The sequence below is a fragment of the Coptis chinensis genome, chromosome 7, assembly GCF_015680905.1.
Source record: "Coptis chinensis isolate HL-2020 chromosome 7, ASM1568090v1, whole genome shotgun sequence".
In the NCBI taxonomy this organism is placed as follows: Eukaryota; Viridiplantae; Streptophyta; class Magnoliopsida; order Ranunculales; family Ranunculaceae; genus Coptis; species Coptis chinensis.
Genome location: NC_141462.1, coordinates 74,375,318 through 74,447,406, shown reverse-complemented (window position 1 = coordinate 74,447,406; position 72,089 = coordinate 74,375,318). Strand labels below are relative to the sequence as shown.

The following is a 72,089-nucleotide window of genomic DNA, read 5'->3' as shown; positions in this document are numbered from 1 at the left end:
GTAGCCTGCCGAGTTCAGAGGTATTCACAAATAGTATTGAGAGAACGCATGTCACGGTGAATCACAGCCATGCGTTCTGCATCCGACATACACCTCGTCAAGGCATCGGCATCAAAACATGTCGTGTCATCCTCATCCTCCGAAATCGATCTCCGACTACCCTCTTCAGCAACCTCCAAACTCTCTGGATACACTCTGTATAAATATGATGATTTCAGTGCTCCTTCAGGCAAATCCTATCAGACATCGGAGTTGCTCTCAAGGTTATCATGATCTTCGTTATCAAAACAGGGAGAGGTGCAATACTCTTTCCAACTCCCATAATCATGTTACGCAAAAACTCTAAAATACAGAACTCATACTTCTGCTCCGGAGTATCCATAGAATGTGATAGCGCCTCGTTCGACCGATATCACCGACTTTCTCCTTCCCTATTACATTCCTACCAATCTATCGAGCTACTGACCGGGTTGGTTCGGAGAGACCCTTCCCGCCAATGTCGCTGCGTTCATCAAAGGTTCTACAAAGAGTAAACTGGGAATCCTGTAATGTGGCATCGAGATGGTGTCTAAGTGGATCACCTAAAATCTCAACCAACCACCCAGTAGTAACCTCTCTCCTCCTCCCAGCCACCTTAACAAAAATTCGATTCCCATTCAGCTCCCTCGTCCTATAAAACTCTTGGACCAAATCTTCATGGTAAAAATTGTCTGTTGAGTACCACAAACCACTCCAGTCTCTCCTAACCATCTCATCACCGTAAAACGGCGCGAAGTGGTCGGTAGTAAAAGCGTGCTCCGGTAATATCCGACGTCTTTGAGCCATTGGAGTTTTTATAAGATGTGTGGGTTTGAATAAGGTAGGGGGACTTGTTTTGAAACACCCTAACTAAAAATAATGGCAGGAGGTGCGGTGGTGGTGGTGGCAATCGAAATTTTTGAATTTTTGGTGGTTTTTTGTTGTTTAAGTTGGTAGTGGTGGTTGTAGTTAGGAGGAGATTTGGGGTAGGTTTTAACTTTGGGCGTGGGTGTATTTAGGTTTCTTCTTCTTTTTTTTATTTAGGTTAGGTTTTTGAAGCTTTGCTGTTTGGTAATGGCGGTTTTTAGAATGGAACATGACTGTTGGTGGAAAAAGGAGATGCACGTACGCTGCACGTGCACGTGTAGTTGGGCCCAAGCCCACTTGATTTTCGGATTTTGATTTTTCGATATTTCGCGCAACTTCAAACTTAAATTGCCGCTTCGTTACCGGGCCGATTTTTGCGAATGAGGTATGGAAATGATCAGGAGAGAATTTCCAATCTAGTGATCCATAAAACGCTCTAGTCCGACCGTTAGTGACATGTAAGAAGATGGAAAACACCTCGAAGTGCATGCATGACGTAAGTTATGCGAACGAATAAAATTTAATTTCATAGATAATGACAACCGGATCGGAATACGATTAAACGGCCTAAACAACACCAATGGACAGTTGAACAATCCAGGACGGAAACCGGACACCCCACCCCCAAACAAATTTTTGACAACAGAGTTTAGAAAATTTGGTTTTTAAAAGTGGGTATTTTAAAGTCAGATTCCCGAGACTTCTTAACTTACTATTTTATGATTTTAACAATTTTTATTTTATTTTTTTTATGAATAAAATTTAATATAAGAAAACAAGAAAGCATTAAATGCATAATTCACACCATAGAGGAACATGACTCAAAACCCGAGAAAATATGCAAGAGTGGAAAAGGTGAATTATGTTAACCGTGGACTTAGGATCCGTACTTACACCACACACTCCATAGGGAGGGCCCGAAGACTGAAAGTGGTGCACTTACCAATATATGGAAATGAAAGGAAGTACACCAATAAAAAAGGTCAGTCCTCATAGACAGGGTCCTGTAAAAGGACTTCCTCTACATCAGGGAACAATAGCTCGTGAAAATGTTTCAACTGTTGGCCATTAACTTGAAAGATACTATTATCCTTGGGATTTACCAAGGTGATTGCCCCGTAAGGGGTGACTTCAGTAACCAAAAAAGGACCAGACCAACGGATTTTTAATTTCCCTGGAAAAATATGTAGATAGGAATTGTACAGTAAGACCTTTTGACCTACCACAAACTCTTTGCTCAAGATTTGCTTATCATGAACACGTTTCATGTTAGCTTTATAATCCTTTGCAAGATCATAAGAGTCGTTACGGATTTCTTCAAGCTCATTCAATTACAACTTGCGCTTGACACCCGCCTCATCAAAATTGAAGTTAAGGCTTTTTATAGCCCACATAGCACGGTGCTCTAATTCAACGAGCAAATGACAAGGCTTCCCAAATACAAGTCTAAAGGGAGACATATATAGGAGTTTTGAAAGCAGTCCTATACGCCCATAAGGCATCAGATAGACGCTTCGACCAGTCTTTTCTATTAGGATTTACAGTTGTTTCTAAGATCTTTTTTATTTCCCTATTATAAACTTCTACTTGTCCGCTAGTTTGTGGATGATACGGAGTTTCTACCTTATGTGTAACTCCATACTTCTTTACTAGTGATGCAACAACTCTGTTGCAAAAATGTGTTCCTCCATCACTAATGATGGCCTTGGGAATGCCAAATCGATAGAAAATATACTCTTTTACGGAAAACACAACTGTCTTATGGTAATTGCTATGGCAAGCCATGGCCTCTATCCACTTAGACACGTAATCCACAGCAACTAGAATATAAATAAAACCGTGGGAAACTGGAAAGGGACCCATGAAATCAATGCCCCATACGTCAAAAATTTCTACCACCATGATTGGATTCAATGGCATCATATTACGCTTCGTGATTCGCCCAAGTTGTTGGCAACGAATGCACGCCTTGCAATGCACTTGGGCATCTTTAAAGAGAGTAGGCCAATAAAACCCATATTGTAGAATTTTAGCAGCTGTTTTCATACCACTGAAATGGCCACCACACTCTTTTTCATGGCAGAATGAGAGTACCTCATTATATTCCCACTGGGGAATACAATGACGAATAATTTGATCTGCATAATACTTAAAAAGGTAGGGCTCATCCCAATAGTATAGCTTAACTCTGGCCAAAAACTTCTTACGTTCATTTCTTGACCAGTCATAAGGAATAATATCAGATGCTAAATAATTCACGGTGTCAGCATACCATGGTACAGAAAATATAGCATACAGATGCTCATCCGGAAAAGAGTCCGGTATGGATTTAGAATCACTATCATCGTCATTTGTAAGTCTAGATAAGTGGTCGGCAACTACATTTTTGACCCCTCGTTTGTCCTTTATTTCTAATGTGAATTCTTGCAAGAGAAGAATCCATCGGATCAACCTCTGCTTAGCATCCTTCTTTACGAGAAGGTACCTAAGGGCTGCATGGTTCGTATAAACTAGAGTCTTAGAACCAACCAATGAAGGACAAAACTTATCTAAAGCATAAACGACAGCTAAGAATTCTTTTTTAGTAGTTGTATAATTCCTTTGAGCGTCGTTTAGAGTTTTACTAGCATAATAAATAACGGTGGATTTATTATCTAGTTTCTATCCCAAGACAGCACCAACTGCATAATCACTAGCATCACATATGAGTTCGAAAGGTTTAGACCAATCGTGAGGTTGTATAATGGGTGCAGAAGTTAAGGTGGCTTTCAAAGTTTCAAAAGGCTATTTACAATTAAAATTAAAATCAAAGATGACCTCCTTTAAAAGCCGATTAGTTAAGGGTCTAGCTATTTTCGAAAAATCTTTGATAAAACGCCTATAAAAACTTGCATGGCCTAGAAAGGCTCTAATATCACGGACAGTCCGTGGTATAGGTAGAGTCGCTATCTTATCTAGTTTGGCCTTATCTACTTCAATGTCATTACTAGATACGATGTGACCTAGTATTATGCCTTTTTTCACCATGAAGTGACATTTTTCCCAATTTAAAACGAGACTCTTCTCTTCACATTGCGTTAAAACTTTTAGACAGGTTAGACAAACATTCAGTGAAAGAGTCTCCATAGATAGAAAAATCGTCCATGAACACTTCCATGAAACGCTCTACCATGTCACTAAATATATGAAGCATACACCGTTGGAAGGTACCAGGAGCATTACAAAGGCCAAAAGGCATTTGTTTATAGGCGTATGTTCCAAAGGAACATGTGAAGGTAGTCTTTTCTTGGTCATCAATATCAATAATAATTTGGAAATAGCTAAAGTAGCCATCCAAAAAGCAATAAAAAGCATGACCAGCTAGACGTTCAAGCATCTGATCTATAAAGGGTAAAGGAAAATGATCCTTTCGTGTCATGGAATTTAAGCATCTGTAATCAATACAGATCCTCCATTTTATAGGACCATGTGTGGTAACATATTCACCCTTGGAATTATGTACCATGGTAATCCCTGATTTCTTTGGAACTACATGAATGGGACTGACCCATTCGCTATCGGAGATTGGCTATATGATACCCGCATCAAGTAACCGTAAGACTTCTTCCCTAACCACTTCTTTCATGGCAGGGTTTAAACGACACTGAGGTTCACGGAAAGTCTTTGCGTTATCCTTTAAATGGATACGATGAGTGCACACATTATGGTCAATTCCTTTAATGTCGGCTAGGGACCAACCAATCGCAGAACGATGTTCCCTAATCACCCTGATCAACCGTGTCTCTTCCTCCTTAGATAACAGAGAATATATAATTACCGGATGACTACCATCCGGATCAAGTTGAATATACTTTAACTCAGGAGGAAGAGGTTTAAACACTGGGGTGGGAGGAATATCGATAAATGCTTCTAAAGGGTCCTCATCTTGAGTAATGAATACTTGCTTAGGCAGCAGGTCTTCAAACTCTATATATGGAGCAACCGAAGGGTCTATGATTTGTGTAGACTCGAAGATAGTGTTGACTTCCTCTATGTAGGAGTCATGGACAAAATCTGAACTTCCAAAAGAAAGGAATTTATGCATATGGTTTTTCAGAAACGTGTTATTAAAGCAATCTTGAGCTAAGCTCTCGATCATGCTAACCTCTCCATCTATAGACGAATCTGGTAACTGTTTCATTAGTTTAAAAACATTTACCTCAACCGAAAGATGGCCAAAAGACAAGGACATCGACCCATCGCAGTAGTTTATAAGCGTGTTGGTAGTCGCCAAGAAGGGACGCCCTAAAATGATCGGAACAGAGTCGTTAGCAACTTCTGTATCGAGGATAACAAAATCAGCAGGATAGTAGAAATCCTGGACCTTAACAAGCACATTTTCAACCACACCCTTACCCTTAGGGTACTTAATTGATCGATCCGCTAATTGCAACGTCATTTTAGTAAGTTGTATCTCTTGTAGACCTATTTGTTTGTATAGATAATACGGAAGTAAGTTAACACTCACCCCCAGGTCTAGTAAAGCGGTCGTCGTGTGAGAATCTCCTAAGGTGCATTATGCAAAGGGACGACCAGGGTCCTTGTACTTAACAATTCCATTGTGTTCCGTTAAAGTTGGAAATTGTTCAATTAAAAAGGCATCTTTAGGAATATTTGTCTTATGCCTAGTAGTGCATAACTCTTTAAGAAACTTAGCATGGTGAGGTAATTTTTTTATCGCTTCAAGAAAAGGAAGGTTTATTATTAGATTTTTGAAAACTTTCCTAATCTCATCGAAATTCGTATTCTTAGTTAACATTGCTAATCTCTGGGGAAACGGTGATTTCTCTCTATATTTAGCGTAATAATCAATAGAATGTTTAACCTTGGCTTTTTGTTTCTTAGGTTGTGGTTTAACTGGTACCTCTACAGGGGTAGGCTCTTTAGTTTCTATTACGATATCTAGTACAATCTGCGGTGTAGGGACAACTGGTGGGGTAACTATAGGCATAGTTACTTTGTTATCAACCACTCTCCCAGAATGGAGAGTGGAGATAGCATTTAGCTCACCTACGTTTTCATTTTCCGTACTAGTATTACCATTTACCTCAAAGGCTGTGTTTGGTGTTTTCGGATTAGGTATCGCTTGTCCTGGAAACACACCTTTGGGTTGTACTTTCTATTGAGCTAGCTGCTGTAAGGAAAGTTGGATGGCTTGTAAAATCTGTTATTGAGATTGCATAAAAGTATCAAAACGATCCGGTTGTGGAAGAGTGTTAGCTTTAGGTTGTGTGATAGGAACTATGTCACGTTGATTATTAATGGGTGGATTTTGGTAGTTATTATTTATCGGAATGATACCTCTATTAACATTATAATTATTATTGTTATAATTATTATAATTACCCTGACCTTGTACTTGACCTTGTCGTGGTTGCACTTGGTTGTTATAATTATAATTACCCTGACCTTGTCCTTGTCATGGTTGAGCTTGGTTATAATTGTTTGCTTGCCTAACATTTTGATTATTAAACCCTAGAGGTGTTACTTGTTGATTATTTCTCCAACCGGAAGATGGGATGTTGTCTCTTAGGAATAGGAAAACTATTAATCGCGAAACATTATCTTGTTGTGATTGTTGTTGCTCATAAGTGAAAGGACAATAGGAGTCGGGATGCTTTGGACTCAAATAGAAATTACATGGATTGGAGTTGACATTCATGACGGGGATAGGCGTTTGTTGAACAGAAATAGCCTCTACCTTTTTAGTTAGAGATTCGATTAAATTTTTAAGTTCCTGATCGGGTTTCATCTCAAACATACCGCCGGCCTTTCTTTGTAGAAGAACTAGCGTTAGGGAGATATTGTCACTACCCCCAATTATTATTACGCTTTAGTCGATCTTCTAAAATTTATAAGCCTCGAGGCTCCTTTACTTAAGAAACTACCTCCATTCATTATGTCAAGGACTTCTTTATGGTGGTGTAGAAGTCCCTTGAAAAAGGCACGAACTAACGTGTCTTTCGCGAGGTTATGATGTGGACACTCTATAAGTAGATCGGTGAAACGATTCCAAGCCTCTGAAAATGATTCATGAGGATTCTGTCGAAAGAAATGAATCTTGGAAAGCATTTTATCGGTCTTCAGTGGTGGGTAAAAATGTTCCATGAATAGTTGAACAAGTTTAGCCCACGAGTCCACAAAATTAGGCGCTTGGGCAGTTAACCAAGACGCCGCCTTATCGGCTAAAGTGAAAGGAACTACCCTTAGTTTAATTTGTTCAACACCAACCGTAGGATGGTGGAATGTAGTAAGGACTTGGTCAATCCTATACATGTGCTGATAAGGTTTTTCATGGTCTAACCTATGAAAAACGGGTAACAAATTAAATATATTTGGGGGAATTCGGAAATCCCCCACTGGGTCTGATAGAACGATGCAAGATTTAAGGCTATCATTCAAGGCTTTGTAAAAGTCAAAGAGAGGAGACTCTCTTTCTTCAGCCATTACTTCAGGTGGTGTGTGTAGTATGCTAGCTAGAGGTGTAGCGAGTAGTATACTAGAAAGACTTGTTTGTTGCCGTTGCTGATTAATTACATTAGGCGTTTTTCTTCGGCCTGACCTTAATCTCATGCAAGGCTAAGACCAATCTTAATGAAACACAACAACACTCCAAACAATCCTGATATGCTAGTATGAACCTCTAACATAAGATGCGAGGTGTGGGGAAAGCCTCCTTGTTTCGCTTATGAATAGCGTCTTGTTTACGCGTGCTCAGTGTATATAATAAGTTAGAATACTGAAAACCTTGAAGGAAATATAAGTTTGAAACAAACCTGTGGAAATCAGGTTGTTTCAGCAGAGGGCACAGGTAGCGCTCCAAATATGCCTAGGCAGGTAGCAGTCGCTCGAGGCAAAGGTGGGATTCCAGTGTGTGTGGGCGGATCAAGTTGGTTTTGGTAGGGCGCGAGGTTGCTTCGGTAAAAGTTGGAATTCCAGGCATGTGAACGCGGGGTGCGCTCGTGTTTTGCCTATGCAGGGGGCAGGTGGCGCTCAGCCAAAAGATGGAATTCCAGGAGGTTGGGCGCAGGGTGCGCTCCAATTTGGCTTGCCCATGGCGCGGGTGTGCTCCGAGTAATTTTTTCCGAGGAAAATTTAAGTGCTGAAATAGACAACTACAGTGAGAATCAAACAAGGGTGGGTGGGTTAGGGACTTTGAAAAACTATCAATTCTAAAGAAAACAATACTAAAGAGTACTAAGATGGCAGCGACGCCATTTGATAAACATAAAAAAATAGTCTTACTCACAAATAAAGCGATGAAACTCTAAACGCAAGTAAAACTATAAACTGGATTGTTACTAGACTTATCAAAGATATTTGTTTTCTACTCTCGAATCTATTGGCGTAGAGTTGGAATAGAAGATTCGTTCCACTCTTAGTCCTTTAGCATTCAAGTTTTCTACAATTGATGGTCTATCCAAAGTCAATGAGAGATTTACGAGGGAATTTATACTACGATGTGAATTCAAATAACAAGATACGAATAACGAAATGACAGGATGCTAAGGGTTTGAATCTAGATAAAGAATTAAAGGGTATTGAATCCACCTTAACTCTACTTAATCAACTAACAAAGACTCGTCGTGATCCAAATTGCAATGCTTCGCATATCAAAATGGTAATTCTAATCCCTAATTATATATGGCATCTCTACCAATTAATAACTAGCATGTGAGGTCGTCCACCCATTCTCATGGCGAATCAACGACCTTCTAGAGTGGAATAAACTCTCACGACGATTTCTAAGTTAACCAAAATCAAGTTTCATCAAGGCTTCTTCAACCCCTCTAATGGAGATTTAGCCTTGATTCATCAAGCTATCATTTCTCATTGAATTAACACTAGACATAATATAAAGATTTGAACTTTACTAATTTTGATTGAACAATACTTCAAATCTAATTAATAACTAAGAATTGAATAACAACAAGAATTGAAATTAGATCTACAAATTTAAATGACAAATTCGAAATGACAAGAATAAACTATTTTATTTATCTAATCAATGAAGAACAATGATTCAAAGAATTAATCTAAAACAAGGAATGAAACTAATTAATTTAAGTAATTCAATTCAAAAACTAGATCTACACGCTATTTTAATGGCTACTTTCTATTCTAAGCTATCTAACTATATCTTTCTTAAGAGCTAAGTCTTGTTTTATGTAAAGGAGGAGACCAGATCCACAATTTCGTGCATGGCCTGAGGAGCCATGTTTTGGGCCGGAAAATCGAGCCCAAAGCCCAATTTCTTCAGTCCACAGAGCCCGTTTCAGTTAGCTTTGACTTTAGAAGACTTTTCATCCACTTTTGCTTCTCTGATTGGGTCAAGGCTTAGACCATTGGAAAGCTCTTTCCGATCCGGTCGTTTTGACATAAGGTAGGCCCAAATCTGAGGCCTGAGTCAAAAGATATGGTCTTCAGAAGTTCTGCTGACTTGTGCACTATTTCTGCCCGTGTTGACTTTTCAGCTTTTGACTGGGCTTTATAAAGGCTTTGTCTCTTTAAATCTTGGCCTTTATCACAGAACTTCTTAGCAACCATCATTTTGCTCCTTTATATCACCAAAGTGGCACATTTCTGCACATAATTGAGTTTCATGCCTGAAATACATAAAAGCACGTAATTAGCATTAACTCTTATTTATTACTCGCATAATTGGTCTAAAAGTAGTATTATTAAAGGGTTAAAACTACAGTTTTGGGCTCTTATCACTGTGTCAGCAGTGTGTATACACTGTGACAGCCAATCTGCTATTGGTAGAGCACAGTGTAGTATGTATAACGAGAAGTCTCGACACATACATCATAGACATAACACCGTTAGACAATTGCTCTTAACTGGAGTTATCTCAATCGACTATGTAAGGTCAAAAGATAACATTGTGGATCAGCTTACAAAATATTTAAGAAGAGAGCAAGTGGAAAGATTATCAAGGGGAATGGGTTTAAAGCCTTTGAGATAATCAACCAAGAGTCCTCATAATGGAAAAACCAACCTAGTTGACTGGAGATCCCAAGATCTAGGTTCAATAAGCCAACTGAATTATGTTTGTGACTCAATGAGCACTAGAGAGTAATACTATACTCTAACCCATTCCTATATAAGACAGTGCATATCTACCACGAGACCCAAGATAAGTTAAGTTTTTAATGATTTACTATATCTTGGAAATCTATGCTATCTTAGTGGAGTATTGCAAGATACTCTTTATAGAAATCACCTATGTTAGTGTGAAGTGGGGCCGCTTCTATGAGATTTTTAAAAAAAAAACAAATGTCTCAAAAGTACTATCTAAAACCAAGAAGTGTTCAAGGCCAAAATGAACACAAACGTGAGAACCAACAGTATTCAAGAAGGTACTGAGTGAAGATGATTGTCTAGGTTTATACAAATAGCTGACAGTTCAAGGACATTAATTGAAGTCTACTGATCGTCTAATTAAATCCGATCGTCTTTTACTAAGGCAAGTCTAAGGCCTCCCATATTATTTTACCTGATGCGGTAACTTTTCATTTGAAATAGAACATATATTCGATGTTTATGATAGAAGAAGCCAAATCTTCATTCATGTGGGGGATTGTTAGAAAAATAGATTTGCACAAATCCATTAAGGTATGAATGAGTAATTTGTCTCCTAAGTACCCCATTTGAGATGAAATGGGTTTCAATTGAAACAGTACGTAAAGAGAGAAAAACTTTTTCAAAAGGGTACACTGGTTCAAAACAGTGCATTATGCCAAAAAGGTGTGACCTTTCGAAATAGGCACTGGTTCGAAATAGTGCTTTATGCTGAAAAGGTGCGACCTTTGGAAATAGGCACTGGTTCAAAACAATACTTTATGCCGAAATGGTGCGTCCTTTCGAAACATGTGACTTTTCAAAAAGGTGCCTAACTTCTTCAAAGAGTCATTGTGCTATTTCAAAAATGAACTTCTCACCTATAAATAGTAGATGAATTTGGAGAGAAAGACACACCATATCACACATTTCTAATTTTTCTCTTCTCCCTCTGTTCTTAGTCAAAATATTATATTGTGTTAGCTAATTCTATAGAATTGAAGTGCTAGCTTTCTATAAAAGGAAATCTGTTCTATCTTGGGAGACAATTTCCTATTAACCTTAAAGCATCGTGAGGGGGAAAATATGTTTTAAGAACATAGTGTTTCTACACTAGGCTCGGATTTAACAAAGAAGTACAAGACACTTACAAGATAAAAGGTTTGTACTGTTTGGTGATTGGTAAAGAGTAAGTCCATTTAAGTTGTATATTCCTAACACTTTTTGTGAAGATCTCACTCACTGGTTATATCTGATTGTGTTGTGGCATAATTCATTATCAATAAAGACTACTTATAAAAAAAATTAAAAAATTTTATAAAAAGAAGATAAGCAAGTAAGTAACGTACATAGAAAGAAAGAAATGTTGTTTTTGTATTATGTTAGGGACCCAATACTTAATTACTATTAGGAGTCCAATAGAACTAGTTATTTCTAATTGAGTTGTGTCTATTTAGGAAAGTTGTTTAAGTTGAATCTTAGTGAAATTAGGAGGTTGTTATCTATTTAAAGATATCACTGTAATAGGTTTTTGACCGTAGTTATTTAATTCAATAAGAATTTGGTGGTTTGTGATCTCCAATCAAAGGGTCATTAGGTGGTTTGGTATCCAATTCAAAATGATTGATTTAGGGTTCTTCAATTTATTTGTTAAGTATCCTATTGTCTGGTATCAGAGCGTTCGATTCGGTGTTCCTCTTCTGCTGCCTATCATCAATAAGAATTCTATTTTTCTTTAATTAATTCATCCACATCTAAATTTCCCTTAAAAAAAAGTGATGACTGTCAGAGATTTAGAAGAGCAAGTTGCTAATCTTTCTTCTCGAGTAGATAGGATGTCGACAAGTATTCAGGATTTGCTACAGTATCGACAGAGTAATAACACCATCCTTCAAGAAATTTGAGATTTCATGAAAAAAAGACGTGCCCAATGTCCCATTGAACCTCAACAACAAGGTGGCACCAACTTTCCTCCATAGCAAGACCCCATGCATTAACGGGGTGATCCAATCATTCAAGGTTGGACTTTTCGTATTGATTTCCCAAAATTTTATGGTAAGGATCCTGAGGGATGGTTGTTTCAAGTGGAGCAATATCAATATATTAATAAAGTTACTGATGTACAGATGGTTCCTTTGGCTGCTATTCACCTTCAAGGGGATGCTATCCCATGGTATCATCGAATGAAACGATCTCTTGGTTCTTTAACTTGGGAGCAATTTTCTCTTGCATTATGCTCTCGTTTTAGTTCGCGAAAACATACAGACCCCTGCAGTTCACTAGCTAAACTCTTTCAGACTGGTACTGTTCGGGAATTCATCGGTGAGTTTGAGTGCCTTGTTAATATGATCCCAAATTTGATTGAATCACATCAAGTTAATATTTTCTTATCTGGTTTTCGTGCTAATATAAGGGCTGGTGTTCGCTTATTTCGCCCGTTAAGTTTAATTGAGGCTTTTGAATTAGCACTCTGTCATGAAGATGCCATTATTGTAACCATCGCTCATACCGCAACAAAGTCTACTTCTCGACCGTCTTTTTCTCGGCCTCTTGCTCTACCACCTGCACCAAAGCCTACTACTCCATTATCTTCTTTGCTTCCGGGTGTTAAACAATTATCTTGGGCAAAACAGAAGGAACGACGTGAGAAGGGTCTATGTTTCAATTGTGATAAAATTTATAAGCCTAGCCACCAATGTCAGAAGCCTCAATTATCCCTTTTGGATGTTGAACCTACTGATGAGATTGCAGATCCTGACTCCGAAGGTGTGCACATTGAGGAACTTGATTCTGCACCAATTGGAATTTCCTTGCATGCTCTTGTGGGTTCCACTCGTCCTGAGACTATGTGTATCACTAGCAGTCTTAAAAAATGACCAATTACTGTGCTAATCGATTCTGGTTCTACACATAATTTTCTCCACCCCTTGATTGCTAAACAGTGTGGTTACTTAGTTGAAAAAGGGAAGAACTTCCATGTTATGGTAGCCGATGGTGGATATTTAACTAGTACTGGTGTAACGCCCGTATTTTTAAATACGTATTTTTCTATTTATAAATTAATTTAATTTATTTATTTTCAAAATTCGCTCTGATTGGACTTCGGGATACGTGGCCGGTTTTGGGCGAAGCCGATTGAGGTACCCAAAGATATAAAACACATTGTTTGTAAAATAGGGTTCGAGATAATAAAAATAATAAAATGGAAGCGCAGAGAGAAGTTTGTTTCTTTGGGAGTGGGTTTTGGCACTCGGACTTCGAGAAATTCGGGAGCTTCATTATTGTGAGTACTTAGTTTTCTACTTCACCGGTATAAAGTAGCTTATTATATTTTTGATATTTCTTTTGTTGTGGAGTTTCAATAATCATAGATCTTTTTGTGGTGTTCGTCTTTTACAGTATAGTGCATTTTCCTATATACATCTTGTAGTAATTCTTGTTGTGGTTTTTGTGTTTGCTGGTTCTCCACAAAGTTTGTTTTTATTGTTTAGTTGCTGTTACATAACACTACATTAAGTCTCTTCGTTTTTGTGGACATTACAAGTTCGTAAATTCTTTGTTGGTGGGGTTGTTGAAACAATAAATTTAATTCTTTTCTTTTGGATCATCCTCAAAGAAGCTTCAGTTGTTTGGAACTAAGTAATTCTTGATGGTTGATAAGACTAGAAAGAATTTTTCAATCCCTTGCTTGCTTCTGCCAATAGGAGTTTTACTTAACTATATATATAGTCAAAGGCGATCATGCAGGAAAAAGAAGCATGCATGATTACATTAAGAGTGAAGATCTAGCTCTTATTCATTAATTACGAATATGGATGTGATTTGGTTTGATGAAATTTGTATGGATGGTCGTACTAGTATTGTGGCGGTCGGATCTGGGATTTGAGGGGATGGCAAAAACTGGAAATCCGGGGAGCTTGGGGAAAGCCATTAATGGAGGCCGAAATTAGTTCCAGATCTAGTTCTGGCGATGTTGGATTTAAGGATTGGTGATTTTCGGTTTCTTTAAAGTGGTATGGGTTGTTATGGGGAGTAAAACCGCTTGGTTAGATTGGTGGTTGTGTGGAGGAGTGGTGGCCGGATTTTTGGTGGCTGTTGGTGGAGGGGATGATGAACAGTAATTTCAATTTCGGTTTGGGCCTTGGGCCAAAACCTTAAGTTTTTGTTTTGGGCCGGTTTAGTTTTGGTTGGGCCGACCTTTGTTTTGTTTTAGATTGTTGGGCCGAAATTTCAAGGTTTGGTTTGGGCCAAATTCTATTAGTGGCTTGGCCGAAATTTCGATGGTGGTTGGCCGAAATTTCAGTTTTAGTTTTATGTGGGCTGAAATCTAATTTAAGTGGTTGGGCCCTTTTCTATTTGTTTTGAAATCTTTGGACCAGTTTAATTAAGTCTAGTTTGGGCCCAGTTTAACTTAAGTTTTGGGACCAGTTCTAATATTAGTCTATGGCCCATTTCATTTGTATTTTTGGACCGAACCACTTAACTGTTTTTGGGCCCGTTTCTAATATTGCATGGACCACTCCATTGGACTTAAAATAGATCTACATACGGTTTTTCAACTTAGACTTCCTTTCTAAGGTTTGGGCTCACTCCGTTGGAGTCATTACCTTCATTACGAGCCCACGAGCTACGACCTTTGACTTTAGACATGAAATCCACTATGAAAACCCGCGAACACCTAAAACGACATATTGAGTTTGACTTTGACTTGGACAGTTTGACTTTTGACTAGAATGAACTTTGACCATCGACCGTTGACTTTGATTGACTTTGACCTTTGACCATGGACGGTTGACTTTCACCTTTGACTTTGACCGGCGGTTTGACTTTGACTATGACATGTTGAGTTTGACCTTGACCACGAGGTGTTTGACCTTTGACCGCCGATTTGGTTTGTTACCGCCGACTTTGACCGTTGATGCTTTTCCAGCTTTTTCATATGTTTGTTTATATGGATATATATAAGAATAAAATTCGGATATCAGATAACTTGGTTTGGTAAATTATCTAATTTAGATTTGACGTGAAGTAGTGTGTAAAAGATATTGGGCTTTGATTGTGGGTATGGATCACGGATTTTAATCAGATTTCACGCTTTACGCAGATATATATAATTATGGGTACATATAGTAATAAAATGTTGTGGAAAGTTAAGATATATTTGGTGGTCATTATCTTGACCTTGATGTTGTAATATTTTGACACATGATGACGATATTGTTAGGAGATTATATTCCTAATACGCTATAATAAAATGTATGTGATACGTTGAAGATTATGGCATGATATCATATGTGGGATATTTATATTAATGCAATATCTTGGAAAATGTATATACACCCATTATTTTATATGTGAGATCTTGTAATATAAAGTGAATATTTCTACTGGTTGTAGTCTTCAATAAGATATTGGCCGTGAAAGTATAAAATATGGTTATGAGATATATTGAGATATTTCTGAGATTGTGGCTTTTCGCAATAAGGTAATTGACCGCAATATAAGTAGAAATGTTTATTTTCCGAATAAATTACGAACGAAAATCCTTAACCCCGACTACCACAACTCATGTGATTGGCCCTTCCTGGCGCTTCGCTTAAAATTTAAAATTTGAATGGCCTTCGGCGGCCCCCGTGAAATTCAATAAATGGCTGATTATTCCGCTTTAAAATAGAACGATGATGATGCTAATATTTTATGCCGAATAGTGGCGGTGCTTACATAGATTTGGCTTCCGTGAGGATTTACGGTGTCGCGGCATCATCCCGCCGTGGTGGTTACGCATCGAATTGCTCATTATGTGGGAGGCATGTGGATGTATATGTTCGGGCCGGGTAGAAATTGTGGTAGCGAAACCAGGTTGATACGACGTGATTTTAGGGACACAATGTTAAAGCCCCGGATAATCTAATTATGGTAATATGTTTGGTTGGTTATTTGTTTAGTTAGAACCTAAAACCTTCACTTTGGAGAACTACATGCCTTATTTATGATGTGTATAGTTTGTTGTGGTTTAGAAGTTAAGGCTCGAGGAACTACCGCCTTTATTGAACTTAAGGATGTTGTATTAGTCGTTAAAAGTTAAAGTGGAGGAACTAACTTTATGGATTAATGTATATGTATAATTATATGTTGTATTTTAGTTTACTCACACCAAAGATTTTATAATCGTCGACCGATTTGCATGTTTTGTTTATCTGTGTTCATTAAATGAACATAGTTGATAAGTCTTGGACAGTTTAGTGATGAAGAAGATTGGTTCTTTGTCATTGTGGTTTTATAAGTTAAGATTGCATCTCGTGTCAGTGTTTTGTTTTCCTCGAGGTGATATAGATTTTCACCAGATGATATTATTTGCATTTTCATTTGTAAACCGCTTTTATAATGAGGAGGACTTTGTTTAAGTTAAATTTTTTATTGGTTTTAATTATCCGCATATTTTAAACCGCTTTATGGGCTTTGGAAGTGGAGAGTCCACACCCTGAGATCGAAGAGTCGAGGGACAAATAATGTTTTTTCCGACTCGTTTGGTGTGACAATTGGCATGTGTTCTAATGTTCGTTTTAAGTTGCAAAATTACATATTTTCTGCGGAATTCTCTATACTGCATATAAGTGGTTGTGATACGGTTTTGGGAGCACAGTGGTTACACTTTTTAGGTTTGATCACTTGGGATTTTGCTAATTTAATTATGAGATTTACTGTGGGTGATACAGAGTTTAGTTTGATTGGTGATAATTCTCCGGTAATCATGAATATGGATAGTGCATTGTTACAGTGTGAGCTGATAAGAGCCCAAAACTATAGTTTTAACCCCCTAACAATAATACTTTTAGACCAATTATGCGAGTAATAAATAAGAGTTAATGTTGATTATGTGTTTTTATGTATTTCGGTCAATTATGTGCGAAATGTGCCACTTTTGCAGATAAAGGAGTAAGGGTTGGTTGCTTAGTTATGTGATTAAAGGCCAAGATTCATGGAGAAAAAGCCTTTTAAAGCTCGGTCAAAGCTGAAAAGTCAAAGTCAACGCGGGCAGAAACAACGCACAAAGTCAGCAGAACTTTCGAAGGCCGTATGTTTCGACACAAACCTCGGAATTGGGCCTACCTTATGTCAAAACGACCGGCTTGGAAAGAGCTTTCCAATGGTCCAAATATTTACCCAATAAGAGGAGCAGAAGTGGACGAAAAGTCTGTTGAAGCAAAATCCAACTGAAAAGGCCTCTGGGGACTGAAGAAATTAGGTTTTGGGCTCGATTTTCCGGCCCAAAACATGGCTCTTCAGCCCATGCACGAAAATGTGGATCTTGTCTCCTCCATTTCAACACACAAGACTTAACTCTTAAGCAAGTAGAAAATTAGGTAGCCATTAGAGAATAGTTTTAGATCTAGATTTAGACTCCAACATTTAATTAGTTTTCATATCTTGTTTTAGATCTAGTTATACATTTCAATTAATTAGTGTTAGAACAAGTAGATTATTATTTTAGAATCAATTATTAGTTTCATAATAAAGTATTCATTTTCATCTCAATTTAGTTTATTAATTAAATTATTATTTAGTTTTAGTATTGTTAAATTCATATCTGAATTGTTAATCATTTCTTAATGTTAATTTAGTTTTGAATTCTTGATTAGTTCAAATTAGTAAAGTTAGAATCTTTATATTATGTCTTGTTTAAATTCATATAGAAATGATAGTTTGATGAATCAAGGCTAAACCTCCATTAGAGGGGTTTGATGAAGCCTTGATGAAAACTTGATTGTGTAATGTAAAAATAGTTGTAAGAGTCTATTTTACTCTAGAAGGTAGTTGATTCGCCATGAGAATGGGTTGAACTTCTTCACATGCTAGTCATTAGTTGGTAGAGATTGCCATTAATGATTAGGGATTAGAACGACCAATTCTTATCGTAAGAACATAAAAATTGGATTACAACAATCTATGCTAGTTCATTAAGTTGGATTCAAGGTGGATTCAATCCCCCCTAATTCTTTATCTAGATTCAAACCTTAGTATTTTCTGTCATTTCGTTATTCGTATTTTGTTTAGTATTTGAATTGACATCGTAGTATAATTCCCACATTACTCTCATTAACTTTGGATAGACCGATAATAATAGAAAACACGAATATTAAAGAATTAGGAGTGGAACGAATCTTTTACTCCAACTCTATTGCGATAGCATTCAAGAGTAGAATAACTTTGATAAATTAGAATCGAAAGCAGCTTTAGTTTTACTTGCGTTGAGTCTCGTTACTTATTCGTAGGTAAAACTATCGTTTTACAGTTTATCATGAGCGCCAGGGTGTTTTGTTACAGTTGGTTTCTGATTCTTCACCAAATTTGGTAGTTTCATCAGTCCCTCATGAGGTGGTTGCCCTTGTTTCTCAATTTTCTGAAATATTTAGCGAACCTACGTACTACTCTTCCACCTAGTAGATCCCATGATCATCATATCACTCTTGTTCCTGGTTCCTCCCCTGTGAATGTTCGTCCTTATCGTTATCCTCACTTCCAAAAGGCCGAAATTGAAAAGCTTGTTAATGAGCTACTTGAGGCATGTTTTATTCATCCTAGCTCAAGTCCTTACTCTTCCCCCATTTTGTTAGTTCGCAAAAAGGATGGGTCTTGGTGTATGTGTATTGATTATCGAGCTCTCAACAACATTACTATCAAGGATCGTTTCCCAATTCCAGTGGTGGACGAGTTATTGGATGAGTTACATGGTGCACTAATTTTTTACAAACTTGATCTTCGACATGGATTTTATCAAGTTCTTGTAGATGCAGATGATATTCCTAAGACAGCTTTTCGCACACATGATGGTCATTATGAATTTTTGGTCATGCCATTTGGTCTTTCCAATGCCCCCACCACTTTCCAGAGTTTGATGAACGATCTCTTTCGCCCTCACTTATGCCAATTCATGATGGTTTTCTTTGACGATATTTTGGTCTATAGTGCTTCTCTATCCAATCATCTTCGCCATCTATCTATTGTTTTTGGCATTTTGCGCACCAATGAGTTGTTTGTGAAATAATCTAAATGCTCATTTGCTCAGCACTCCATTGGTTATATGGGTCATACTATTTCTGCTTCCGGTGTGTCAGTTGATACATACAAAATTAGTAGTGTTGTGGACTGGCCATTTCCATCTTCTCTTAAGGGTATTCATGGGTTTTTAGGTCTTACCGGATATTATCGCAAATTTGTTAAGGACTATGGGAAAATCGCTGCACCCTTAACCCAATTATTGAAGAAGGATTATTTTATATGGAATGATGCTACTACTAATGCTTTTTCTCAGTTAAAGTCCGCCCTGACTACTACACCCGTATTAGCTTTTCCAGATTTCTCCAATGAATTTTATATTGAAAGTGACGCTTCTGGTACTAGTTTAGGCGCTGTCCTTATGCAAGGTGGTCGTCCAATCACTTATTTCAGCAAAGCTTTATCTGTTAAAAATTTAAATCTTTCCGTTTATGATAAGGAAATGCTCGCCATTGTTGCAGCTGTTTAGAAATGGCGTCCTTACCTCATAGGTCATCACTTCAAAGTCTTTAACGACCTCCGCAGTCTAAAGTATTTCCTAGAATAACGCCTTTCTTTCGTGGAACAACAGAAGTGGTTATCTAAGTTATTGGGGCACGATTATGAGATTATCTATCGTCCTAGACATGACCACCAAGCTGTCGATGCTCTATCTCGTGTTTCTGATTGCTCAAGTATCCATATATGCAATTTCTTCTCCCATTTTTAAGGTATTGATGAGATTATTTAGGAATGCAATTCTGCTGTTTCAATGTGTGCTATTATTAGTAATCTCCACTCTTCCTTTTCGCCTAAGAAACATTATTCTTATGCTGATGGTGTTCTTTGTTATAAGGGTCAGATTGTGGTTGTCCTTACTTCTTCGTGGTGCTCTCAATTATTGCATGAATTTCATGGAACTCCGGTTGGTGGTCACTCGGGTTTCTTACGCACCTATAAGCGTCTACAGCAGATAATTTTTATTGGCCTGGTATGAAAGGAGCAATCAAATCTTATATTGCTCATTGTGATGTGTGTCAGTGCAATAAGGCTAAAACTATCTCTCCACCTGACCTTCTCAGCCCTTTGTCGATTCCTAAGGACGTCTGGCTCGACTTATCTATGGATTTTATTGATGGGTTGCCTTCTTTGAGTCGGAAGACTACGATATTGGTGGTAGTAGATCGTCTTTCCAAATACGCTCACTTTACTGCACTTTCTCACCCCCTATACTGCCACTACTATTGCTGATGTTTTTGTGAGAGATATTGTATGTTTGCATGGTATGCCTCCTATTATCGTCAGTGACAGAGATCCCATATTTATTAGTACTTTTGGGAAGCTTTCTTCCAAATGCAGGGTACTAAATTATGTAGGAGTTCTACCTACCATCCTCATATAGATGGCCAAACTGAGGTTACAAATCGTACTTTAGAATGTTACCTTCGGTGTTTTGATGGTCATAAACCTCATGATTGGACAAAGTGGTTGCCTTGATCCGAATGGTGGTACAATACCACTTATCACTCTGCAATTCAAATGAACCCTTTTCAGGCTGTTTATAGCCGGCCCCCACCTTCAGTTTTTGCTTACCTTCCTGGTACAACTATTGTCTATGCTGTAGATATGGCTTTACGAGATCGTGATCGAACTTTACAACTTCTAAAAGGCCATCTCCAATCTTGCTCAAGCTCGTATGAAAGTTTATGCGGATTCTCATCGTACTAAACGCCATTTTGAGGTAAATGATTGGGTATTTTTACGGTTGTAGCGCAACCTTATCGTCAATCCATCGTTGCATCTCAGAGTTATTCTAAGCTTTCTCCTCGTTTTTACGGGCCTTTTCGAATTGTTGCTAAGATTGGTTATGTTGCTTATAAATTGGCATTCCAGACGAGTGTCGTATCCATCCTGTTTTTCATGTCTCTGCCTTGAAATTGAAGTTGGGTGACAATGTTACTCCCAATGCCAATCTACCAATTCTAGCCGATGTTTTCGCATGGGAACATGAGAAGATTCTAGATTGTGGTATTTTCAAAAAAGACAACAGAGCTGCCACGCGCTGGCTAATTCAATGGAAGGATCATCTTGTCGAAGAAGCTACTTGGGAAGAATATCATGAATTTTGTGTTTGTTTTCCTGAATTTTCGGCTTTCGAACAAGTCGTCATTCAAGGGGTGTAGGATGTTAGGGACCTAATACTTAATTACTATTAGGATTCCAATAGAACGGGTTATTTCTAATAGAGTTGTGTCTAGTTAGGAAAGTTGTTTAAGTTGAGTCTTAGTGAAATTAGGAGGTTGTTATCTATTGAAAGGTATAATTGTAATAGGTTTTTGACGGCAGTTATTTAATTTAATAAGAATTCGGTGGTTTGTGATCTCCAATCAAAAGGTCATTAGGTGGTTTGGTCTCTAATTCAAAAGATCGATTTAGGGTTTTTTCAATTTATTTGTTAAAGATCCTATTATATAATAGAACGAAGAATTGTTGTGAGTCTCAATGCAACGTTTGGTTGTAATTTGTAAACTTGAAAGTGTCATTTCCTTCAAAAAAAAATTCCCAAAATTTGTTTTATCAGGCAACAATAATTTAGGATTTTGAAGTGGAGACGGAGAGGCAAGGGGTTTTGGATTTGGATTAGTACCATTTGTTTCCAACACTCAACCCGAGTCCACCAATGGTACACGCTATCTCAATTTTCCCACGACGCGGGACAATTCAAGCCAAGAAACTAACTACAACCTAAAAGCCTACACCGCGTCGCACAAGAAACAAAACCCACTCTCCTAAATTTCCACCAATCAAATAAATAGGCTGCGACCAAAATCTTAAAAAAAAAACGGATAAAAAAAAAACTCTTCCTTCACTCTCCACTGAACAGCCTCATCCTCCTTTTCCCCATGATAAGCTGAGAAAAAAACTAAAAAATTACTAAAACACCCCCCCATGGCAAAAACCGTACTTTCCTCGTCCCCATTTCTCAACTCACCACAATTTCCATTACTTCCACGTCATGGGCAATCCAAATATTCCATTTTAACAACACCAAAAAGATTGAGTCATAATGGTACTAGAGTGAGAATGAGTTTCAATGGACTTCCTACACCACCTATACAATCTTTTGAGTCTATTGATTTTGAAGGAATGGTTAGAAGGGCTGAGTGTTTGTTGTATACTTTAGCTGATGCTGCTGTTGTTACTGCTGATTCTACTGGGAGTGGGAGTGATGGTGTTGCTGCTCAGAAAGGTGGAGGGTGGTTTGGGTTTATATCTGATGCTATGGAAGTTGTTTTGAAGGTATTATTATATATATATGGTTTATTTGTATAGTACCAATATATGAAATGCATTTAGTTAGTATGCTCTTTTATTAATTAATTGAAATTCTTGTATACAAGTGGAGGAAGGTGCACACAATAACAGTTAACATAGAGTTTTAAATTACTGACTGAAAATTTTGATTCCTATTGACATGTGTTCACTTTATGAAGTAGGATAAGTGCACGACTATAAAGAAGGCACTCATACTAGAGAAGAGAGATTGGTATTCGGATGGGCGGTAGGAAATATATGAAGGACCACCTCTTCAGGAGCATGTTCTCAGCAATTTAAAAGTTTTAACTAGTAGGAAGGAAGGTGTGTGTGGTTAGGGCATGCACAATGACAATGCTACTAGAGATGCCATTAACAAAAAGGGTTTATGAGTATATGAAAGGGTGAGAGAATTGCTTTTCAAGGAAGTAAATGGAGGCAGTATCAAGTATATGAAAACATGCTTAGCTATATACAGATCTACAAGAGATGAGCAAAAACAGAGTCCATGTTGCCATGTAACAAAAACAATTTTAAGTCCCAAGGCCAAAGGCATCCTTGAGGCTTAATGATGCGTCCTATGTTTTACAACCCTTAATTATCCCCAAATTTGTTGCTTTTAGTCTATTACTACTGTTACTATTATGTATTTTATAAATTAAGTCTAATTAGTGTTTTAGGGTTCATTTGGCTATTATCATTTTCTTGGTATTTTTAATTACGATTTTGAATGTTTCTATTTTAATAAAAATTGTTTTTAGATAATCTTTTTATTTTAGAGCTGGGTTCGATTATAAATTGAGCAGTAGGCCTTTGGCCATAAGGAGAGTTGATGGATAATAGAAGTTAGTGTGTTTAGAGAGAGGTATTCTCAGTTGATTCTTTGTGTGAGAAATGCATTCTTCAATTCATATTTCAGAAAAAAAAAAAAAAAAAAAAAAAAAAAAAAAAAAAAAAAAAAAAAAACGAGAGAAGGGAACAAATAGGCTTAAGCCGTCATATTTATACCATGGCATGTAACTAGAAACTTTTGAAAAGGTCATTTTGTAAAAGAAGAATAACAGAAAGGAAATGAAAATAAAGAAAAAGGGGATTTGTACAGGCTGAGGCTGAGGCTGAGTCTGGTTTTGAAAACTGAACAAGTATATCCAAACCATTGTACTAGCTCTATTGCTTCACTTCTAGCTGCCTCTTCCCCCATCTCAAACTATTGTTCCTCCTCCTAATGCATTTCCTGCCTCTAAGAGATGTTATGACTCTGGGGTTATTGGACATATTGCTGCTGAGTGTCCAATGAAGAAGCGTCTTGTTTTATTAGTTGACCGCGAAGAGGGGTGACAAAGTGTCCCAGAGGTCTGTTGTGATGGTAGCCCTTTTCTTCTTGGCCATTCAACTGACCTATCATTATTCAATGACCTGACCCCTTTTTTTTTTACTTTTTTACCCAAGCATTTTAGTCCAGCCTCTAGGTTGCCTCTCCCAACTTTCGAACCCTGAGCATGGCGTTGCCTCTGATACTAAATGTTAAGCAACTAACCAATATTTCTTGAAAACCCAAGTTGTTTAGAAATGAAAAGTCGATTACTTAACTAGGATCCTAACATACTGCCCCTCCATTTTATCTTGTGGACAAGCTCTTTTAAGCTGGGGAGAGTGATGTGGTCATCAGCATAGTTATCAATATCGTACGATACGCGATACCATATGTATCGTATCGAAAGCAATTCGATACATATCACACTAGTGTATCAAAAGTTTTATGTATCGCACGGGGAGCGTATCATACGATACGATATGGCACATGATACATTCCGTATCGAGCGATACGCTTCAAACACATGAAATATTAAAAAAAATTATTTGAAAACAAGTTTTTAAGATTTATTTAGTTTTTTCTTCTCCTTTCTAAGCCTTAGAAAGCCATCTAAGGTTTTAGGATATGATAAAACAACAACTTAATCATCTAACAACTAGTCTATCCCTTTATGTCTAATACTAATTTGGGCATAGTGGTTGAAAATGATGACATTTTGTACCATACACTAGTAGTATTGTGTGTGATAAAATTATTTTTGTACAAAACATACATACACATGCACAAACACATATAAAAACTATAACCATGAGTCTTCACTCTTCACTCTTCAATCCTTAATACCCTTTCCTGCAAAGTATGAATTTATTGCATATATATTCAAATAACTCATATATACATATTTTTTATAATTAATTTAAAAAAAAACGTATCTTACGATACACGATATGATATGCCAAAAATGGAAAACGATATATGATACGATATACGATTTGACAACTATAGTCATCGGTATAATAGTAGAGTAGGAGGTGAACCCCATGGGTATGCATGCACCAGCTGTCCCCCTATTTTTATCATTGCTATTAATTTAATTACTTATTTTGTTTATACAGCCACAAGGCATATTGAAATGGTTTCCTTGGATAGCTAGGAAAACCACATCTTTGAATATGGGGCTCTTTCAAAGTACTTATGGTGATATTTAATATATTCAGTTAAAGAAAAAAGATTCTTTTAGGGTTTTTGTAGTTTTGTTTGTGAGAGTTGAAGTTAATCAATTGTCGCTTCCTCCAATTAAAGTAGTGGCATTAGTGTTTGTTGCGTTAGTTCTAAATTTTAGTTTAATTATAGCTGAATACTTGTGATTTATGATACCTGTGCTTTCCTGACTTTAGATAATGGGACTGAACCCAGTATTAAGAATACTAATACTTGTAACGGGTTACAATTGTTGGTTCTTTATTGTTATTTCAAGTTCGCATAACATATTTAATTTGCTTTTTCTCGCTGCTTGTTGTTTTTCCTTATTTATATAGCTCAGAAAGTTTAGTTTTTCTAAACTAGATCAATTACAGGCTTGTACATTGTTTATATAATTTCTCGGTACAGGTACTGAAGGATGGACTTTCAACTGTACATGTTCCTTATGCATATGGATTTGCAATTATCTTACTTACTGTCATTGTTAAAGTGGCTACATTACCTTTGACAAAGCAACAAGTAAGTGTTCAATCATCATATTATAAAGTATAAAGATAACTGGCAAAAACATTGCACAAGTAAAATATGGGTTTATAATGTTGGTAAGAAGAACTGATATTAAGAAATTGAAATGTTTTTCATGATGCACATTACATGTTTGTTTGAGCTTTAAAGACTCAAAAGTGTGGTAACTAAATACTTACTTGATATAGGTTGAGTCAACAATGGCTATGCAAAATCTTCAGCCAAAAATCAAAGCTATTCAAGAAAGATATGCGGGGAACCAGGTAAAATGAGGATATCTGTTGCATCCTACAGAAATATTCGAAAATTCTACACCGGGATGGCAGGATGGCATTATTGATGTGTCTTCGCAGATGCACTTGAATGTTCTTCTTATTTAAGTGTATTGTTTTTCCCAGGAAAGAATTCAACTTGAGACATCACGCTTGTACAAACAAGCTGGAGTTAATCCGTTAGCAGGTATGCCTCCTGTTAATGATTTAGCTACTTTCTCTTTTGCATTGCTAATTAGAATTGCATTATGTCAGATATTTTTATTTTTTACTTTATAGTAGGATCACTGGTAGCGAATTAGCAACTGGTAACTGAATTATTCCGGTGACGGGATTTCCACAATCATGATGGTTCATTTCATGCCTTGCTCTAGTTTGAAGTCCCTGGTTTCAAAAATCAAGTGGTTGATATAATCGTTAAGATAATCTTTTGATTTTCATAAAATAGATACTTTCGACCGTACTTTATGGGATAAGAAATTTGATCACTTGACCTATTGGTTGCCTAATGGGTTACCACTTGAACTGTGAGTTGCCTAATGGTTACCAGTACACATGTGTTTCCAAAACTTGAGAAACCCCCATACCCATGGATGAGTCCATGTTATTGTTTTTGGCGTTTGAGTGGCTAAGTGGGGACAGTATTGGCATGGCAGTATTATATCCATGTTTTCTTGTATGACTGCTTCCCCTGGTTAGCTGGTGTATATTCCTGTCACATTGTCTTTATTATTTATGTAATCCTTTAACAATTTCTTTTTCTGTTAAACAGGATGTCTCCCAACTTTGGCTACAATACCAGTTTGGATTGGTTTATATCAAGCTCTTTCTAATGTAGCAAATGAGGTTAGTAAAAGTGTATAGTTTGTTCAGATGACTCCTTCCCCGCAAATTCAGGTTATAATGCCACACCAACTGCACACACTTATCTCCATAGAGAGCACAGAGAAGTAAAGAACTAAAATTTGGTGTAGAGGATCCCCCGAGTGGTATTTTGTCATGTGATGTCTCATATAAAGTCCTGACCCATACATGAACCGTGCTTGCGTATCCTCTGTCAGATTTACTCCACGGAGAAGGAATTTAGCACTTGTTTTCAGCACAGCATGCAATCACCGCCATTTTTTTAGCCTTTTCCCTTCACAAATTTTTTCTGTGTATAACCCCTCATTCACATAAAGCAAGTGCTGGGAGCTGGACTGCAATCTACTAATAAGATGATGCTTATCAAACATAATCTGAGCCATATCATATGTATTGGACCAAACCAACGTAACATTTTAGTCCTATCTTTTTCTCTGTACAAAAATACATGCATACATACAAGCACATAGGTTTACACAGAGAGATTATCAGATTACTTACTGGGCAACTTTGTCTGAAGGGACTGCTGACAGAAGGTTTCTTTTGGATTCCATCTTTGGGTGGTCCGACCACCATCGCTGCTCGACAAAGTGGAGCTGGTGTATCATGGCTGTTCCCATTTGTGGTAACTATACTCCACTTGCTCCTGATACATGCATCATACTTTCTCTGTTCTTTTAACTTGCTATCAGTTAATATTGTTGGCTCATTTTAGTAATTCTTCTTGCCATGAATTGAAATGCCTCATGATTTAAAGGCAATCATGCATCGGGGTAGTTTCACTTTGTATACTTAGGCTGTGTTTGTTTAGTGGCAAACCTCTGGTGGGAAAATATTAGATTTGCCAGTGTTTTTCCACTAGAGATTTGCCACGCAAATTACTAGTGGGAAAATTTCAATTTGCCAGCGTTTGTTTGCAAAATTTCCTAGTGGGAAAATATGAAATTTGCCAATTTTACCAGTGTTTGTTTACCTGGTTTAATGATATTTTAACTTTTTGGAAATATTATTTCTTTGGTTTTCAAACTCAATAAAGTATAAAAATAGAAAGAACATTGAATTCCAACTACGTGAACTTCCCTTCCCAAGTATGGCGGGTGAACAAGCACATCCATTGTGGAAAGAAACTCAAATCCAATATCTCGACTGCTCAATAAGCATACTACAACATTTCTACATCATCATTTTATTAACCCATCATCTTGATACATCACCAAGGATTATCAACTATTCCAAAAATGGAACTGCCAAATTAAACAAGTAAATTGGACAATTCAAAACCTAGTCCAACATAAGAATTTTAAAAACCAAACATCCCATTAAATTAAATGCCTGAAACCTCTACTCACATATGCACAACAAACTTTTCCAACGCATATATTCATAGCCGAGTAGAAATACAATGGCCAATACAATAAATGTTTCACACTTTCACCAATCACTAGAAAATATGGCACAGAACAATCTAATCAATAACCAGAAATCATCAAACTATAAAATCCAGATAAACTTTTGATACCATGCTATAATCTCAACTTGTCATATCTTGTCCAGAGTATAACTAAGACTTGAGAAAAAACTAATTGATTCTTAAAACAGAGTACAAATTTTTGGTCAAAATAGCCATACATAACCAAGAACCTAAGACCTGCAAAACATGGAATACCAAACTGAAAGGAGCTCCTTGCAGCAGCACGCAACACCCAACACCTTGCAGCAACACCCATCACCTTGCAACAGCAGCACCCAACACCTTGCAGAAGCACCAACCCAACCACCTAAACCAACCTGCACACAAACACCCACCTAACGACCACTGACCAACGTACTACCACATAACAACTTACACACAAACACCCACCCAACCACCACTGACCAGCGTACTACCACATAACAACTTACACACAAACACCCACCCAACCACCAAAGACCAGCGTACTTCCATTGTCGTTGCTATCAATACCAATACATCAACTACCATGCCATTGTCACCGCCATCTACTACTATAACTCTTACTGCCATTGCCAAGTACCTGCGACCATTCACAAGCTAAAATTGTCTCCCAGAACTTAAATCAAACACCTTCATCACAAGAACTAGCTAGACCACCTTCAACCCAAACAATCAACCAGCGGTAAAATGGCGCTGCTAGTGTTAAACCATTATGCTAAAAGACTAAAAGTGAACCTGAATGAACATTCAACACGTTCAACAAATGGGTGCGACCATTCCTCAAACATTATGAACTCTCAACCATACTCACATCAAGACCATTTCCATTAGCTCGAAAGTCCAAACAACTGAAAGACTACCAAAATGCAATCAATTAAACCAGATATATATAAAAAACAAAAAATAAAACTAAATCATAACCAAATCCCCCTAATTCACCAACGATTTAAAAGGAATCCGTCAATCCAATGTTGTTCATAGTAACCCCATCTAATTTTTGAAGAAGAGAGAGAGAGAGAGAGTCCTTGCCAAAATTTGGACTGACGAAGTTGGAACGCTAATTCTCTCTCCACAGTTTGGGTGTTCGAAACTCTCTCTTAAATTTACAATGTTTTATGATCTTTTTGGTTTAAATTGATTTAACAAATAAAATTTAAAGAAAAAATGATTAAGGGAGTCAAAACCATTATCTGGTAAGACGGAACAAGCACTGCAACCGCTACGACAGAATGCACAAATGTAAAATAAGAGCAGTAGTTGTAATAAATAGCGGTTAATATGCACATCGAGGAATTACACTTCATTATACAGATGTTCTTTGTCTTGGTGCGAATGTTATTTTGTCCTGTAGTGAGTCCAGAAAAGTGTATCTTGTTATAGATGTTGAGATCAGTGTCCTAAAAAAACGCTAGGCGGTAGTCGGGCAGTAGAGGAACGCCTAGCGCCTAGGCCTCCTAGACGGCGCCTAAACGGGCTAGGTGCTAGGCGGTTTTATTTAATTAATTAAATATTTAAATATATATGTATATATGAAAAATGAAGAAATAGAGCCAATTATAAACTTAAAAGTGAACCCAAAAGTCAACAACAATTGTCCCAACAAGTCATGCATCAGTGCATCACACAGATATCAAGAAAAGTATGTGGCGAAAATATCAAGAAAGTATGTAACTGTTGAAATAAACAAAAGAAAAGCAATAACCATAAATAAATAAATAAATAAAAGAAAAGCAAACAGAGAAAATTTCTATTGTCATCTTCTTCCCACATCTTGTTTTCAACTGCTTCGCCCCTGGCCACCCTTTTTAACAGACATCAATATATCATAGCAAGACTTTCCTCTCTAGTCGAATGTTACTTGCATCTCCATCTCCCTTTTTCCTTTTACCACATCTTCGAATCACAAGAGTTTTCTCATCTTCCACACTTGCTAACACATCAGCCAAAGGTAAGAAAATCAAATCACAATCAAATAAACTCACTCACAAGTAAATTAAGATTCACAACCAGCACAACTAAGAAAATGAGTTGAATTGAAAGGTTAAGAGGAAAGCTCGAATTGAATTGAAAGAGTTAAGAGCACTGAGAGTGTGATATAAAAGGTTAAGAGGAAAGTTCAAGAAAATGGGTGTTTAATCGTGGGTCTGATATCGTCTCTCCTGTTTTTTGACTTTTTTCCAATTCTTCCTTATTTCGCCGTCCAACCACGGCTAGGCCACCTAGACCGATTAATCAGCCGCCTGGACCCTTCTAATCGGACCCCCGATTCATCTACGGATTACATACCAAAACAGTTCGGCTTGGCACCACCTAGCGCCTAGGCCGTTTTTTAGAACACTGGTTGAGATGTTTAGTCCCACATTGGGATATGTTAAGCCACACAAAAATACTTAAGTCTTGGGGCCTCTCCACTTATCAACAATTGGTTTTAAGTTGGATGCCCATCTTTAATAAGTATAGATAACAAAATATTGCAAAATCGTTTTTTGACACCCTCAAAGTTGTCAACTTCGATCCTGTATCAAGTAGTATATCGGAAGTGTGCATAGCTAACTATAGGCTGAAAGTAGTTATACGTGTATGATATACTATTAAAATAATGTATATGCATCCGTGGGAAAATCCTAAATTAGAGTTTAATTGGGACTTATTTTATTTTTTCCCCCTAATAACTTGACAAGTAGTTGGGATGGTCTTACTCACTCGACTAATCATAAATCATTTATTTATAATTACAAAAATGTAAATAGCCAGTCTTACCATGAAGTCAATATTATACAGAAATGTAGAATTACGTGATGGATTTTTAATGCTTATCCATTCAATGACCTTAATCACTGGTTTTAATTGAAACCATGGCATAGATAGTAGTAAAATTCCTTCACCCTGATTAATAGTAAACCTGGCCATATTCGCATGGTTTCTTCTGTTTGATTTTCAGAAAAAGTGACGTGCACCTTACTTCTATAGGGTTGCATTGTTGCATCATGCTGTCATGCCTGATTGGGAATAAACTTTTCAGAAGCCTAACCAATTAACCATGATATAAATCTGATACAGGATGGACATCCACCATTGGGCTGGCACGATACTGCAGCATACCTTGTTTTACCTGTCCTCCTAGTTGCTTCTCAGTATGTCTCAATGGAAATAATGAAGCCTCCTCAGGTGAGCAGTCTACTTTTCTTGTTACAGTGTTCCTACATTTATCAATTTTTTGTAATTTTTTAGGACATTGTAAATCTCAAATCTTCTTTTGGCAGACAAATGATCCTGCTCAAAAGAACACACTTCTTATTTTCAAGTTTCTCCCGCTTATGATTGGCTACTTTTCTCTATCAGTTCCATCAGGCTTGTCTATATACTGGTAGGTTACTGGTATGCTTGCACTTCTTGGTTAAAATATTTTGTCTTTGCATCCATTTGTAGGCTAGCATCTATTTTGTCATACTGGTCATAAACTAATATGATATACTTTTGTGATGCTTTGTAGTAGTAGTTCAAACCATACTAAGACTCCCGAAATGTACGTATAATTAGATAGCCACCAATTTGGAAAATATATGGCATCATTTCGTATACTCTAGGAATTGAGTATGTGGCAGATGTTCTATTAAATTTTTATTTTTATTTCATTTAGCAATATTTTTTTTCCTTGAAGTTAGAGAACTTTTATTGTACGTCTGTATACAATGTCGCAGACAATTAGACAAAAAAACGTAGTGCTGTCTGCTACACATTAATTCTCAAATTTCTGTTTGGAGAAACAAATATGGAAAGTATGAACTTATCAAGAACAATACAAGAATGAGAGAAGTGACAGTATCCACCATTTATATGAGTCAAATTATCACTATGTTTTGGAGCTCATATAGAGCTATGTAACATGGAGACAAATACACAACTGATTCTCCACTGTGTTGGACACATTGATGCAGATAATTTCAGGTTAGATTCTTTTCTTTTTTATCCTAAAATTGGATGAAAAGTGTTGAGATGTTTAGTCCCACATGGGATATGTTAATCCATGCATATAAATATATAACTCTTGGGGCCTCTCCACTTATCACCAATTGGTTTTAAGTTGGATGCTCTTCTTTAATATGGTATCAAAGTGGGGTATTGTGTTTGGCCCATGTAACCCAAGTATGTTTGTCCACATGTTAGGCTCAAATAATGTCATCCGTGAGGGGGCGTGCTGAGATGATTAGTCCGATATGTGATCTATTAAGCCACGCATAAAAATTTATAGGTCTTGGTTCCTTTCCATTTATCACCAATTGCTTTTAAGTTGGATGCTCATCTTTAATAAAAAGAATATAAAAGGAGAGCTAGGAAGAAAGAATATGTGAGAAAGAAAAATAAATGTACTACATTGTCTAGTTACAGCTGGAAAAGAGAGAACGAGAAAGACCAAGGATAGAAATAGTATTCTTTGTATCTGAATCATAGGGTAGGATTTGATATTTACAGTAAATCCTAATATAGCTATAATCTGATTGCCTGGAAAAAAAAATCACATACTAAAATGGATTTAAATAGAAGTTAGGGTCAGCTAGTCTGCAAACATAAGTACTAATGTTGTTCTAACTCCACGATATGCTACTGGCACAGTCATTTGTAAAAAAAACGTTTTGGACCTAATTTAGCTCATAGGATTTTAATTGTCAGTGCTGGAACCGCAATTTAGTTCATAGGATTTAAAGCGTGAGTGCTGGAGCCGGCACGAGGCTTGGCACCCACATCTGTCTGATCAAGCAAGCTTTGCTAACGAAGCGGAAGCTATATTGAACTTGAAGACAATAAAATTACAAAAGAATTCTGAGATGTGATTCTTTGATTCAATTCAACAATAATAGAGAATTAGTTGCAGGGGTTTGTGTAGGGGTTATGGACTTATGGGTTGGATGCTTGTTTTGATTATTTTGGAGAAGAGGATGTGGGGAGGAAATGAAGACGGTGGTTATGGTGTGGAGGAATACTGAAGTTGAAGCGTGGCTAGTTAGGATGCAAGGTCATCTTAAATGGCTAGCTCCCCCTATCCACTTGTATACAGTAGTAAGATAATAAAATGACATCAACACCTTTCAAAATAGCGAGAAGCTAGGGACAAGGTAGAGAGTACACACACACACACACACACACACACCCCACCCCCTCAAATCCTCTCTCATTAATCTCATAGTTTACCACAAAAAACAGACAGCTGGCCCATCCAAATGTCATTAGTAATTTTATATAGTAAAATTGAAACACAAACAATACATGCCTACACATGCATCACATGGATAACTGTTGTAATTGATGTAGTATAGAGGATTCTAGAAAACCTTGTAACACAATAGTTGTTATTTGCCACTCCGAACCAAAACTCAACTTCATCCTGTTTTGCTAGATACAATTGAATATCAATTTTCAATAAAATATGTAGATTATTCAACTATCTGGGTAATAATTAAAGTATTTCGATAGTATGATAACAACTATCTGTTCTAATGTCAAAATGGAATATGTGATTGCTTAATTAATTTTTTCAATTGACATAAAATTTGATTATGTAATAGCTTTCCATGTTAACGGCAAAAGAGCAAATGTGCCTCCAACTTAAGTCACACACGCAAAGTGTGTGGATAAACACTTGTCTCTATATATTACCTTTTATCAATCACAAGAACAAAAAAATAGCAAAAAATTTATAATTCTTCGAAAACAATGAAAGTTGGTTACGTAATCTATCTAAAATATAACGACAACCTTCTAAAATAAATAGAACTAAACTTCTAGACACTTCTAAATATTTTCTAAAGAAAGAACAGATTTAATTATTTATAGCAAAACATGTACTAAAAAAAATTAAATAGTAAAAATATAATAAGATACTCTTTGCTCTGCATTAATTCCGCCGATATCGTGGGGTCTCAAGTAGACTCGAACACAAGACCTTACATGGGATTTGGTGTATTTCCAAATCCAAACAGCTGATGTGTCGCTTGGGAGAAGTACTTGCTGCCAAGTCAGAAACTTTATTCCAATATCAAACATTGACACTAGTACCGGTGTGGTGGTGTCAATGACACTGAGTGGCTGGACAGAATGACCTGTCCGGGCACCAGGTGTCTTGGACTTTCAACTGAATATTGTGTAATGTATACCTTTGTTTTTTTGTTATCTTGGTACGGTATGCCGTGAAGATTCATTAGATGATTTTGTTACCAGTGCACTGAATTTTCAACTATGTTAAAGACAATGAGACCTTTCATAGGCACTAGGCAGCCTATAAGAACACAACTTTCTATTGCTATATTTTTTAATAAGAGAACCGAAATTAACAATGTTAAGTTAGATGCACGCTGCTCCAGTATTAAGTTCATACCTGCTTCTTGTGTTACTGAGATTGCACATCACATTACTAGGTTCACAAACAATGTCCTCAGCACAGCCCAACAAGTATGGTTACGAAAATTAGGTGGTGCAAAACCCACTGTGAGTGAGAATGCTAGTGGAATTATAAGTGCTGGAAGAGCAAAACGCTCAACTTCTCAGCCAGTGCTGCCTCGATCGACTTCTCAGCCAGGACAGCCTGGTGAAAGGTTTGTCTTTTACTTACATAAGATATCATGCCTTCATTCCCCTTTGATTTCTTGAATTTCTTAATGGGATCATCCTTGTAAATGACAGGTTTAAGCAACTAAAAGAGGAAGAGAAAGAGAAAAAGAAAAAGTATAACAAGGCTCTTCCAGAGAATGATATTATAACTTCACTATCTGATACGGATGAAGAGTCTGATGGAGAAATAAATGCCAAGGTACGGTAGTGTACAATTTTGACCATATGAAAAACTATTACTCTACTGTTGTATATTGTTTTTTTTCGCTCAGTAAAGTGAAATTTCATTTAATAAAGTGGAAGTAGGCTGAGAAGGCCTACATTACAAGAGAAGAAAAAAAAAATTACAAGAACTGAAACAACATAAGAAAAACCCCAAAAAATGCATCATCACCCCATGTCTAAGAACATAAGACTTGTAGATTGTTCTGTTTTTTTTTTGTCCTTGAATAACTATGTTGAGAGTTGTTCACATCAAACAGGAATAGCTAAATAGTAAATACTGTAACTTGCGCCAGTTCTGTGAACCTGCCAAGCTTGTTCTGTTCATACCAATCTACCATTTGACATATAAGGCTGAATTTTGACCTTATTATACGATTAAATGAATTGTCAAATATGGCGTCCTTCTCAAAGAAGATGCTAAGAAAGTATGAATGTTTGTCTTTATTACACTCAGTTCAGTCCTGGTCCAAGTGCTTTTTCTTTCTTTCTCTTCTGGTTTTGAAGGGCATAACTGGGCTGTGTTCCTTGATCTTCAGCCCTGGCTGGTGATATCTTGGTATTGATGTAATTTTCCTTTAACATAAATGCAATTTTGCTTCTGTTCAGTTTAGGACATTCCAAATCAGACTATAGAAATCAAGTTTAGGAATATGTGCTCATTTATAGAATGAAATAAACTACATTCCCCAAATTTAAAAGGTAAAAATACCAAAGGTTTCAAATCTGTGAGTTGATGGCGCCCAAATTCAATTTCGCATTCCCAATCTTGTGGCCGGTATCCCAACGCCATGTCTGTGCTTGACCAAAGACCCTGAAAAGAAAAATAGATATTGTTTTTTTGGTCTATGGACGTCGGGAGCCCATACATCATGCTATGCTATGATATGTTGCTGGGACTCGAGTCATTCCTTACAGGTCTGTCTATGATAGAAAAGAGATTCTCTGTATTCAATTTATAAATTAGTGTAAGATAGAAAACCTTTGCCATACAGAATATGTGCTCATTTATCTATGAATTTCAGATTCAATTTATAAACTAACTCAAAAGGTTTATGGCAGGATGATACCCGGGAAGAGGCATATGCTTCTGGGGTTAACAAACAGATTCCAGATTATTCCGAACCTAGGAGGAGCAAGCGATCAAAGCGAAAGCGTGCAGTATGAACAAATAGTGTACCTTATTCCTGTAGATTCGGGTGAGTCATGTATATTACAGCAGGTTGTATCTTACTCCATGTGTACTGGCCATTTTTATGTTGGCTAGCCCATTTTTATTTTGTATCAATTTGTAACACATGCACTACCACAGATTTTAAAATAACTAGTTTAAAATCTTGGATGAAAAATGTATGGTTCAGATTCAAAGGTTTGGAAGCCAAATCTGTCATAGCACCCACTGTTGATCTGGTTTGAGAGAAACCAAATTTTGAAAACAGATTTTGTGTTTTCCAGCAAATAATTTGCCTAACCTTTGGGCGTGGGTGTGTCATCTTGTTGGAACATTAGGCTTGATAGTATTTTTCCCAAGTTTGTAACTGATTGAAATTCCGTGATCGGCCTTGAAGGCATTGTCATGCTTATGTATCCTTGAATATAGGTTTATTGATACTTGACCAAAAAGACCCATTCAAAAAGAGAATCAAAACAAATATATCCTGTGTTTGTAAATAGATTCTAGAAGATTTTTTTCTGAGGCTTGGGAGCACCAATGCCTTGTTTTTAAACTAACATCAATTCCATGGTAAGCACATTGAGAAGGACAATTGATGAAGCAGGCATCATGCTAATGAAGTTTGATAATAATGTGATGAGATAAGTAAACTGATATGTTGGGACTCTGGATCTCCAACTGGGTTTATAAAGAATTTAGAGGTACGCCAAAAGCAGTTACAGGTGGACAGACCATTTTTGCACAAAATTCCTCGCCCAAATACAACCTCTGGTCTGTCTATTGATAGAAAAAAGAGATTCTTGCTGTATTCAATTTATAAATTTAGTGTTTCATCAGTGTAAATTACACATTTTAAATAACCATGAGCAGTATTTCACACGAACACCTCTTATAAGAAGCATAATCACTTCTAGTGTCAGATTTCGAAATCCACAAAGAAATTCAAGAATCGAGTATCTTATTTTCAAATGTAAACTTATTAGATAAACTAAACATTCATAAGTAAATAAACATATCGTTCTTTATTCAAAGCCAATTGTTGAAAGCCAGAAATCTAAAAAATTTATGATTAAACAAAAGGAGGTACTCTCTAGGCAGTTGGGACGAAAACTTTAATTAATATGGAATGTACTTTCAGCAGGGAAAAAAAACAATTAAAAGTATATTTCCAACATTTGAATGTCACATCTATGATCCTGTTCCACCAAAATAGTCAGTGTAAATCAGACGTTATTAATAACCATAAGCAGATTCACACCTTTATAATAATAACTCTAGAACAAATCTAAAAACTTATGATTAAACAAAAGGAGGTACAGGCATGGGGATTAAAACTTTAATTGTAATGTATTTTAAGAAGGGATTCAGCTTAAGCATTCATGTACTTCTTTGGCTCAACCAAAATAGTCAGATGCAATGACAAAATCAAAAACCCACGTGCTACAAAATGACAACCGAAAACCATTATCACTCATGAACCCCCAACCACTTAGAAAGTCCATTTCCACAGTACAAACAATTCTACAGCTACCGATGGAAGAAGGATTAAAAAGTTAACCTTCAAACTTGTGAATATTCTAGAACTGGTAGCTATGTATTCTAATTACCCTGCTGTAAGCACAGTAAAGACAGAACACCCTAACGACAAAGACGAAATCCTCACATGTTAGGATGTGGCAAGAGAGCAGTGGCTCAAATTGCCGTGAAGTGGGTTTCAAAACCAAAAAAGAATTGGAAAAAGCTGACATTTCTATCACCTTCTCAATTGTCCTGGTTCCTTGTAAAAAAAAAAAAAAAAAAAACTAACATTCCAACAAACATCAAATAATGAATCAAATAAGAACACAACAATAAGCAATGAAAGAAACAGTCTTCTTACCTTGTTACTTGCTTTCTTCTTCTGCTTATTTTGTAATTTAAAAAGAACAAATTGTTCGATCGATACAGAATGGATGGGTTTGCATTTATCGCACAAAAATCAAAGAACAGAGCACCCAAGTTGTAAATTCTGACTTTGTTTGTTCTTCTTCAAAGGTTTGGGTAATTTGGGTTTACTCCCTGATAAGAGAAGAATAGTTGATTTTTTTTCTTTTTGAGTTTAGCGAGAAAAAGAGATTTGGTTTCTATTTTATTATGATTAAAAGCACAGAAGATAAGAACAGCGTAGAACTACGGCCCATAAACAGGCTTAAGTAGCTAAGAGAAAACGTTTACATTCCGGTTGGATAGTTCAACGGAATCACAGCTTTAGAAGGCTAAAAAGCCCAGGTGTTCGAAAGTGGTAAGATGGTATGGCGGTGGAAGGCTACTCGTTAAAGATGTTTAAAACGCTCCTTTAAAGGGGTTTAGATTTCTATAATATTCATCTCTGAATCCGAATGATTAACTGGGAAGTGAGAACTGTAGTTCGCGCCGATGAGCAAAGATAGGTACAGCGTCAAAAGCTTCGGCATCTATCATATTAAAAGCTGTACAAGAGTTTTATCTCTTCCCTTTTCTTTCTCCCAGGAATCATACGTCAAAATTTAGGGATTATCTGCAACATTCCACGTTGTTTTGATACGTCATAAATTTGAAGATTCATAAATGGTTGTAATTTTTTTTTTCTTTCTTTTTATGCATATTTCGTATTATAGACTATTAACAGATGATTTTCTGGGATTCCTGGCCAAGTGGCCGACACCCATATATGATCAACCTTGTGATGTTAGTACTCTTTTCAGTAAATCCGAGAAGTGGAAAATAAGAAACTTGTACACAAAATATGAAGAATATACCCTTGCGTCGACCACAAAGGGAGGGAGATACATTGCAACTAATTTGGGGCAAAAGAGGTGTCATGGCTCTCGGGCTTTTATTATCCAAGTATTTTGTAGGCTAAATATCCAAAGGAACTTCATCCTTAAGAAGAAGATCCACCTAACAAAGTTTGCCACCTTTGAGTATAAAACACCACCACCACTGCCACCGCTCGTGCAACAACGTTTTCATGGCTTTAATGGAGTATGTCGATTTCCTGTTGGGTTGGGTCCAGACGGAAATTTATGGATCTTCTTTTTCCCAGAATACTGTTACACAAAATATTGGGCAGGAGTCGTCAATACGCTTATACGCCCATCCCCATTATTTTCCATAGAGGGGAGACTTTTAACAAATGCTATTCTCTTGATAGATACTCACCTGGGTGGCTGGATAGTAATCTATACCATCCAACTGAGCTGAGGGCCGTGCTGTTCGAAAGTTGATATCTATTGTAGCAGCATTTGAGATGGTGGTCAATTGATATTTTTTGAGATTATGTTTAACTCTACAATGTAAATATGTAATTTAGAATTAAAAGCTTGGCAAAATATAACTAGATGCCTAGCAGGTCCACAAGTTTAGAGCTTGCCTGATTCAACAGCTTCAACCATGACAGAAGAGTGGTTAATGTAGTTTAGAGCTTGCCTGATTCAACAGCTTCAACCATGACAGAAGAGTGGTTAATGTAATTATAAGCTGCAAGTAGGAGGAACACCGTGATGAAAGTGTTTAAAACTTTTCCTCTCTTCATCTTAGAGTTTTGTTTGTGCATTATATGGTGATAGTAATTCGGGAGTGATAGTGAGGCTTTTCCTGGTGAATGCGTGGGGAACTTCGAAGCAAGGAGAGGGATTGCAAGGGATTTATGTGTTGTGTTCTTACTTCTTAATAATTACAAACTTGTAAGCTTTCACATGTTGGCTTGCGGAATCCTATGCCATACAGATTGAGAATGATACGGTTGGGAATATTGGTTGACTTCTATCTGGTCATCATTATATCGTCTTTAATATTAATTAGCTCTTCTGTCTGTTTCTTGTGACTTGTGAGTGCCTAAATCAATTCCTCAATATAGATGCAATGGCATGGCGGTAATGGATAGCGCAGAATAGCTGTTTCTCATGGAACTTCAGAGCAGATAATAATAGGATTAATAATGGGAAAGATAGTGGGAAACTGGAAATAAGGAAAGATATGCTCTTTTCAGAATTTACTGGGCAGCAACGTACTAGGAGTTTAGGACAAGCATAGTACTATGCTCCTGGCATTTCGTAATTAACCAAATGATAAGTTCAGTAGTATTGAAAACCACATGTATTATAAATCCAGTTTCACCTATTCACATGTGATGAAAGTTTTTACCAAGTCGGCGCTTCTTCTACAGAACTTTCTTACTCGTGTAAAAATACCTAGTGTATATATAAAGATATAGATCTATGATTATGTCTTCCACTTTGGTCTATAGAGACAAAATCTTACTGAACTATTGATGATGAAAGAGATTGTCGAGTTAGATTTTTAGGATAGTCGGTACATATTGCAATGTCAATTAGGCCTTTCAAGTATGTAGTTGACATTTTGGTTTGTTCAGGAGGGTGGGTTCACCGTTCCTGTTCAAGTACGAACGATATGAATAAATAGTAAAGTTTTTATATTTGCTGAGCAGTAAATTTAATGTCTGATTGATGAAGATTCGATTCATATTTACAGCGATCATCTTGTTTTAGGGGTGTTGGGCACTTGGGCAGCAACTCAGCAAGCATTTGAGCAACTTATTTGTTAATGATCAGTACTTCTTAATAGTCCAAACTCAGAACGAAATAATACGAAAGGGTTTTTCGTTTTCTCCCTCGTGAGCCTGCATTGAGTTTCCATCAGAGTCAGAATTTACCCAGTCCAAAACTGATGTGCTGTAAACTGTGCTATAAATATTCCAAAAGAAATTGGTAGCTATGTCTGAAATGCTGCAGTATGATCTTTTAAAGTTTTTACCATTCATTTGTGTTCCCAAAAGTAAAATCACTTCGTTATGAAAATGCATGGACACGTTTTGCCGACAGACTTGCTCTATCTTCACATGATTTAAAGTTTTAAACCCCCAAAAGGGACAGTATTCTGTAATTTTAGTTATTTACAGTGCTACTCAAGTCATAAGTTCTTCACTCTGTTACTTCGAGCATGATACCGCGGGTCGGTACGTAGGTTGAGGGGTAGTAACTAGATTAGTCATGGAGGATGTTGAAAACTGGCTTAATCCTTGCTATTGGATGATTTGGATCACATCTTCATTTCAATTTGCAATGCACTATTAATTAAAAAAGTTCGTACCATTTTAAATGCCTGGAGGATTTTCATATGCAAAATTTTCTGCACAGCCAAAGCTGTTTGCCTTGCCCTGATGAATATAAAGCATGGAAATATGTAGTGGAATATGCACATTGCCGTTTGAAGAGATCATGCTGGCAGAGGGTCATGTATTATGTGCGCGATGAACTGAATGAAGAAGTGACTGCTTCTAATGGCGCATAATAAATTCCACCAATAGTTTAAAATCCATGGGTATTTTCTATGCTTTTGGCGGCCAATGGTTTGACACTCCAGGTTACTAGTCGATCCAGAAAATGGCAAACTATTTCATGCGATGACAAACAAATTAAAGTCTTATTAGAGCTTTCCAGTTTCATCCATCTCCTGTTTTATTAGATGGCACTGGCAGATTGGCAATTTGAATTGGCAGTACCGCAGTAGTAACTTGTAAGCATGTGCTTACGTAATGAACTATTTTTTTGCTGGGTTTACGTAATGAACTAGCACGCCCCAATAACTAGTGGCTTACTTATTGAATTGATCAATGAACCATATTGCAGATGTCCCTCACATTTAAAACTCTAAAAACAGGCAAGCCAAAAGCTTGTGTGTAAACTTAGTTACATAGGCTTTCTATTATCTTAAACAGACATCCGTTTACTGATATATTATATAGTGTCTTTAGAAGCTTATATTATAATTATATAGTGTTATATATAGGGTGATTTTGGACATATCCAACAAAACACTCCTATAATCTATAACTAACATAAATTTTTGTCATACCCCATTAATTGCCTAAATCCAATAATATCTCTCATATATTTTTGGGGTATTTTCCATAAGGGCAAAAGAATAAAAAAAAAAAAAAAAAAAAATAAGGACACGTCTATTTGTACCCTTTTATTAGTGAAAATTTCTTTTCGCATTCTTCTTCATCCTTGCTGTATACTCAAAGGTCATTTAATTAGTTAACTTAGATTCCCCATAAAAATCTCCCGGTTTATTTCCATCATCTTCAAATCACCTTCTCTTACTTACCTGTCTAACCATCACTATCTTGTTGTACTCCTCACTACTCCCTCATTACACACTTCCCCTGTTTTTTTCTCCCAGCAGCAATGGAGTTGTTCTTCACTCTGGCTTTCTTGTTTCTTAACATACACACTCTCTTTTCTTATCCCACTACACCTCTTACTTGCACCGATACAACTAGAGTATGCACTTCATTTCTTGCTTTCAAACCAAGTTTAAACTATACTCTACCTATACTAGAATCCATGTTTGATGTACTTCACGAAGATATAACAGTTGACAAGAAAGATTTTGAGTATGTTTTTGTAAAGAAGAGTTGTTTTTGTGCACCAACAAGTAATGGGTATTTGACAAATACTACATTTACAGTGAAGACTATGATTCTAAATTTTAAGATAAAGACTGAAACCAGTTCTTGCAGTTAACTTAGAGGGGTATCTGAAAGCATTTGATATAACATCAAATGAAGGCTTTTATGTAGTCCATTTAGTGTTAATAACTTGACTTCTCCTAGTAGCCCACTCTCCACCGTGGCGGTGAAACAACTTCACTGAAAACTTTACCAGCAGAAATCCGATACTCTGGGTGTATTTCCTTTGTTTGAGCTTTGTTATTGGTAACAAAGTAGAAAACCTCCCATGGTTTTCTGAAAGATCTTCAAATCTTCAATATCTAGTGGAGGAGAAAAGTGAACGAAAAATTATTGCGTTATAAAATGTGCATAAGTCAAGAACTTTCCTACTAATACTTATTATACTGTTGAGATATATAACAAGTGACATGCTACTCCCTCTTATGCAGCAAATCAAGTGAACTATAAATCTCATTTTCCATATGCATGGACTATTGGGGCTCGGTCTTTGGTCTTCTTCTAATCTTCATCATTGTACTCATGCGTATTTCTTTCAAATCTTCTAGTTGCTGTCATCCATCCCTAGAAGTAATGCCAAAAATCCCGATGGAAAGATTGGTCACAAGTTTCACATTCTTGGGAGGACAAGTTTCTACTTGTACCTCGGGAAGGTCGGTATGTGTCAAGTCTAAGGACTGGAAGCCCAACAATGGAGAACCCATCAATCGTAAAAAAAAATATTCCCAAAGGTATTCAACCCAATCGACCTTCTTAATGTCCATAATCTTTTGTTTAGGAGTTAAATTTTTGAATATTATGTCTTTTCCTGTGTTTCGGATGCATGTAGACACGCTCAATAGAAATTTGTATCGGCTTTCTTGTAGGTCACCGTGGTTGGAAACTTCCGACCATTTGGATACTAAACGGTGTTGGTGCCATTGTTACATAGTGATGATGCTATCTATCGACCACATGTCCCGATGTCCACACACTTGAATAGTACTTTTATCTCTTTCACAAAGTCACCAGGTTTAACACTTTTGTTCATTCTTGTGTAAATACTGACATGCCGGTGGGATTCAGATTCCTGCCATTGTTGTGTAGGCAGTGTTTTATTTGTGCTTTTGATAAATTCATTTGGATTATTTATGTAATCAGTGATATATTCTTTCTTCTTTACCTTTTATTTTATCAAGGTTCAGTGTTCGCTGATTCAAATCTTCTTGGACATGGGACATATGGTTCTATATATTATGCACTTCTTCGGGACTAGGTCTGTAGCTTTTTATGCATCGAGTTCAAAACCCTGTGTATAGAATTTGATTTCATGTCTACTACACAGTACCAGTCATCCAATCTACTCGAGATCAAATGAGTTGCCCGAACTTGCATCAATCCTGCTAGTTCATTTTGGTTTACGTAGAGCATACATATTTTCATTTCCAATTTAGTGTGTGCAGTTTATTGATGAGATAAAACAATAAGAATAAGAGGTTATTAGAGAAGAAGAAAAAAAATCGCCGGTCTTTTTCTTTTGAATCACGTAAAGTAAATGATTTGTTTTACTCAATAAATATTTTGGGTACGTCTAATAAAAAAAAAAGGTAATTTAGGAAGCTAAATGTGTCTAAAATCATTTTTTTTTATTTATTTTAAAGTTGGGATACGGGAGTGTTTTGTTGGGTATGCCCAAGATCACCCTATATATAAGCGATTAAGCATAAATTAAAAAGTTGTTTAAGACGGCTATATATGCTGTTCCAAGACACTATATAAGCTGCTCCATAAACATGTTTGTTGACGGACTAGTCCGTTTAAGAGAAAGCCTACCTAATTACATGTCCAAGTTTAAGAGTAGGATTTAGGTATTCCTTATGTGGTGCACGCACGCCACGATTTCACCTTGTGTGTACATGACGCAGCAACCGAAGACGAAAACTTTCATATTGCAGATGTCCTCAAACATTTTAAACTCTAAAAGCAGGCAAGCCAAAAGATTGTGTGTAAACCTTTACCTGTCTAAGTTTATGAGTAGGATTTAGGTATTCATGATGCAATAATGCTAGACCGACCCACTTATTTGACCTACTATTTGGACCTATTGATGTGTCAAAAGTCATAATCATTGATTTACATAGAGATATGTGTTCGTGTGTATTGCAATGCAAACCAACGTTATCCAAATAGTGGTGAGTCAATAGTAGGTCTAAAAAGTAGGTCCATCTAGCACTACTCATTCATGATGTGGTGCACGCTAGGATTTCACCTTGTGTGTGTACATGACGCAATATAATGGAGGTGAAAACTTTAATTTACTAATAAGAATTCTGCTTACATCTGCATGTTTCTCATTTTTCTTTCCCTTTTTTAAAATGTGCCCTAGGCTCAAGTTATTTGGTATATATGTGTAGTAGCCGTAGATCGGGACCATGGAGCTCCTATGTGGCTAGGATTCCAAAGAGACATGTGTCACTTAGTAAAAGAGATAATGCACCAAAATAGATGGAGCGGCGGAGTACTGGAGCAAAACCGAGAAATGGGGACTAGGTCCTTAGTGGACCACCAAGAAAGAGTATATAACATAGAACTAGGGTTAAGAAAGGGTTTCCAATCTTTTCTCCTATTCCAAGAGAGCACACAATACCTAGGGTTTCACAGAGAGAGGTAGTGCCATCGACTGTGCTGCCAACTTTCCCAAATGAAGGAGGCACATTCATTCACCATCGCTACCTCACACATCTCCTTGACCCACAGATCTTACCACCAACGTGGAACTAGGGCCGAAAATATCATAAATATGGAAGATATATCTCGGAATTTGGAGTACATAATATGGAAATATTCTGATATATCGGATAGATATATTGACATAATTTTGAACTGATATATATTGGATTTTTTGAGATATTGATACATATCGACCGACAGATCCCATATATATCATTGACTTTGAACGATTCTTGACCTATATTTTATATATTTCTAATATTTTCGATATGGATCAATATATATCGGTGAAATATACGATATTTTTTGATATATGACATACACAAAAAAAAATTGACCAGTCAATAAAAAGATATATATCTTTGATATTTTGAAATATATCGGTTTTGGGGAAATTTCATAAAAGCGAAAAAAAATCGGAAAAATCAGAATTGGCAAAATTTGAAATTGAAATTTGAAATTATATGATCGGATTTTTTTTTGGTAAAGGTAATTTTTTCACAGCACCCCGAGGAGGGGTGTTCGTGGGTGGTTGGAACTAGTCCTAGCATGGATGCATGCCACCACCCAGGCTCGTTAGGAATAAATCCCGCATAATTCCCACTCACAAGAGTCGAACCCGAGAACCTCATGGTGTTATTACACACCGACGCCCTCCTGGACCAGTTGGGCTATCATGTTTGGTGTATATAATCGGAATTCCTTTTATGGAAACATTTTAAACATGTTAATGTATTAATTAAGTAAACAACTTTGACCTTTTAACATGTTCATTCAACAAGTTTTTTCAATGTGTTAATGCAGTAATTAAGTAAATAAAGATGAGAGAGTGAGAGAGACATGTACAAAAATGACGGTCTATATTTCTTGAAGGTGTGTGAGAGAGACGAGGTTCTACTATTGGTTGATTTATAACCTATTTGTGGTTTTGATTTAGTGACTATATATGAAATTGACGGCTAACATATGTTAAAAATTTGGAAAATAATCCAAAATTGGATCAGATTGGATTTTGAAAACACATCCAATTCTTATCCAAATATTTTTTGAAAAATTCGGGTATTGGAATTTTGGAAATCGAAACATAAATATCCTTGCAAAATTTGGAAAGATATTGGATCGGATTTTGAAAAAATTGGATTATCGGAAAAAAAAAATAAATAAAAATGGTACCCCTATGCGTGAGACATACAACCTTGTGGTTTGTTATTTGGGTCTAACAATATACAAGTATACTTCAAATCGGATCGGATCGGATTTTGAAAACACATCCAATTCCTATCCAATTATTTTTTGGAAAATTTGGATATCGGAATTTCATAAATGGGAACACAAATATCTTTTCAAAATTTGGAAAAATATCGGATCGGATTTTGAAAAAATCAGATTATCGGGAAAAAGTGACACCCCTATGTGTGAGACAGACAAAACTTGTTCTTCAAGTGTCCCTACTCTAGGGAAGTCATGGATGGGATTAAGATGTTGCTTAGTCTCTTATATATACTACAATTGTATATATGTTAATGCCAATAGGAAATGGTTCATCATCTTTAGATTGTGTGTGCAAAAGAAAGACCTTGCATATATATATTGGGCATTCATATGTGCTACGTTACATGAGATATGAACATAAAGAAATAGGAGAAGGTTTCAATCGGTTTAGCAGACTAGCTTAAGCAAAGGAACTGATCGATCTCATTATTCAGCAAACTAGAATCTATCTGTAGGCCAAAATTAAAGGCATTGCAAACACAAGAGAAACCAAGCAACTGCTACAAACACTTCGGCTTCAAGTGAAGTTCAATTCAAAGAGATCATCGAAGTCCCATGCTACGTACTGGATCAAACCTGATAAAGGAATTGCGAAGTTGAACACTGATATATGGAACTGTGAATTCTCGAGGTGCTAGTTCTGGAGGTATAATCCGAGACAACAATGGTGACACTTAATGGCATACATGGGAAGTAGTTTTAAAAAAACTCAGTCCTATTCCAAGAGCTAACTGCCATCCAGCAAGGGTTGTCTTTATGCATATTCAGCTTGGTATCTCAAAAGTTTCAGTGGCGTCTGATTCTTAAAGAGCAGTTCATGCTATAACAAAGATTGAAGTTCCTCCATGGCAAATGGTAGATATGGTAGTATCCATTTAGAGAATGGGTTTTGCTTTTGAGTTTATAGAATTTAAACATGTTTTTAGGGAAATCAATAGGCCATCAGATCACTTGGCATCATTGGCTGACCTTAGAGAGTTCATTCTAGATGATACTTGTATTACTTTCACTCCTCCATTGACTAAACGGTTACAGATTATTGTGAGGGAAGATATGGAGGGAAATATATATTTGAGGATTAATTAATACAAGTTAGGGGTTGGGCTAAAACCACAATTTATTGTTCAAAAATATAAGCTTATTGGTCATAGTTTCAGTTGCTCATTTTAGGAATGTCCTATGGTCTCTATTATCGAGTGCATGTTGTATTAGAGAATTGTTTCCCATCTAATAGCTATTAAATATGGATGTTGTGCAATATGATCTCTCATTACCAGGGAAAAGAAGTAATCAAGTTGTTGGCTAGCTTGAAGTTTCATTGCTCTGGGTATGATTTGAAATGAGAATTTGAGGCCCGACCGAATTCTGGATTAGGATTGGTACTTGAGACCAAGTATTCTACACTACTTTAGCAAATGTACATACAACCAAGGCCGGCTCTACCCTATAGCAAAATACCCACCGCTTAGGGCCCCGCAGCCCAAAAGGCCCCCAATATATTATTGCCTACAACCCACTGTTGTTTTATTAGCAAAAATAAAATAAAAATCCCGCTATTGTTTTTCATTTATTTTAATCCATTAGATAAACGATTTTACATTAGAAAATTGGAAACTAGAAAATCACGTTAAGCCCCTTCGTTTCTCTCGTGTATTCGTCTTCTCCAACAAAAAAAAAGGCACACCTTCATAACTAATTAAAGTTATTCATCATCCTATAACAAATAATCAAATATAAGGAATTGAAGCCAACACTTCAATATTTCTTTTGTTTTATTTGGGTTTTTTTATATTATTTTATTTGGTGTAGAATTCTGCTATTCTTCTCACTCTCGTGCAATTTTTTGTTAAATGATTGAAATTTCAAGTTTGTGAAAAGATTATTCAAGAAAAAAAAATGTTGGGATCAATTTTTATAATAATTGTTATCTTCTAAATTCTTTGTTAAATAAACTGATAGTTTGCATTAATGTGAAATAATGTAAATAAATTCATAAGATGTAACAATTTTATTAGTATATATTAATAGTGGAAGGCCCATATTCAAACTTTAGTTAGAGCCTAGCTAATTGCGTTGAGCCGCAGTACTGCATACAACCAGGGAGATTCAGAGAGCGAAGATTTTGCCAAAAAAAACTTTTTGAGTAATTTTTGAAAAAACACGCACGCCCTTCAACTCATGAAAAAGAGTGATCTCTACATAAATGTGAAAGCCCAAAGGGCATTTGGTCTAGTGGTATACTTGTATTATAGTATGATACTAGCTTATAGGGTATTAGAGCATCTTTAGGAGTGAAACCAAAAAAACACCAACCATCTTTAGGAGCAACATCAAATTTTCGACATCAAATGACGCGGTTTTGGATAAACCGTGCCATATAGCCCACACGATTTTCCCAAAACCGCGCCACTAAAGCCCATCTGACAGGCCCAAGCCCACGCGGTTTTTCAAAAACTGCGCGGTGTTTTCAACACCGAATGCTATTTCTATATAAAGATGACCAAAACCGCGCAGTTCAATCACTTTTAACTTTTCTCTCAATTATAAACCCTCTCCTTAGTGAAAAAAAAACAACAACAACCTACCTAAACTCTTGAAATTTTATATGGATTTTTTTCAACCTTTCGATGGTGATGACGATGTGTATTGGCAGTACACAAACGACATTGGCGATGGGGGAGAGGTACAAGAACCCGATGAAGTACAAGACGGTGGGGGAGAAGAAGTCGAAGATGTCGCGCCGACTGATAGACATCCCTATGTACTTGAGTATCAAATGAATGACTTCGATTGGCAATTTAATCCTGGTGAAGTACTTGATATGCAAGTTCTGTCTTCTACATGTGATACAAAACACGTGTCGAGTGTTGTGGCTAATTCTTAGGTAATTAATTAGTTTTGATTAAATATTTTGAATATTATGCATTGATTAGTTGAGTTGGACCAATTAATTATTTATCTTATATACATTATTTTTTTTTCATAATATCAGCAAGTTATTGACTATCGAGTTAGACCGGCTTTACTTGGTATTAAAAAGTGGTGGAAGGTTATTAAGAGTTTGGATGAGTTTGTACATATTAGAGATAGTATTCTGTGTACACCTTTGGGTCTTTTGGTTGATGTAGATTACGAAAAGGCTGATTGGGCAGTGGTCATAGCTTTAGTAGAAAGATGGTGGAATACAACTCATACATTTCATTTTTCTTGTGCAGAGTTAGGGTTCACACCACTAGACTTCACCATGATTTTTGGATTGAGTATCGGTATAGGCCAACTGATACCTTTTAATACAAATTATGATAATATAGATAATATGCTTATGAGTTTTCCTCGCTTGGATGCTAATGCTTATGATTCTTCTGGTATTAAGCTATCTCATATTAAGACTGCATATATGGAACCCTTCTTGGATCCTGATAAACATAATATATGCTGATGTGTATGTTAGGGCTTTTTTTATTTTTTTATTGGGCATGTTTTGTTTCCAAATGGTCATTCTACTACGACTTGGATATTATGTTTATGTTTCTGATTTGCATAATATGAGAGATTATGACCTTGGTAGCTCAGTATATGCCACATTGATATCGGCGTTAGATAAATCTTCACAGACATTCGGAAGTAGAAGTCCTAAGATTGCAGGTTCACAGGACTTTTAGAGATTTGATTTTATGAGTACTTTCGTTGTCTTTGTCCTAACATAGATATGATTGCTGATACTCTCCCTAGATTTGTTAGTTGGTCAGGGCCTCACTTGACTTATAACAGGGGCAAATTAGAAATAATGTATGTATGGCTCGTGCTTAGATTGATATTAGATAATTGTCATCTATTGAGTGGAGACCTTGGCGTTTGTCTACTGCCTTTGACGATCCAGTTGTGCAGCATGCTTGTGTGTTGTCACGTCACAGAGTTGTTTTTGCCGACGGGATCGTAAAGGCTTGGCACCGGGCGGCGGATGTTGGAGACAGATGACTAGACGTTATGGAGTTCCATGTGCTCCCATACCAGATGTTAGTGATGCTAAGTCGTGGAGTAGAACTCAAGTTCATGAAGTTCATGCCAGTTGTGGTCCTTGGCCAGATGCATTTTATTTTGTTGTTGAACAGACTGTTGATCAGTATTATAGATGATGGAACCGTGTCTCTATGGGTCTGTTGTTGCCCCCTGTTAGTCGGGCTAGCAACTTTGAGTTTGTGGGCATAGAAGGGATGAGATGTGAGCTACGTATTCCTCATCCACCACAGCCTGTTTACAATCCACAACCTCTGAATGCATATCATCCAACTCTTGTGTCTGCCAGTAATCCTCAGATGTTTGCCGTGTGTGGACTTGATGGGGATGCTACTTACATTTCCATTCTTGAGGTGCCTCGTGCTCGTTGCCATGACTTAGAGCCGTAGATTGATCAGTATACCACGGTGAGTTTAGTTATTTTATTTTTCTTATTCATTATATATATAATATGTACTCACAATGTATTTTCTTAGATTTTCAGGCTGAGGTTCGGGAAAGGTATGAGAACCAGATTTGTATGTTTGATGGGATGAGGACTGTCGTGTATCATTATAGCCAAGAAAGAGAAGAGGCATATTCTCAAACATATCAGCAATCCCAACGTGTGTATGACGAGACTCGAAAAATGTATGAGGATATTCAGTAGGTGTACACGCAACAACATCAGGGATATGAGGAACTTCAGGCTGAAGTAGTTAATATTTGTGCAGACAGAGAATATCTTGGTTCTCAGGTTAGGAACTTAGAGGAGCAGCTTCGGAATATCCAAATAGAGAGAGGAAATACATCGAGTGGTAAGGGGCGTAAGAAGAAAGCTAAATAAATTTTATGTAATATGATAGGTTTTTGATCATTTTGGATATTAGATCATAATCATAGATTTTGGATTGCACAATTCTTAATTTTTTTAATTTTTTATTTCTTAAATTTCTTAGATTTTGTATTACAATTCTTAATTTCTTCAATTGCACAATTCTTAATTTCTTGACTTCTATGCATAGTTTCTAATTTTTAAAAAATGCACGCGGTGTTGGCAAAACTGCACCAATAGAAGCCCAAGCCTAGGCGGTGTTGGCAAAACCGCGCCATAGAAGCCCACTTAGCAACCCAAGCCTATGCGGTGTTGGAAAAACCGCGTGAGAGATTTGATACAGCACCAAAGCTGGAACCAAATTTTGGCCGATTTGGTGTTTGGTTTGGTGTTTTTTTTTTTTTTTTTTGTGTTTTCATCAACATGTGACTCTCCTGAAGATGAAAAAACACTAAATTATTGGAAATTTGGTGTTTGATGCTAAAAAAGTATCACTCTTAAAGATGCTCTTAGGGTGCGTCTGGTCCGAATCCGAGCTCAACTCTCGGAGTGCCTCCATATTTTAATTTTGTTTTACTGTTTCACTTTTTGGATAATTTATTAGATCAAACTCAGCTGAACCACTAGTCCACTATGCTCGCAATGTTCACATACAAAGCCAATAGAAGGCACGAAGTAACGACTAATCAAATCAACTCGAACCATATTCTAATCTTGTTTAGGATAGGCGAAACCCGAGTTGGTAGGTGGTCTCACAGTTCTCACAGTTCCGGTCCGGTTCCGATCTAATAATCAAATCATTGTTTATTTTGTTGTTCAGTCTTTACCTCGTTTCTGGCGTTTCTTATCCAATGGGTATCGTTTTTAATCTTTCTTTCTTATCCCGACATGTTTGTCTTGCTGTTCAGTCTTTTACACTCTTTTTCAGTTTTTGGCTTTTACCTTTCTGCGTGTCTTCACATGAAGTAAAGCAAACTATGGCAGATTTTCAGATATGCATAAATATAATGGACTATATATATAGTGCAGTTTTTTTTCTTAACTGGAAGTAGGGCTGATAATTTGGCCGGCTCTCAACCTCCCTCGACCCGGGATTCAAAAGGGGGCCTTCACATATTTGAGGGGCGGGCCGGCTTAAGTTATGAAGTATGAGCCTGGCCCTATAAATGATAGGTTAGGGCCTAGATTCTAAAGCATGAGTTCCGCCCTCATTAAGCCCTTACCAGTCTTCATACGTTTTCTTGTTATTTTACATTATATTTATATATTATATTTTAATTATCTAAGTTATATCAAAAAAAAATTTCACTAAATTAGTTTTTAATAAAGAATAGATTAGAACATAACATATGCGTTTTTTTTGTAATTAATTAAATAATAGATATATAAGTCATACGTAAAAACAAATCCAACCTAACAACATAGTTAAGTATGAAAAAAAAAAAATATAGATGTTTTAAGAGTATCTTCTACCATTTCTATTTCTCTTTTTTTAAAATGTATAAGAATTAGTTTTGTATATACTTAGTCAAAATTGATATAAATAATCAAAGCACGATAAAAATAACTTAAAAATCACCAAAAAAATTAAGTAAACTAGTCAAGTATAATTCGACGCCGCCCTCATTTGGCCCTCAAAAATGAGAGTCGAGAGGCAGGTTAAAGACTTGAGTTTTCATGTCATTATCTTATTCGACCTGGCTCTCAATACAACTCAATCATGGGGGCTTTTATGGTTTGAGGGTCGGGTTAATTAGTCTGGCTTGACCCTTTTAGCACCCCTAATTGGAAGTCTTCACCCCGTGCACAATTGGGCCACCAGAGACCTCATTCATCCACTAGTTTGAAAATTAAGGCTATGTTTGATTGCCCTATTTGCCATGACAAATGTCACACTATGTATTTGTTTGCCACGGTTTGATGCGTTTTTTGACAATTGGTAAATATTTTTTGGATTTACCACATGTGATTTGCTATGATTTTGATGGCAAAATTTACTCTTGAAGGAATAATGTAAATTTTGCCATGACCACAAAAATAAGTGGATTTGCCACCAACAAAAAAAGAGCCCGGTATCATCTGTCTAGACTGTAGACAAAACAAAAAAAAAAAAAAAAAATGAAAACCACACTTCCATTTCCACAAATCATGGCAAATAATATTTGACACATTATCATCAAACAGCAGGAAATTTAAATTTGTCATAAATTATTTGCAATTGTCACATGACAAATTTGCCATTGACAAATGGTAACAAAATTCGCTTTACCACATATTCAATCAAACTCAATCAAACGTATCCTAAATCTTGAACACGTAACTATACGCTAAAACTCAACAAAAATAAAAGGACCCTCTCCATCTACGACCGCGGATATGTCCACAATGTATATAAGAAAATCAAGTTATCCTTTCATATGAATCCATTCCACCAATTTGTACCCTTTCCCAGTTTGAAAAATTAAAATATTGATATGATACTAGCTATATTCACTTCCACGTAGGCTCAATTTCCCTTATTTTCCACCGTTTTGGTGAAAAACAAGGTGAGGTTGCCCAATGCAAATGTGACTATTATTCTCGGACGAGATGTTTGATTCTCGTATAAATGTAAAAATCGAAAAAATGTGCTGGACGGAATGAAACATCCCGTCTGAAGTTAAAAAAAGAAACCGAAAAAAGTAAAAAAAACGCAAGACGGAATGAAACATTCCGTCCGAAAAAAAAACCAAATTTTTTAAAAACACACGAGACGGAATAAAACATCCCGTCCGAAGTTGGGAACTACTATCTCGGTCGCAAGTTTTACTCTCGTTTTGACTTGGTGAATAAGTCACTCCCATAGTCACCCTTGCATTAGAGCATTTGCAATGCAGGTGAATAAAGGGGGTTTGTGACTATAGTCACCAGTTTTGTTGGAAAATGACTGTGTAATGCAGAGGTGAAAAACTTGTGACTTTAGTTCCCAATTGATTTCAAGGTGAAACCTTTCACCGAGATAGTGGCTGACTTGTTAACTTCGGACGGGATGTTGGATTCCGTCTCGTGTGTTTTTTTCGATTTTTTTTTTCAGACGGAAGTCTCGTGTATTTTTTCGATTTTTTTTAACTTCAGACAAAATACCGAACGGGATGTTACATTCTGTCTGGATTTTTTTTAACTTCAGACAAAATACCGAACGGGATGTTACATTCTGTCTGGATCAAAAAGCCTCCAGACGGAATCTAATATCCCGTCCGAGATATTTTATTCACTTTTGCATTACACAACTTCCATTATTTTTTACCAAAATGGTAAAAAGAAAGTGAATAAATGCTGAGGTGGCGGTGATAAGGAGAGATTATTTTCACTTGCATTGGAAATGCTCTTAGGCAAGAGTTTTTTTAACATTTGGAGGTGAAAATTCTCAATTCGTATTGACTTGTATTGGGAATACTCTTAAATATCAAGAATTTGGCCCAAAAGCCATAAAAGAACAAAATGTTAAAACAACAAGAACAAGGCTATTTACGTCCTTTTCAAAATCACGTTATCTTATCAACGTGAAGATTCGCTCCTAAGTAAAACGTGTCCATGTGATCGATCAGCACTTGTGAACAAAACTTTCATCCTCTGTATCCCTCTATAAATAATACCACCCCCCAGTCTGCACTTCTCAACTCATTCCTATCCTCAAAGCACCCATGGCTTCTTCATCATCTCCTTTCTCTGTATCCTTCATACTCATCTCCTTTCTCTGTATCCTTCATACTCAAGCTACCAACCCTGGTATGATCTTTACACTAGTTAACAATTGTCCCTTCACAGTTTGGCCAGCTATCCAGTCCAACGCAGGCCATGATGTTCTTGAAAAAGGAGGCTTTGCACTAAACTCTCTAACTCACAAAACTTTCCCTGCTCCAGCCCATCACTGGTCGGGCCGTATGTGGGCCCGAACTGGGTGCACTCACACTAACGGCCGCTTCACATGTGCAACTGGTGATTGTGGTGGTCGTATAGAATGCAATGGTGCAGGTGGTGCAACACCAGCCACCTTGGCCCAATTTAGCATTCACCATGGACAAAATGACCAGTCATCTTACGCCGTTAGTCTTGTTGACGGTTATAACGTGCCAATGACGGTAACCCCACACGAAGGAAAAGGTGTATGTCCAGTTGTTGGATGCAGGGCTGATTTGATAGCCACATGTCCATCAACTTTGCAACACAGGGTACCAGCAGCTCATGGACCTGTTGTAGCGTGCAAGAGTGCTTGTGAAGCTTTCTCTACGGACGAGTTTTGCTGTAGGGGTCATTTCAATAGTCCTAACACTTGCAAACCATCTAGTTACTCCCAGTTTTTTAAGCACGCTTGTCCTGCCACGTTTACATTTGCTCATGATAGTCCTTCTCTCACGCACGAGTGCTCTTCCCCTCATGAGCTCAAAATTATCTTCTGTCACTAATATTTAGGTCTAAGAGCGAGCTTTTTCGTTGTTGTTTGTTTTCTAAGTTTAATGTTGGAACTTGAAGTATGAACTATGAACTGCTATGTAACTTGGAATCAAGGATAATGTTTAGTTACTGATCTTACTACTATGTTACTTTTCGGACTTCTGGTGCACACGGACATTGTGGGTGTAACGTTTCAGACTGCACCGTATCCTACTGTTACCGTGTTAGGTCCATTATTTTGTTTTATTGGTGGCAGGGAATATGTTGTACGCGTGGGAAAACGTGAGCCTAGCCGGTGCAGACTGCACATCTCACATGCATGGCATTTCATTTTCAGTAAAAATAATACAGTAGAAAGTGAATAATGATAATGTCTGGTAATCGTAATCCTATGCTAGCTTCAAGGAGAATACATCTTTAACAGAGAAAAAGACATTCATTAACCAAAAAAGCTGAGAAAAGGACATTGATATTTGTGAAGCCTACATACATTATTTCGAAATTTGAATCGGGCCTGTCCCCCGGCCCATGGGTTAGAAGCTCACCAAAACCTTCCGAATTTAAGAGCCCGCTCAAGCTTTTTGTGAAGGGCCTATAGTTTGAAGTTTGAACTTTGAAGTATCAAGCGCACCCGTAGCATGCCCGCAACTAACGATGACTTCATAGTTTGAGGCCCAGCCTGGTCTATTTGACACTAGTAGTCAGTAGGTAGTAAGCTAACAATCTAAATTCTAAAGCACAGTTCATATATGCCTGGGAAAAAGATGAAGAGGTTCGACCTTTTTATCTTTTTATTCCTTCTTTTTGGTATTCCATCGCCAGTTTTCCGTATTTTGCTTTTGTTTTCTTTTTTTTAGGAGGGACAAATCAGTAAAATTGAAATTTTTGAGAATCTTAACTTCTCTTTTTTTCGTGGAACTGGTGATACGTGTGTGGTTAGTAATTTGCTTAGAGCTCACCTCAGGCCTTGAAGGGCTCCGAGCGAAGTAATAGCCACACATATCACTAATTACAAAAAAAAAAAAAAAAGGGAAGCTATAGCTCGCACAAGATTCTCAAAAGTTCTGATTTTGCATGTTTGATTGCTTGTCCCTCCTCCTAGCTAAAAAGGAAAAAAAAATACGAAATAATTAAAGAAACGTACGTGCATTCATTACTTGTGGCGCTATCTCTTATTAGGGTTAGGGTTTGGTTGATCCTACATCATATTTGATAACAAAATATGCATTGTTACTATGTCAAGCAAATAAGGAACAACCGAACAACCTTTTGAAAAATGACGCTATTGCTTACTGGAAATTCTATTGGAAATCCGCAACAAAGTAGGATCGTTGTTTCTCATTCAAATACTAACTTTGAACTTTGACAAGCTTTGGATATATGCATGTTTCACCTAAATTGGGAAGTGTTTTTTATGAGAGAGAAGTGTTCATTTTTTGGAGAAGATAACTAGGAAATATGCCTGGGAAAAAGAAAGGGTGGCGCTTGCTAAGTACTCTGACCTTGTCAAAGATGAAGAAGCAGATATAAAGCAACAAAGCAATGAGGAGTGGATGCTGGGGGGTGACAAATGTATAGTATATTTCTTCAATGCCATCAAAGAAAGGAAAGTCAGAGGGGGGATTTGGAGTATACAGAATGAGCAAGATGTCGCAAAGAGGGCCGGGCAATGCTGAGGTTTCTGAGATCATAGTGCAGTATTACAAGACTCTTCTTGGAGATTGTTCTGGACCAATCAGTGATAGTAACTTCTATAACTCATTGAAAGTTAAAGGAGTGATTCATAATGAACAGAAGGAGGAACTAGAAGCGACCATTTCAAGAAGAGATCAAAGCCGCCTTTTGAGATGAAGGATAATTCGCGCCCCGTGACCGGATGGATTTAATTCATTCTTTTTCAAAAGTTGTTGGGAGACAGTAGGTAAGGATTTTATTAAAGCTATTCGAAATGCTTTCCATACAGGCAACATGCCTAGAGGAATAAACTCCACCTTTCTCTGTCTAATCCCCAAGACTTTGAATCCCTCTAAGGTAGAGGACTTCAGACCCATTGCCCTCTGTAACACGATCTATAAATGTGTATCCAAAGTGATTACAAATAGGCTCATGAAGGTGATAGATTATCTGGTCTTTTCTAACCAATCTGCCTTTATCCCTGGTAGAATGATCCAAGATAATATCCTGCTATCTCATGAATTGCTCCGAGGTTACGACAGGAAATATGGCACTCCGAGATGTTCCATAAAGCTTGATATCAAAAAGCGAATGACACAAATGAGAGTCGATGCGATTAGAGCCATGCTTAACACATTCCACATTCCAGCTTCTATGCAGAAATGGATAGAGATGTGCATTTCTACTCCAACTTTCTCTGTGTTAATTAATGGTGCTCCAGAAGGTTTTTTTCAAAGCAACAGAGGTCTGAGACAAGGAGATCCTCTATCTCCGTACATCTTTGTTATGGTGATGGAAATCCTGACATGCATTCTGAAGGAGAGATTGGAGCCAAAGATGATCAAATATCACTCCAGATGCCGAAAAAGCCAATTGTCACATCTTGCATTTGCCGATGATGTATTGATTTTCTGCAGGGGTGACATGGATTCCATCGCAGCTTTAAGAGATGGGTTGAATGAGTTTGGTATGGCCACTGGTTTACAGATCAACTCGAATAAAACCTCGTTGTTAACCGGAGCAGTGACTCAACAAGATGGAATAGCTTTAGCTCAAATTCTGGGGGTACAGCTAATCAAACCCCCAGTGAGGTACTTTGGGGTTACCTCTCATTTCGCAAGATTGGGTATTAGAGAATGCCAACCGCCATAGAAAAGGTCACGGCCCTTGAATCACTAATTGGAAGTCAAGATTTCTGTCACATGCCGGGAGACTTCAACTTATTCACTCGGTGCTGATGGCCTTTCACACATACTGGTCAAGAACTTTCATACTCCCCAAAACATGTTTAGAGAGTGTTGAAAGAATTTGTGCTCAGTTTCTTTGGAGGGGTGCGACTATGAAAAGGACTATTCATCAAGCTAGCTCCAAAGATAAATCAAAAAACTCAAGGATGAAGGAGGACTAGGTATTATGAACCTACAATGTTGGAATCGAGGAGCTTATTGTGGGCTGGTACATAAGATAGCTTCGAGGGATAATATTGTGTGGGTTTAGTGGACTTGGCAACAACACATCAAGGACAATTACTTTTGGACTATGAAAGTTCCAAAAGACTGCTCCTGGACATGGCGACATGTGCTTCAAGCGAGGAATGATGCCAGAAAACTGATCACATACAGTATCGCAAATGGTGAGAATACATTGCTGTGGCATGACTTATGGTGTGGGAACTCTCCTCTGCTGGAAAATCCCTTAGCTGTAGCTGAATGGCAGTTTCCACTTGATACCAAAGTCAGCCATATCATTGAGAATGGAGGTTAGGCGGATCACGGTGCACAACATTGCAATGCATAACCGAAAGAACTAATCTTTGGGGTGTGCATAAACAGGAATCTTGATCAAGATAGGGTCATTTGGACGCCACACCAGTCAGGCCGGTTTACTTCTAATAGCGCGTACATGGCCCTAAGATCAGTTTCTCCTAAGGTGAAATGGAGCAAAGTTGTTTGGGGAAAATGGGTGATTCCCAAGCACTTATTCACTTGCTGGCAACTCTTTTCGAATAGCTTGTCCACACAAGATCGGCTGATACAAAAGAAAATCCTCACCCAATCATCATGCTGCTTATGCAATCGAAGTAGGGAATTCTCGAAGCACCTCTTTTTTGAATGTGAGTATTCCAAGGAACTGTTCCGCAGAATCAAAAGGCTGATCGGTGTCACAACTGATGATAGGAATTCAAATTGTGAATGGTCATCGATTATCGGAATATGTCAAAGATCGGGACCTGTGGCTGAAGTATACAAGGTATACATCTGTGCTGGGGTTGATGCGATTTGGAAGGAGAGGAATTCGAGACGCTTTCAAAACTCTAAAAGATCAGTGACAGTGGTTTTCGGAAAGCTATGCAGAGATTTGAAAAGCTATTTGCAGGTCACCCTTCGAGATCTGATTGGTTCTCCTGACTTAAGGAGGATTATCGCAAGTATTGGCATACAGGTACAAATTACAGAGCCAGTCCAAAAATCTTATTCATGGAAGTGTCCAGAAGAAGGAAAGTTTAAACTAAATGCGGATGGATCAGTGGCTGCAAAAGGGTGTGGACATGGAGGCATCATTCGAGATGCGTATGGTAATGTGGTTTCTGCCTATATTGGGAGCGGTGGACCAGAATCAGTAATACATCAGGAGATCAAGGCAATTGAAGTGGGGCTAGCTCAATGCGCTAGATTGCAGCTCAAACAAGTCCAAGTTGAATCTGATTCCAAGAGAGCAATACAAATTATCAACAAGCTGGAGAAGCCACCTTGGTATTATGAAGATGTTGTCAAAGCTATACAGAAACATATGTCTGCTTTTGAAGATGTGGCTTTTCATCATATTTTTAGGGAGTGTAATAGAGCAGCGGATTATCTTGCGGGTTTATATCAAAAGAAGTGTAACTTTTGTATTTTTTTAAGTCCTCCACTAGATTCTCATTTGAGTATTATAGTGGAGGAAGATGCTGCTGGAAAATTGTACAACAGAGTATAAGGTTTTTAATACCCCAACCCTAGTTTATTCTCGGAAAAAAAAAATATGCTTGGGAAAAAGATGAAGAGGTTCGACCTTTTTATCTTTTTGTTCTAATTCTTTTTTGTATTCCATCGCGGTTTTCTTTTTTTGCTTTTGTTTTCTTTTTTTTAGGAGGGACAAATTAGTCAAACCGAATTTTTTTGAGAATCTTAACTTCTTTTATTTTATGGAACTGGTGATACGTGTGTGTGTGGCTGGTAATTCACTTGGAGCTCTTGGAAGCATAGTACAAAATATCGCGATATATTGCGATATATATCGAGATTTCAGAGAAGGGTAAATAAATATCGCGATATCAATTTGGATAAAAACCAGTGTAAATATCGACGATTTTTGTTGATATTTTGCTATATTTCCACGATATGTGTGATTTATACGATATTTTCGGAGAGAATTGGGTGATTGCAAACTGACGAAGAAGAAGAAGAAGAAAAGGGCTGGTGATTGCAAACCGACAAAGAAAAAAAAAAAAGGCTACTCCTACCCTCTCCCACGCGAGCTACTCTATCTCCCACGCGAGCTTTTGATGGCTATAAGCTCATTCTTCTCCACTCTTGGTCTCTCGCACACCTCTCAAACTCAAAGATATTTTAGCACTTGTGAAAATTCAATTGCAGAGCTCAATAAGGTAAGCTTTCTTGTCCCCTCCCATCCATGATTATTTGCCCTCTTGATAGGTTTGAAGTAGATCGGTGGATCACTAGGAGCTCTTCTATCCACTGAATGTTCTTTGCTTTTCTTTTTTGTCAGTTTTCCTGTTGATGGGATGAAATGAAGTCTTCCGTCTATAATTAGTTCATTAAACCCAAAACAGGAAAGGGATTAGGACCCTTGTTGTCTATGATTTTCTATGTTTGTTGCTTGATATGTATATGATAGTGTGATTGTTTGTAACTACGAAACACTAGTAATATCTGTTGACTTTCATGCTGCATTTTCCACCCCACTATAGAATGGGACGGTGCATTAGAGAACTGGTTTTAGAGGCTATTACATAGCCACCTTATCCTTGTTAATTTGTGCGAGTCCTGCCCTTATTTGTTGTAACATATGTACCACTGTTTTGGTGAAATGTCCCAATCAATTAGATTTTTGATTTGCAACTTTTTATTCAGTCACTTCTATGTAACATCTGAGCAGATAGTTACCTTAAACCCATCCAAGGGTGTCAATGTAACAATATAAGTTGATGTGTCACCCCCCACATTAGTCACCGTCTTTCGAAATTTCACAATTTTAGTATCTGAGGATGTAACATTTTCATTGAAGAAGGCAATGAGTTATTACTTAGGCTGCTAAATATGCAAGCGTAGTCAAAGGTCATGTACAACAAGGTGTGCATATTACCAACAAAGCTGCTCTCCGATCGACCGGCAAAGAAGAGATGCATCGGAATTGATTGAAAGGCATTATTTGTGCATGCGTAACATGACTTCGCTTCGTGCTCGGTGGCTATACGCTTTCAGTTTGCAATGCTATTGGTATGTGGTACGCGAGCCAACCGTAAGAGCTAAATCAATGAATGGGATAGAGTCCGATCCGACTCTAAACTAATAGGCCTTGGTTAGAGAGACATCCAAAGGCTTTGAACCGAGCCTAATTTGGAACCGCTAACGATCGTCCCAGAAAGGAGCTTCAGCTATGCCAAGAGAGGATTGCTTTGATTCGGCAGGTTCCCTTTTCCCTTCCTTAACAGCGCCTTCAAAGAAGACCTTCCGCTTCCGTTGGACATTTTGTGGCAGGAATACGAGAATCTGTACTAGGCGATCAAGAAGTTCAAGGCATATCACCGTCGGTCTTGTTTATCGAAATCAGATCAAGATGATATAGGAGCATACCATAATTAGGATAAAAAGTACGCCTAAGCGATTAATCGCTTCCTCTTCCTATGGTCGAGTGAGCTTACGCTTCCTCAATCTCTGCTTTGCCTACTTCTTTCCCCTTCCTTCCTTACTGGTGGAACTGTTAGACTCGCATCGGCTTATTCTGTTATCAATGGTATTAGGCGGCATGCTTGTATCTACGTTAATTGTTGTTGTATATTTGTGTATAGTAGGGGTCCCTATAAATAGAGATGCATGATTTTTTTTGATTTTTTGTCTTTCTCATTTGTATATGAAGCTGGAGAAAGAACTGCCTCGCTGAAGAAGCTCTTGTTGGCCAGATTCAAGCAAAAATACAGGTTCCTAGAAGTGAGTCTACTTCAATATGACTGGATTTATGTTTTCGTATTATTTTAAACCGTGTTATTGTTGTTCAACCATATAGCATTTCATTGAAGTGAGAATGTTATGTATGTCTTTTTTGGTAGACACCATTTGATGTGATAAATCCTTGAGAAAAATAGTTTTTGAACTCTTAAGAACATGCGCTTGTAAAACAGTTAACAAAAATGCATACATTCACTCTAACAATATATGCATATTGGTGATGTTACTGGATATGGAGTATGTATGCGCTTCAGCATTATCTATTTTACATCTATTTCAACTTTCAACATGTTTTATATATCTTCTACCATTTCGCCGATTCCTTGAATATTCCTCAAATTTTATCCCTAAGTGCTTAATACCAAACCTTCTCCTATGCCACTAGCCACCATAGCAGTCTAGTTTCTGGTTTTGCAAGACATGGTAGTAATCTCTGTGACTTGCGACGATAATATTCTGCATGTTTTTTTTTTTCTTTTCCCTATCATGTTAACAGAAAGTATTGTATATCGGATTTTGTAAAGGATGGTGGCGAACCGTGACCAGGAGGAGAGGAAAAGGATGGTGAAAGAACGTAGTGATCGCGGGGCATCTAGTTCGTGAAAGCGCCCCCAAGTGAAAATTTGTGAGGTCATCGAAGCGGACTGGAGGGGACGCGGAGTTGTCGAGGATTATGATTTTTGCTCGCCGAACTGCCGCGAAAGGAGGGGTTGGTACTCCTGGGCCCGCTCCTTGGGGAATAGGAGGGAGTGGTCTCCGCTTGAGCCGGAGGAGGTGGAGTTTGTTCCCCGGAAGTTTAGCTGGCGAAGGCGGTGCCTCTCGAGGAGAGGGCGCCAAGGTGGCCAAGGTCGCAGAATATATTGTTGCAAACTTCACCGAGGCCCGGGGGGAAAAAAGCGGGAGAAACATCAAGCCGGACTAAACTTGAGGATGCCCGCCTTGGAGGGAGTGGATGCGTGCACGGTTTTGGAATGGACACTTCTTTGAAAGGGGAAGGTTCTTTGCTTTTACCAAGGGAGGAGGCGGAAAGAAGCGTAACACCATAATCTCTGTGACGAACCGGATCGCCGCCTGGTTCTACGTTGATGAGCGGTCCGGGGCGAAAGTGCTCTATGAAGAAAACGGATCGCAGCTTCAAAGGTGGCCCCGATCGCGAAGCCGTGTCCCGGGCGTTTCGATCTTGGATGGGGACAGGAGGGAGATGGACACCAAGAGCTTAAGGCAGAATCTAAGAGCGATGGATCTAGCTCAATGCTTGGTAAGCTTTGATGTTCGTGGAGGTGTTAATTTATTTTTTGATGAGCGATCCGAACTTAGATGTTATATGTTATTATGCGGTATGTTGTGGACGGATATCAAAAGTTGAAGCAGAGATAGCACGATCGCCGAGTTGGAGAGTGGCGAAATGGAGAAGGTGAAGGACGAGTTGGCGAATCTCCGGGCTGTCCAGAGATGGAGAAGAGGGAGGTGGAGGAACGTCGAAGAAGAGTAATGATGAGGCGTTGGAGAGGATGACATTGCCGGTGCAAACACCAAAATCAAGGAGGAGCCGGCTGCCAGAATCGAGTATGCCAAGAAATGCAAGGTCGTTGCCAAGGAAGCACAGGATGCATACAACGCGCTCAACAAATATGAGGACCTAGAAACGACCTACCTTCTATTGAAGTGGAATCGAGAACGGGGCGCCCTAGGTACACCAGAGGAGGAAGTACTTGGGAATGCTGGCGATGTTCCGGCCCACCAAATTGTCGTTCTTGGATATATGTATCGATCCACGAGTGTGTGTAGAAGTGACTATCGTGGTTAGCGGGCTAAGGATATTTGTCTGCAATGTTATAAATAAAATATGATGATATAGTTAAGTTATGAATGTCTTAAGTGTTAGTTATATTCGCTTGATTGAATTGTGATTTGCAAGAGGGTAGACCCTACTAACTCTTTGTGCAGGGCGCGTGTCTACCCTATGAAAAACTAACTTGGGTAAAGGTAAAAGAAAAGTTAAATATAGTTATTTTGTATAATCGCGTATATGATACTTTGATTATTTTGTTAAGGGGAATAAGGAACTACGATGCCTATGAGGGAGGAACTACCTGCCTTATCCCTAAATCACTTACATCAGCTTTATGCTTACCCCCTCGTAATATGTTTTTTGCATGGGGGTGCGTTCTGTGTTGGAACACAGATGGAGAACAGCAGTGGGAGACCTAATCGCGGCTAGAAGGTATTGTATTTGATCAATTTTATTTGTTTTATGATGAAGTTGTATCATATTTGAGCTCTTTTGTTTTGAAAGATGGGTTTTGATGTATAAGTAGTGTGGAGGACGTGATGTATATTGTTGAGGTTGTTATGATAACGTAGAGATGTATATATGTTAGTTTGTATTGTATAAGACCTATATTAGGGTTTCTTGGATTTGTTTGTATATAAATTGTTTTCTTTTGATTTGAGGGTTGGTTATTTGACTTAACTGGCACTAGTCGAGATGGTTAAGTAGCCGGTTCTACGAATCAGTATATCTTTTAGTATGTGGGTGTAGTTTTATTGGATTTCCAAGTTATGACAGGATTTAAGTTTATGAAATGTTGAAAATACAGAGGAAATTCTGCCGAAATTTTTGTAGGATTTTTTTGATTCGAGGATTGGTTACTTGACTTAACTGGCACTAGTCGAGATGGTTAAGTAGCCGGTTCTGCGAATCAGTATTTCTTTTAGTAGTTGGGTGTAGTTTTATTGGATTTGAAGGTTATGACAGGATTTAAATTTATGAAATGTCGAAAATACAGAGGAAACTCTGCCGAAATTTTTGTAGGATTTTTCTGTCTCTGTGTAGTTTAGGTTTTGCTTAGTTGGTCTATATCACGTCCTGAGTTTTGTAATAATTAAAGATGCCACGTGTCTTTGGTATTCAGTGACTGTTTTATTGTTATCTTCATTCTCTTATCTCTTATCTCTTATATCTCTGGAAATGCTAGGGCTAGTTGTTCTTGTGTGCGCGCATCTGTGCTGAAGATTCATATGTGAAGGAATCATCATAAGAAAAGATGATGAAATTAGTCTCAACAGAAAAGATGATGAAATCGGTCTCAGCAGAAAACGTCTTTGAAATCAATGAGAGTTATATTGATAAAAGCATGGGAATAATGATGGTCAATGGTCCGAACGAGACGATGGGTAAGGTTCTAGAGTTTTTGCAAGAGGCAAAGGATCATGATCATAGAAAAGGAGAGGATCTTCTTGATTCAGTGTTGTTTGTTGGGAAGTACTTGGCGGAATCACCCTTTGCCTGCATGCTAAAGGCTCTGGATCTTCTCGAGTACCTTCTTTCCATCAAGGGTGAGGACGAACCAAGACCATTCTATTATGTTTTATTTATGCTTCTCCTATTGTCCCAAATAACAACCTCCATTGAAGGATGTAAAATCCTGGTTTCAACCAAAGGGCTGCAATATATTGTAGATTGCCCGATCAAGATGATGGATGCGGTTTATGGCGCATGGGGAGGATACTAGTGGGAGCATAGTTTTGGCAAGTGATGTAATTGAACACGCCATATTGACAACCCGATGAAGTGGATTGAGTTGTGTTGGTCGCCTCTCAAGACGGCGTTAGAGTGTTGGATAGACTCTATAGGCGAGGCATCTATGGACATCGTGGTTACAGCCTTCACGCCTCTCATCATGGATTCAATCACAAAAAGATCTAATAGATCGCTTATATGATTAAACGCCGGTGTAAGTGCAACAAGTATTGTAATATGTAGAAAAAATTCAAGATTCATTGTTAAAGAATGAAAAGTCAATGTAATATGTAGGAATTAGAGGTGTATTTTTGAGTATTAAAGAGTAATTTATATTAAAAGTATGACTGTGAGGGAATAATATATTTAATTATATATATTATGCACGTGTCCAACACAAATCAGGAAAACTCATGGAAGATCGTTATAACATAACACCTTGTCTAGAACGAGGTGATAACCTCCAGGACTCATGATAGATTGTTACAACATAACACCTCGTCCGAATCGGTGACAACAACTCGCACATGCACGCAACGAGCAGTAACGCTCAACGTAGCTGTGTTAGTTAAAGTCGTAGCATCAGCCGCGCTTATAAATACACTGTCTAAAAGCTCATTTATTCTCATCAAGACAGGGACTTGAGCTGACAGAGGAAAGGGGGGAACAATGTCTGACTTGATTCAAGTTCATTACAAAATCTTGATATGTAGGCAGCTCGTCCCAAAGCGAGCTCAGTCAAAACTCGACCCATCACAATCTTCTCCATTATTCACACTTGTAAGGACTGATCAAATTCAACCTTTATAATGACCACATTCAAAGAAAATATATATATTTATCGATATTTGTCGATATTTGTGGATATTTATCGATATTTGTCGATATATCGTGATATATCTACGATATTTGCAGTCAGAAATACCCACACATAGTCTGTCGATATTTGTCGATATTTATCGACATATCTCGATATATCCACGATATTTACAGATGCCAAAATGTAATATATCCCCACACAGGAGGATATATCCACGATACATATCCATAAATCAGATGTCGATATTTTGCCATATCCCGATATTTTGTACTATGCTTGGAAGCATGAATTGGGAGCAAAAATTGACTCCACAATTCACATCTATTACATTTTCAACAAAGTTGTAATAAAAGCACTTGATTGTTTATCTACTCTCTTCTATGGAAATGCAAAACAACAATGAAATATTACCCCACCTCCAAGCCAAAAACAATGGCCCAATGCAAGTGTGACAATGATGATAACACTTGCTACGGAGATAGTTGCTGAGTTGTGAACTTCGGACAGGGTGTTTTATTCCGTTCATATTACGTACAAAACTTATCAGACGGAGTTAAACATTCCGTCTTGATATATTTCTTTTTCTCCAGACGGAATAAACCATTCCGCTCGTAGTCTTAACGGCTAGTTTATATCCAGCAACGGTCAGAAAGTCAGAACGGTCAAAATTAAAACTTTGGTATATATACAACATTTGTTTCATTTCCACTCACACTTCCAACAATCATATTCTTCTTCTTCAAAATTAATTGAATTACTTTCAAATGGCGTCTCAAACATCTCAAGCAAGTAGTAGAACTCAATCAAAAGAAAAGAAAGACACCGGTTCACTTTAGCATGCCCGAAGATCAAGCCCTACGTCTTGCTTGGATAAAAATAAGTGAAGACTCTGTTATTGGTGTTTTCCAAAATGCAAAGGGATTTTGGAATCGTGTAACAAACAAATTCAATGAAACACGTGGGCATTGGTCGGATGGGTCCCTTGATTCAATTTTCGGTAGATGGAAGTATATTTCGAAAATGATGACCAAGTTTGTTGCAATTATGAATGGGGTGGAGTCTCGAAATACAAGTGGTACTATAATACAAAGTCGGGTAATTATAATTTCGCCAATTTATCAATTTATAAAATTAGTTTATGATTATCTTAGTATAATTCTTATTTATTTTAAGTTGTCCGAGGCAAGGATAACGTACCAACTACAAGAAAAATAGTCTTTTGCACTTGATCATTGCTATGTTATACTCAAAGATAATTCAAAGTAGAGTAACATTTTTGAGACAAGGTCAAGCCGCCCACAAAGGTAAAAGGTCGCAACAGTGATGGTGAAGATTCAACTTCTAATTCTTTTTTTTTTTGCTAAAAGATAATTGATTAATAAAGAATAAGGTTACAATAAAAGAAAAGGACTTGAAGAATTGATTGGGAAAGGTATCATCATATGTGTACCTTTCCAAATACATCAAAATACTAGTGGACAAATCGAAAGTAGGTGGTGTAGTGATTCTTTAGATCTTTCATGAATGAAGGTCTACTGTCCCACCATTTTCTTTCTCCCTGCGGTAAATTTGCACCGTGTTTAGCACAACTATCAGCTCCAGGATTAGTCTCCCTCCAGGTGGTGGTGATGTTGATCCATGTTGCTTGCGCCTTCAGAGTTTGCCAGATTCTAACTCTCCAATGCATCTTATTTTCCTAAAAAGCTTGAGCTACCGCTATCAAGTCACTTTCTACCCATATATATTTCCATTTGAGCTCAAATGCTTTTTCAATGGCTTCCACTATGGCCACCGTTTCTGCCAGATAATTGGTAGTGACTCCCAATCCTCCTGCTGTAGCTCCGACAAATTCTCCCTTATAATTTCAAAGCACAAGTCCCCATCCTGCTCTTCCCAAATTTCCTCTTGAATACCCATCAGTATTAATCTTGATGATGCCCGGTGGAGGAAGCATCCAGTAGCATTCAAAGATCTTGGGAGCTCTTCTTAACTTGTGATGTAGGTTAAAGGGCCTGAGGATCTTTAAGTCATGTACCGTATTCTCCATATGACCTACTGATTGATGATGCGCTCTTATGGTAGCCCTTCTTACCATGTAGCATATTTGCGAATAGCTAGAAACTTTTTCGATCATCATACAACACTTTATTTATATTCTTCTAAAGACTCACCATAACTGTTAAGGAGCAAGCTTTCCACATGTCTAGAATGAGAGAGCTAAAATGTTTACCTTGTTGTTGCACATCATTGAAGGACTCTTGCTCCTGACGAATGCTGAAAATATCCCGGGCATATTTCTAAACTCTTCAAGCCAAAGCACATCGATATAGTATATGTTCCAGAGTTTCCTCATGAATGCAACATATACAACACCTTGAAGCCAACTGTGTCTTTCTCTTTTGCAGGTTGTTGCCTGTTTGCGCTGCCCCATGTGCCAACTTCCAAGCTATACCCTGAGTCCTCGGAAGAACTTTGGAGCTCCAGATACATTTACACCATGAGATTTTCATAGCTTTTTTCCTTATAGCTTCATGGGCTGCCAAAACTGTGAATTCCCTTGTAGTTGAGGCTATCCAAATCCTTGTATCTTCCCTTGAGCTATCCAACTTCTGAATAGTGGCTAGATCAATGCCGAGTTTCTGTAAGACTTGAGTCATCGATTCAGAAAACTGCCAAGTATCACCTTGAATGAAATCGTTGAGTGTAGCCTGAAATTTAACAATTTCCTTTCTTTCGGCTTGGAAGTAGTCACATATTGGTTTCTGCAACAACCAATTCTCTCTCCATAGATTGATAGGGAAGCCATTCCCCACAGCCCATCCATGAAGATGCTCCATTTCTCTCAAGGCCCATTTAATACCATTCCAAATTGTGGAGGTTTTGAAGTTCGACCACCCCCCTGTGCGATTGATATACTTACCTTTCATGAAAACAGACCAATCATAGTCTTCTGTTAGTAAGCTCCAAGCTTGTTTCATGAGCATTGAAAGGTTGATATCTTGTAGTTTCCTTATCCCGAGGCCTCCTTCCTCCGTAGGTTTGCATGCTTTCTCCCATGACACTGTGATAGTCTTCCTTTGTGCCGGGTTTCCACTCCAAATGAAGTTCCTGATTATGGCTTCACATTCCCTTATCATTGATTTTGGCCACTTGTATATGGCCATGTTATGCACTGGAATGCTATTGAGGACATGCCTTGCAAGGACTACTCTTCCTTGAAAAGATAAGAGTTTCCCAGCCCATCCTGAAGCTTTCCTTTTGATCTTATCAACCAGTGGAGCAAGTGAAGCTTTTGTCACTCTCTCCATAACAAGAGGTACCCCTAGATATTTCTCAGGCAGGGATCCTTCCTTGATATTCAGAGTCTCCTGAATGATAGTTCTTCTTCTGATGCTCATGGGACTAAGGAATATCTTGCATTTATCCTTGTTGATGTTTTGCCCTAAGGAATCTTGGTATCTGTTAAGAAGCCTAACAAGTTGTCTAGTACATCGCATATTAGCATTACTGAATAAAAAAACATCATCTGCAAACATTAAATGCGATGGACTACAATATTTATCATTTACCACCATAGGATGATTTTTTTTTCTTGAACAAGCTTACTGATGTTCCTGCTTAAACAGTCCTCCGCCAAAGCAAATAGCATAGGGGAAATTGGATCACCTTGTTTAAGTCCTCTCTCTGCAGTGAATGACCTTTTGGACCACCGTTGAGCATAATAGACATATAGTTGCTAGAAAAAGCTCCTTTAAGGCCATTGAATCTAGCCCTCACAGAACCCCACCTGATGTAAGACAGCCCATAGGAATTCCTAGTCCATTGTATCAAAGGCTTGAGTTATATCAATCTTTATTGCTATGTTGCCCCCATACCGAGGAACTTGAAGCTCATTGATTAGCTCCGAAGCTAGCCCAATGGCTTGTTGAGAATTTCTGTTAGGAATAAAACCATATCGTTCCTTGCTGATGATCCTTTCTACAATTGGGCTCAATCTTGTGGTTAGGATCTTGGTGATAACTTTAAATAAGAAATTTGATAGACAAATGGGCCTGAATTTGCTCACTTGATTGGCATTTTTTTCCTTTGGAATCAAAACAATGAAATTGAATTGACACCAACTGGGAGTCTCGATTTGATAAAGAAATATTGAATGGCTCTGACTAAATCATGTGCCACGATATCCCAGCATTGTTGAAAGAAAAAACCAGTGAATCCGTCTGGTCTTGGTGAGCTATCAGCTTTTAGATGGAAGACTGCGGTCCTCACTTCCTGGGCAGTTGGTATGGAGGATAGCCTTGCATTTTCATCTTCAGTTACCATTTGTGGCATAGTGTGTATAAGATCCCAATCCAGTACTGTCTCTGCCTTTTTGAACTTTTCCTCATAATGCTTGACTAGGAATTCTCCTATGTCCTCTTGAGTTGTGAGTGTGATCCCCTCATTATTCTTCAGTTTAGAGATCGAAGACTTACTTCTATTTCGGTTAGCCATTGCATGAAAGAACTTAGTGCTTCTATCATTGTCTTTGTCCTAGGTGGTTCTTGATTTCTACCTCCAGAACATTTGTTCTTGCTCCAGTAAAAGCTCCACTTTATTTTCTTGGTCTACCATTTGCATAATGAACTCTTCATCCATATTACCTTGCTCAAACTGTGCTTGCATCCGCTCTAGAATTGCAGCTTCTTCTTCAGCTTTATATTTTATATTACCGAAGACTTCCTTATTCCACTTTTTCAAGACACTCTTCAACCTTTTCAGTTTTTGCGTCAAAATAAAAATTGAGTGCCCTAAAACTGGTAACTCCCAATTTTCTTTAACCATGTCCTTGAAAGTTGGATGTGAGCACCACATGTTAAAGAACTTGAACGGAATATTCTTTGGTCTAGGAATATCAATGCATCGACCCACCAAAGGAGAATGATCTGAGCAAAGCCTATTGCAGACTTATAGTTCCAGCCAGGGAATTTGGAGCTCCACATGATATTAGTAAACATCCTGTCCAATTTCCCTAATATTTTGAATCTTCTAACTTGCTTATTCCACCAAGAAAAATGAAAACCATTGCAGGGGACTTCCATTAGATGATTGTTTCCCACGAAATCTCTAAAG

General features: G+C 37.5%; 2 protein-coding genes and 3 long non-coding RNA genes across 6 annotated transcripts; 3 read left to right on the top strand and 2 right to left on the bottom strand.

The window, feature by feature from the left end:
- Positions 1 to 21,698: 21,698 nt before the first annotated feature.
- ALB3 (63 kDa inner membrane family protein) lies at positions 21,699 to 38,365 on the top strand. Of its 2 annotated transcripts, XR_015203221.1 has the most exons (12): positions 21,699 to 22,323; positions 25,265 to 25,375; positions 25,570 to 25,644; positions 25,780 to 25,840; positions 26,426 to 26,499; positions 27,038 to 27,142; positions 31,031 to 31,138; positions 31,234 to 31,337; positions 34,384 to 34,560; positions 34,649 to 34,775; positions 35,861 to 36,125; positions 38,322 to 38,365. XR_015203221.1 is itself a non-coding variant. In XM_086575110.1 (11 exons), the coding sequence occupies exons 1-11, from the start codon at positions 21,973 to 21,975 to the stop codon at positions 35,963 to 35,965; spliced, it is 1,398 nt and encodes a 465-aa protein (XP_086431236.1). In that variant the 5' UTR covers positions 21,699 to 21,972; the 3' UTR covers positions 35,966 to 36,133. The 2 variants fall into 2 exon arrangements, 1 of the variants encoding a protein (XP_086431236.1); XM_086575110.1 differs by lacking the exon at positions 38,322 to 38,365 and having other exon boundaries at positions 35,861 to 36,133.
- Positions 27,303 to 34,466, bottom strand: LOC147488841 (uncharacterized). Its single transcript, XR_015203223.1, has 2 exons — positions 34,344 to 34,466; positions 27,303 to 28,826 (listed from the first exon to the last, which is right to left on the bottom strand). It is a non-coding gene; the product is annotated as an uncharacterized LOC147488841 (long non-coding RNA).
- Positions 38,366 to 38,523: 158 nt separating the features above from the next.
- Positions 38,524 to 39,996, bottom strand: LOC147488839 (uncharacterized). The gene is made up of 3 exons (XR_015203222.1): positions 39,420 to 39,996; positions 39,153 to 39,220; positions 38,524 to 39,040 (listed from the first exon to the last, which is right to left on the bottom strand). It is a non-coding gene; the product is annotated as an uncharacterized LOC147488839 (long non-coding RNA).
- Positions 39,997 to 54,946: 14,950 nt separating this feature from the next.
- On the top strand, positions 54,947 to 55,935 carry LOC147488838 (Pathogenesis-related thaumatin superfamily protein). Its single transcript, XM_086571318.1, has one exon. It carries the CDS (start codon positions 54,982 to 54,984, stop codon positions 55,741 to 55,743), a length of 762 nt encoding a protein of 253 aa, XP_086427444.1. The 5' UTR covers positions 54,947 to 54,981; the 3' UTR covers positions 55,744 to 55,935.
- A 4,849-nt stretch (positions 55,936 to 60,784) lies between these two features.
- LOC147488837 (uncharacterized) lies at positions 60,785 to 66,072 on the top strand. The gene is made up of 3 exons (XR_015201759.1): positions 60,785 to 61,052; positions 64,820 to 64,858; positions 65,613 to 66,072. It is a non-coding gene; the product is annotated as an uncharacterized LOC147488837 (long non-coding RNA).
- The last annotated feature ends 6,017 nt before the right edge of the window (positions 66,073 to 72,089 follow it).

Coding starts and splice junctions, on each gene's coding strand:
- ALB3 (XM_086575110.1), top strand. CDS start 21,973: ATGGCAAAAACCGTACTTTCCTCGTCCCCATTTCTCAACTCACCACAA. Junction 31,139..31,233: donor AAATAATGAAGCCTCCTCAG/GTGAGCAGTCTA, acceptor TTCTTTTGGCAG/ACAAATGATCCTGCTCAAAA. Junction 31,338..34,383: donor TCAGGCTTGTCTATATACTG/GTAGGTTACTGG, acceptor TCACATTACTAG/GTTCACAAACAATGTCCTCA.
- LOC147488838 (XM_086571318.1), top strand. CDS start 54,982: ATGGCTTCTTCATCATCTCCTTTCTCTGTATCCTTCATACTCATCTCC.